Raw genomic sequence first — 72089 nt, 5'->3', positions numbered from 1 at the left:
TTCCTTATATCATGATAAATGTTTATTATTCATGCTAGAATTGTATTAACCGGAAACATAATACTTGTGTGAATACATAGACAAACAGATTGTCACTAGTATGCCTCTACTTGAATAGCTTGTTAATCAAAGATGGTTATGTTTCCTAACCATAGACATGTGTTGTCATTTGATTAAACAGGATCATATCATTAGGAGAATGATGTGATTGACATGACTCATTCCATTAGCTTGGCACCCGATCGTTTAGTATGTTGCTATTGCTTTCTTCATGACTTATACATGTTCCTGTGACTATGAGATTATGCAACTCCTCCGTTTGCCGGAGGAACACTTTGTGTGCTACCAAACGTCATAACATAACTGGGTGATTATAAAGGAGCTCTACAGGTGTCTCCGAAGGTACATGTTGGGTGGGCGTATTTCAAGATTAGGATTTGTCACTCCGATTGTCGGAGAGGTATCTCTGGGCCCTCTCGGTAATGCACATCACTTAAGCCTTGCAAGCAATGCAACTAATGAGTTAGTTGCGAGATGATGTATTACGGAACGAGTAAAGAGACTTGCCGGTAATGAGATTGAACTAGGTATTGAGATACCAACAATCGAATCTCGGGCAAGTAACATACCGATGACAAAGGGAACAACGTATGTTGTTATGCGGTCTGACCGATAAAGATCTTCGTAGAATATGTAGGAGCCAATATGAGCATCCAGGTTCCGCTATTGGTTATTGACCGGAGACGTGTCTCGGTCATGTCTACATTGTTCTCGAACCCGTAGGGTCCGCACGCTTAACGTTACGATGACAGTTTCATTATGAGTTTATATGTTTTGATGTACCGAAGGTTGTTCGGAGTCCCGGATGTGATCACAGACATGACGAAGAGTCTTGAAATGGTCGAGACATAAAGATTGATATATTGGAAGCCTATATTTGGATATCGGAATCATTCCGGGTGAAATCGGGATTTTACCGGAGTACCGGGGGGTTACGGAACCCCCCCGGGGGTTAATGGGCCTACGTGGGCCCTAAGGGAGAAGAGGAGGGCCGGCCAGGGCAGGCCGCGCGCCCCCTCCCCCTAGTCCGAATAGGACAAGGAAGGGGGGGCGCCCCCCTTTCCTCTTTCCCCCTTCCCCTTTCCTTCTCCAACAAGGCAAGAGGGGGGAGTCCTACTCCCGGTGTCACCACGCCGTCGTGCTGACGGAACTCATCCTCGACACTTTGCTGGATCGAAGTCCGGGGATCGTCATCGAGCTGAACGTGTGCTAAAACTCGGAGGTGCCGTAGTTTCGGTGCTTGATAGGTCGGGCCGTGAAGACGTATGACTACATCAACCGCGTTGTTATAACACTTCCGCTTTCGGTCTAAGAGGGTACGTGGACAACACTCTCCCCTCTCGTTGCTATGCATCACCATGATATTGCGTGTGCGTAGGAAATTTTTCAAAATTACTACGTTCCCCAACATAACCAAGAGGGGAAAGGACACATATTATGGTTACATAGTGGACATATGGGAACTTGACTACGGACATGATTTTAAGGTCCCTTTGTTTAAGTGCAAATGGGTCAATCTGTCAGGAGGCGGGGTACAGGAAGACACACAGTACGGAATGACAACAGTGGATCTGAACAATCTTGGGTAAACTGACGAACCGTTTGTCCTAGCCAATGATGTGGCACAATTATCTATGTGAAGGACATGTCTACCAAACCGAGAAATAAAAAGATAAGGAAGCGAATACATCATACGATGAGCCAAAGCGCCACATAGTTCTTTCAGGAAAAAAGGACATCGTGGGAGTGAAGGGCAAGACAGACATGTCCGAAGATTATTAAAAGTTTCATGAAATTCCTCCCTTCAAAGTCAAGGCTGACCCAAGCATCCTAATAAACGATGAAGATTATCCATGGTTACGACGCAATAAGCAAATGACACAAGCGAAGAAAAAGTGAAGACTTTCTCTCCACAACTATTATGATGATACCATGCCAACTTTGAACCTTTTCATAGTTCATTTGAAATGTTTGTTGTAACAGACGAGTTTCCGTATGAAACCCTGGTATCTCGAAACAGATTGTCCGTAGTTTATTTTTTATCGGGTATGTCGTTGTCGATATACCCCCTCCCGATAACTTCAACACGAGGGGGGGGTCGATATACCCCCTCCCTGATAACATTATTTTCCCATGTATGTATGTCGTCGTTGTCGATATAACCCCCTCCCCGATAACAACCTTAGAATCGGTACTAAAGGAATCAACTAAAAAGCTTTTATAAACCTCTAGTATTATTGAAACTAAAATTATATAGAATTTATGCAACTAAAATTATCAATGTATTTTCTGTTCAAAACATTAAACGCAAAAAGAATTTTCATAAAATAAATACAAAAAGCAAAAAATAAAATAAATAAGTATAAACAAAATAAAATTTTATAAATAAGTAGAAACAAAGTAAAATAAGTAAGTAGAAACAAAATAAAATAAAATAAAATAAATAAGTAGAAAGAAAATAAAACAAAATAAAATAAAATAAACTATAACAAAATAAAATAAAATAAACTTTTATAAAATAAATAAGTAGAAGCAAAATAAAATAAATTATAATAAAATAAAATAAATAAAAATAGCAACAATATGTATTTTGTTATAAGTAGAAAAAAATAAAAATCTAAAGCAACAAAGAAAACAAGAAAATGGAAAAAAATGCCACCTACTGGGCCACCACGGCCTGAATACGACTAAGAACCCACCTATGGGCCAGGATTCAGGCCCGTAGAAGGCCCAGTAGGCCCACAGGCAGATATAATGTGTTTAGGCCCGAAAGCCTGCATTTGAGAGGAGCTTGAGAGGGTAGCGGGAGTGGGGCTTATAAACCACTCTCGAGCTCCCTCAGCTAGTGAGATGGGACTAAACTTTCATGTCGCGATGCGGGCAGCACAAGGCCTTTAGTCCCGGTTGGTGCCACCAACCGGTACTAAAGGCGTACATTGGTACCGGTTCATGCCACCAACCGGTACCAATGCGCACCTTTTAGTCCTGGTTTGAGCCACCAACCGGGACCAAAGGCCTCTGCTTCCCGCCCTTTGGGCTGCTGAAAAGCGACCTTTGGTCCCAGTTGGTGGCTCCAACCGAGACTAAAGGGGTGCTTTGGTCCCGGTTGCTGCCACGAACCGGGACCAAAGGTCTGTCTATATAAGCCACACTTGTGAAATTTTTGGTTCAGTTCTTCTTCCCACTGCCCCGACGCCGTTGCCGCGCGCGCCCCTACCCCGACGCCATTGTCGCGCCACCGCCCCCTGTCCCAACGCCGTCGCCGCGCGCCGCCCCTGCCCTGACGCCGTCGCCGCGTCGCCCCTGCCCCGACGCCGTCGCCACGCCGCCCCTGCCCCGACGCCGCCCCCAGTGAGCCCCGGCCCCTGCGGCCCTGCCCTGCCCCCCGCCGCCGTGGCCGCCGCCGCCGTGGCCGTCGTAAAAAATATATGATTAGATGATTTTTTTTTCATAGATGTGATTTTTTTGTTCATATATCATATGATGTTTTTATATTGTTCATAGATGATCGATCATATTTGTTCATATGTATGCAAGCGAAGTCGTTGTAGTTAGTTGTACTGTTTAGGGTTAGGGTCATCGAGGAAAGAAATTAAGGAAAGAAGAAAAGAGGAAGAAAAGAGGAAGAAGGAAGAAGAAGAAAAATAAGAAGAGGAAGAAGAAGGAGAAAAAAAGAGGAGAAGGAGAAGGAATAGAGGAGAAGAAGAAAAAATAGATTAAAAAATCTATTTTTTCGTCTTCTCCTCTATTCCTTCTCCTTCTCCTTTTTTTTCTTCTTCTCCTCGGACATGTGATGAGGGGGGAGAGGAAAAAGGAAAATAAGAAGAGGTAGATGGAGAAGAAGAAGGAGAAGAAGAGGAGAGGAAGAAGTGGAGAAATAAATAAGAAGAGGAAAAAAGAAGAAAAAAAGAGTAGAAGAAGAAAGTAATAGAGGAGAGCTTAGTAGTTGAAATAGTTGATATACCCCCTCCCCGATAACTTCGACATGAGGGGGGGGGGGTCGATAAATAATAGAACTAGTTAAACAAGTTTATTTTTAGTAAGTGCTTAGTAGTTGAAATAGTTGATTTAATAAAACTACTTTATTTTACTATAGAAGTAGTTTATTTTTAGTAAGTACTACTTTATTTTCTTTATAGTAAGTGCTTAGTAGTTGACCTAGTTGATTTAATAGAACTACTTTATTTTACTATAGAAGTAGTTCATTTTTAGTAAGTACTACTTTATTTTATTTATAGTAAGTGCTTAGTAGTTGAACTAGTTGATTTAATAAAACTACTTTATTTTACTATATATAGAAGTAGTTTATTTCTAGCAAGAAAATTAATAGAACTAGTTTATTTTTTTAGTTCAAGCAATTATTCCTGCATCGACGTCGACAATGCCTATCCCGCATCCTCGTCGTCGACTCGGCGGAGGAGGCCGGCTTGATCAGAGGGGCCATGTCCGGGACTGGGCTCCGCCGGGCTGGTATTGGGAGGTGCTACCTTCCGGGGGGCGTAGGTTGGTGAGGAGCCAGCCCGTCGTTGACCCGATTCTTGTTTGGTGGCGGTCGCGTGGGCCAGTGACGCTGCCGAGGCTTCCGGACACCGCGGAGGTGGTACGTCACCGTGTCAGCGAGGAGGACGAGTACGTCCATCGCTAAATGGTTGCGTTGGAGGGCAGGTTCGACAATACCTGGCAGGTTCTTCAGGGATCTCACTGGAGCTATTATCCTGTGATGGTTCCTTCTCTTTGGGTGTCCACCGCCCGCGCCGATACCCATCGGGCGCTATGGTTCTAGCTTTATTAGCGATGCTATATGTATGATAGTATTCGAGGTGTATTAGTGATAATATTCGACGATGTACAGACGCAAGAGATGATGTAGTTTTGCTTATAATTGAATGCATGCTAATTTGAATACTACTTTACTTTACGATTTGGTTTTGCTTATTGAATGCTCAAAAGGCAAAACTACTCCTACTTTGACTGCTAAAATTGGAGATCACTATGCAAGGTGTATGCATTTGATTAGTTGATAGCTTATAGGGTTTTTGTTTTTGCAGAAATCTAGGAGCCCCCTCCATCATCCCCACTGTCGTCCCCGTCACCGACCTCCCTCCGACCTCGAGGTGAGACCAGCCAAATCTCCATGTCAATATGAGTCCTATAAGATATTTTGAACGATATTTCGGGTTGACTTTAAACAATATTTTGGGTTGACTTTAAGTCTGTCGAGTCTCCACCATATATGAGAGGACGAAGAATCCTGACTGTTGTCGTGGGGGTAGTTTCTCCTTCGTTCCCGTGTGCTAGACAATTTGGTGTAATGCACTCGGGAACGAAAGGAGGAGCTACCATCACCGACGGTCGAATATGTACACCACGTGAGCTCATATTGTTTTCAAGAAAAGACTCGGCAGACCGATAGTCATCCCGTGATGAATAATAATGATCTAATTTAGGTTTTTTAGTACATGTATTTAATTGTACAAGTTTAATATTTGAATTATGAACATAGGAAATGTCGTACTCGGACGACGAAAGTCTCCTGGGGGAGTGCGACTGGTGCCACAACGACCGAGGTCCGTGCGACAGGGCTCACCTGGACGAAGATCGGCGCTTCAGCATTAAGCTGGAGGAGACCTTCGATGTTGAAATGGTACGCAATGACGACAAGTGTTATTTTTTCGTAATTAAGCATGACTTTAAATATTTCAACGTGTACTTTTCATCTTTTACAATTCGACTAGCTTATCCCATGCTATGCAAGACGCTATGTCTTGGAGAGGATGGGTTTTGAAGACCATGAAAGTTCTGAAACAAAGAAAATTCACCTAAGCACCCATCATGTTGTGGATTTTGAAGTAAAGCTGTACAATTCTGAGAGCGGAACCCATTTTGGTTGCAAAAATGGGAAGCACTTTGCAAGATGTATGGTTTTGATGAGGGTATGCTTGTCACCATGGATCTTGGTGATCCTGAAATCGAGCAAGACAATATGGATATTTGGGTCCTTGTTGATATGCCTCCAATTCTACCGCTATGTGAGTTTCTCAAACATAGTTATTATCTAATTTATATTGTTTATTTCAAAATAGTTGACAGCTTATTTGCATTGACAGCTTATTTTCATTCTTCAAAGAATGTGCGGAAGATGGTAGACATAACCTACTACACCGAAGGCTCCGAATTAACTTATCAGGAGAAAAATCATCTGATCGCATTTTGTACTGATCTTGAGAATTACAATATCTACAATGAAACTCCTCAACATTATGGTCAATACATGCCACTAGTGCACGTGTTGAACCACGGTAACTACCATGGAGATACCATGGTCAGATTTTTTACTATTACGACATCCGTGCATCTTTTGCATACTTCTAAAACTAGTACATCATTGCTAACTATGAAGTTATTACTATGTTTTTCAACAGAGAATCCCAGAGGATTGTGTGCCTCATTTGATGTATCAGAATGGTAGCCTTAATATTTTGAACATACATCCTGGTCATCCTACGAATCTCAACTGTCCATACCGGATTTCTAAAAGAAGTGAAGACATGCTAATCAAAGATTGGAAAAAATGTATGGATAGTCGTAAGGAGGTTCTTGGAAGCAAAAGGAAGTGAATGGCAAGAATTGGAGACAGGATGATCTCCATTCTCCATAATGGAGAGTCAGGGTCTATATTGTTTTATGCTATTTTACCTTAAAGAGGGTATTTAGGTCCTACCTAATACTGATGATCATGTGCTAAGAACAATTAAGTAGGGTTGGTTCGATGACTATGAGGATGATGATCGTATGACTTGTTATTAATAACGAGTAGAAGTTGTATGATGATGATTAGTAGGACTTGTTATTATGATGATGCATGATGCGAGCATGAAGAGTTATATCAGCGGTTGAAATGAACATGGATTGGATTGAAGTGAAGGCAACATGCATGTGGTGCATGTCGAAAGTAGTACAATCCAAACTTCATCAAGTTAGGATTAGTATTACTTTCCACATGCACCACATGTTGCCTTCACTTCAATCTAAGCCATGTTTATGCATAGCAATAGCATTGGTAAACCAAGCACGAAGATAAGAGAGGACACTTCTCTCTATTAGTTAGATAACAACCTAAATTAACCCCCCAAACCTCTAAACCACCCCCTTTAAAGAAACAAAAACCTCGGCTCCTGCCAGCTGCTGACGCGTGGATGCCTTTTGGTCTTGGTTGGTGTCACCAACTGGGACCAACGGCCCTCCTGCCTGGGCTCGCCGCAGCGGCCACGTGGAGGCCCATCTGTCCCGGTTCGTGTAAGAACCGGGACTAAAGGCCTAGGGCATTAGTAACGACCCTTTAGTCCCGGATCCTAAACTGGGACAGATGGCCCTTACGAACCGGGACAAATGGCCCTTTTTCTACTAGTGGAACCATGTTTATGCATAGCAGTAGCATTGGTAAACCAAGCACGAAGATAAGAGAGGACACTTCTCTCTATTAGTTAGATAACAACCTAAATTAACCCCCAAAACCCCTAAACCACCCCCTTTAAAGAAACAAAAACCTCAGCTCCTGCCAGCTGCTGACGCGTGGATGCCTTTTGGTCTTGGTTGGTGTCACCAACTGGGACCAACGGCCCTCCTGCCTGGGCTCGCCGCAGCGGCCACGTGGAGGCCCATCTGTCCCGGTTCGTGTAAGAACCGGGACTAAAGGCCTAGGGCATTAGTAACGACCCTTTAGTCCCGGATCCTAAACTGGGACAGATGGCCCTTACGAACCGGGACAAATGACCCTTTTTCTACTAGTGGAAGGCTGTGAGACTTTTCAATGGTCCAGATGTTGCACATCCTGGGAGAATATTGATGGCTAGGGTTGATTATGCATCAGAGGTATTGTACTTCTGATGAAAGTTCATAATCTTCATCAGTTTGTTGAAGGTAAACAACTAAGCACTTTAAAAGGAGATATTCTTGCAATTCTGATGCTTTATGGTGAGATAACCGAGAGAAGTATTGATGTGTATCTTCGGTTCATAGTTGTCCTGTTTGTTATTTCATACCTAAAAGCTGTAAATATAGGAGTTTTTCCTCACGTGAAAGATTAGTCTCTCTTTTGATTTATTTTAATTCCCATTTCTGTCATAAACCAAAAAATGTACTGAATTGTAGTATTGTACTGCTAATCTGTTAGTTTATCAAGCAGTGGTGTTCATTGGCATGCAGTGATGTTTTATTTCTTTTAAATGTTTGACAGCACAGGTGAACATAAGTCCACTCCAGTTTTATGATGCCACAAATATTGTTTTTATTTTCCATAATTGCAACACTAGCTTTTCCAGGCAAGAGTTTCATCTTGAATAATGTCTGTGCTTACTTGTGTCCTTCTGGATCTTTGTTTCGGTACAAACCTCCCTACATTTTGAGTTTATGATAATCATGCGGATACTGCTCAGCCTTGCACAATTGCTTCTTATATACTCTGCCTAATGAGTGAATGGCTTTTCCAGCCAGTAAAATTACTAAATTTTTATTGGTTAATCTTGGTAGCACCATATTGTATCAGTTTTTCATGTACATCACTATCCTACCAGTTAGTGTACTTCTTCAATACGTGTTTTTATGCTCACTTCCTCTCCTTGATTTTCAATCCATATTATTTCATACCACCAGAGATGCATCAATTATTTTCTTACAAATTTTCACTTTTTTTCTACGCAGATTGCCCATCTATTTGTTGCGTCGGAGGAGGTAAGCCTGAGGCGAGAAATAGAGCATGCCATGTGTGTTTTTTCATTTCAGGTATCCATTTCATATAATTATTATAGTTGCATCTAATATGGGCATGAAGTATGTTTTTCGCATATTAGCCGAGGATCATCATGCAGCTACCAGGCCTAAGAAATACCTTATGTTCAAAATATTAGTATCGGGGGTTTGTGGCGAGAGGGGTATTATTTTACATCATTCTATCCATTATGCATCTTCCGCATGTCAATCACCTCTTTATCCCTGTCCCCTTTGATAGCAGAGGAAGTAATCAAAGGGCTATATGTTCCTTGACTAAATTTATCAACCTCTAGGTCGTGGCTGATCGTCTTGCTGCATGTCATAATGGCTTAGGTATAGAATACAAGTGATTCATTATATGATTCAAAACACTACTCTTTGCAGCTGTTGTAATCAGCATAATGGCCTTTCTTTTATATATTATTGAAGCTGCCTAAACAACATGTGTTGCTGCAGATACAAATAGATACCTCCTGTTAATTGGCTGGTGGCAGTGGCGGCGCATCAAGGTGCAAGGCAGCGGCGTCAGGTTCATCTACGGGAAAGGAAGAGCTCCTAATATTTTTTATGCTCCATGCCATAGGTGAGCTGCCACCACATCCCACATGTTCGTCTAATTATCAAGTAACCTCTGGAATGAATTGTGATCGCGATTAGTATCTTTAGACATTGATCATTGGCTATCTTTGTTGGTACTGTTATTCTACTCACTTATGTAGCACTAATGTGGTTCCTTGTTACTTCTTTGCAGGCATTTGATTAAGTCAAAAGGCAACAGGAAGACACGACGGTGATCAAAGTCGCCGAGTACCATCTTTTGTCTACCATACCATATGGGAATAGATCAGGATGAGCCAACTAAGTCATGTACTATGTATTTACTGGTGGTTTCTATAAGGAGAACATATCTGGTCTATAGCTGACTCTGTGAACTATTATATCGATGAATTCGAGTTATGTCTACATAGCCTGCCTTTCGTATGTTTATGTAAGCTCAATGTATCCTTTGTACTGGTCTTCTTCTTTGACTTGCATATGTGCCTATTTTTGGATAAGGTTTTTCATGTGACTACCAATGTTGTAAACCAGAATTCTCTATCTAAGGATGCTTATGTTTGAACTGTTCATCATCTTTGTTAATATATTCTATCCAATATGTTATCCACGTCTAAAACACATCTTAAATGTCATATCTTATTAATAGATAATGATTTGGTGTATGACACTATTTGCAATGCTCCCATGACTATGTTACCGGATTGGATATGACCGTTCCTGGCTGCGGCATCGCTGCCGGGTGCGGCAAGCCGCACTTCCTAACTAGTTAATAGACTTGCTGCCCCATACAGTACAGGTCTACAGGATGACATGAACACAGAACTGACAAAAGAATTCACCGAGAAAGAAATTAGTGATGCTTTGTTCCAAATTGGCTCCCTAAAAGCTCCTGGTTTGGTTGGATTTCCAGCCCGGTTTTTCCAAAAAAAAAAACTGGGGTACGGTTAAGAAAGATATTATTGCTGCTGTACGGAGATTCTTTGAGGATAGTGTGATGCCCGAGGGGGTCAATGACACGGTTATTGTACTCATCCCAAAAGGAAGGAATCCATAAAATCTGAAAAGCTTCAGACCCATTAGCTTATGCAATGTGATCTATAAGGTCATTTCTAAGTGTTTGGTGAACCGGCTTCGGCCTTTCCTTGACGAGCTGATCTCAGAAATGCAAAGTGACTTCATTCCAGGGAGACTAATCACTGATAACGTCATCATCGCTTTCGAGTGCTTCCAAAAAATTCAGCATAGTAAGAATTGTTGGCGCAGCCCGACGCCAAGCTCGCCCTAGCTCTACCTCTCTCTCTCCCTGTGGCCTTTCTCTAGCTCGAACCAGAAGAAGGAAGGGAGAAGAAGCTGACACAGGACACAGCGGGAGCTTCCGGCGCACGAACGCCAAGCCGCACAGACGGCCTTTTTCCTTTGAGCTCGAACTCAACCAGCGCAGCTGTTACAACGCACACAGAGGGGGTTTTTATCCCTGGGCACCACTAGGGCACGAACCCACGACCTGCCCCATTCGGAGCACTTGGTCCAGCCCGCTCCTTCCGCGCACGCGACATGCACGTACACGTCCCGTGCATGGCGAGCCCGCTGCTGACCCGCTCATCGCGCCTCCTCCGCTCGCCAAACAGCCTGCTCCTATACTCACGCGCACGGTGCACACCCACACATGCACCCCGTGCTACACACACGCACTCACACACACGCACGGCCACGGACCCGGCGCGCCCTGGCTCGCACCCGACGCGTCCTGCCGTGGCTTATTGGCCAACAAGAATCCTAATAATGCTCACTGTGCATGTAAGTTGGACTTGGGAACGTACTAGCTAGCTAACCAAAGTATAGATACTATATGTCGATCGTATGATGACATGGATCGTTCGACTTTCTTCTTCTTTCCAGATCGACTAGCTAACGTTCGGACTCACTAGATAGCGTTCATCTAGGTAGATTTCTTCTCGTTCGCTTTCCTGCCTTTCGAGTTACATGCAACCACGACTTAACAGTACACTTTATATACTTTGCTGCCAGCTGAGTAGGTCTCTTAGAGGCCGAGCGACCTGGTGGCCGTTATCTAGGCCATTTGTTCAGACGTTGTGATTTTTTCGACAAAGAGTAAATTTTATTGACTCAAAATGAAGCATCGAGAGGATACAAACACAATGAGCACACCCGGCCTCTACATATCTAGGATACACACAGCCAACACCGACGCACGCACACAAAAACACGCCACAAAAATAGCAAAGTCAAATAAGACCAAAGCTATATGTAAGCGAAGAAAAAATAGAGCGATCAGATCCACAATCGACAAACTACATCAGTGATCATATCCACACCAATCATCTTATGACACCACACAAAGGACGAGGTTCTTCAACAACAACGCCTTTAGGAAGGGAGCGATGCTCAATCGCCGCTGTCACCGGATCCAACCACTCAAGGTCAGTATCTATGTTTTCACCTTGAAAAATCAGTCCGGACATATCCGAGCAATGCCTTCCACAAGGCCACGACGTAAAACCATCGTCATTGCCAGGCATAACCAACTCGGGTCACCTAGGCTTTCGCCCCGGAGCTCGAGACCGGGTGCTCAAGAAGCACCACCATCAAATCAGTCATGTGTTGTCGCCATCACCTTTCCACGATCCCAGAAGCTATATGCGATGTGTGACCACCGCCGCTGCAACGCCACCCCTCTGTATCAAGTCATCATCCATACTTTGCATCTCACCGCCGAAGTCAACCGCCGGATCTGGAGTGAGAAACCTTCACCAAGACCTTTCAGTGACCACCACAATCCACAGTGAGGCCGCTACCGGGATGAGATTGCCCAGCCGCTGGCGGAGCCCAACAGGCAGCATGGCGTTAGATCTTGGTGTAGCATCCACATCGACGACGGCTGCCGCATCGCATCCATGGCGCCCCACCTCCATGACAGACTAGCCGACATCACAAACCGCCAAAGCGATGGTGAGATCCGGAGCGGTGAGGCTGTGTCACAGCAACTCATGCAGCTTGGCGAAGGATGCCGAGCGCCGCTCCCGGCATACATGTCGCGGCACAGACAAATGAGGTTGTCCGTGTAGGGTTTTGGGGTTAGGGATGCCCTAACTATTGTATTGTACTTATATACTACTAGCAAAAGAGCCCGTGCATTGCAACGGTAACATGCATGTTTGACTCTACTAGTCGTCAACCCGTGCAATTGCACGGGCTAGTATTGAAATAGGGAATAAACATTGAAATTTATAAATTTCTTGGTTAGTAGTTGAAAAATGTGCAATGATATGAATGGCGAGTAAAACTCCGATATAGACTATACATAAAATTAAAATGTTCAAGAGAAAACAATACCACACTTGAAGTGTACATACGCACCAACTAATTGAACTCTGAAAACTTGCAATAACTACCTTAATTGTTGATGTTACCACCAGCACACAGACTGGCACATACGTGTTTAGTCTGTTTGTTCATCGTTATGGATATTTGCGCCCTTTAGATGAAATATATTCAAAGGATAATAATGATTAATATTTACATAAAAATTATTGTTCCTAACTATCCTTGTAAACATGCAATTGACAGTGGGCAATACACAACAGAATAAGCCATTACATTAATAATAGATCTATAACACTTTAATTAGTATGAATCATAGGTGTATTAATTTTTGACAACCTTGAACCACCTGACTGAAATCGTGTCTTTATAAAGCTTATCAACATATTGTTGTTAGAAATTTGTCTGATTTTGATATCGATTACCTGTTTTGAATAATTTGTGTATAATTGATGCACTCTATAAATATTAGCATGTAAGGCTCTATATATGTTAGATAGTGATTCTAGCTCATTTACCCTAGGACATGAGTGCAAAATATAATCCTATCTCATTTATATGCCCTTAATGTTTTCTCGAGAAACACACCACACCAAGGAAGCTTAAAAATGGAATGCTTATTGAATTTTAATCAAGATATATAAAAAGAGCAATAATTAGTTGGTTGCTCCATTGGAAGCATTAGGTGTGGTTGTAGTTACCTTATTTGATTAACATACTCCTTCCATTCTACAAAAGCTTGAAATTTTGGGACATAATTTTGGTCAAACTTTTAATTTCACAATGGTAGTCCTTTGAAACGTTTGATTGGATGGGTGAGAATTCTATTTTCATATTATCTTAATATTAAATTTGCTTTAAAATAATCTATATAGTAGAAAGTAGTGGTCGAATTAAATATCATCTTTGTAAATTAGTATTGTACTAGCAAAAAGGCCCGTGCGTTGCAACGGGAGAAAAATACCACACACTCTTAATTTACAAAAAATGTTCTATAATCTGAGAATTTGTAGCTATTTCTTAAATACATGAAGAGTTAAAAAGGTTGTTAAAAAGATACAATATTTTTTAATCATAAAAGAGTTTTTTTCGTCTAGAAAAGAACATTTTTTTATCGCCTCATGTTGACGCAGGTACTTGCGCTCCTATTTCATCACTATTTCTTGTCATACATGTCATAGGTATTGGTCCCTGTTTCATCACTATTTATTTCTTATCAAACTTGTCTTTTATTTTATTTTTGTTATTCATGCCTCCTTTTTACTTTTTTCATGCATGTCCTCTCTTTTTTCCTCTTATATATAGGAGAATAGCGCAACATCTCATCTTTATCGGATCTCCTCTGCATTTTCTCTTTTATTTATTTTATAGCGGGCATCCCATCTTTATTTGGTCCTTTTATTTCTTGTCATGCATGTCCTTATTTATTGGTGTCTCTAACAAATTTATCTTCAATTTGATGTCCAATCCTAATTTTGATGAGGTGTTCATCCCCAATCTGAATCAGTACCGGTATGAAAAAAAGACGGATAATGCATTGCTGATTAACATTGCAGCCTAGATTTTTTTAAAATTAACAGGTAAAATAACATGATATTTAAATTCTACATATTTTTTTAATCAAATTTCATATATAATATGTTAAATTAGGAGTTACGGTTTAAAAGATATGAGTATTTTAAAAAACATTTGATATGTACTGCGGGTTTAATGTTAGAAACATCAGGGGGTTTCCAACAAAATAGCATGACTGACTAAGAATACCTATTTCTTTTATTAGTAGGTATAGATTGTTTTGTCTCGACTGGGTGCATATCGGCGTACGAATTTATACTGTGCACTTCAAAATTATCATTTCGCACATATTTTCAATTCATACTTTGTGCCAAGATATCAATTAATACCTCCATTCTGATGGGATAATAGACATTGGAAGCCACACATCATGTTGATAACGAATTTTAAAGTTTTTAGGACAAAAATCTATTTTTTTAGTATATTAGAAGGGCGAGTGTCTACAAAACATGCATATTTTCTAGCTGAAACTGTTGTTCATCCAGGAAATGCTTAAGTAACAAATTCAACAAAAATAGTATATGTTTTGATACTCTCTAGTATTTATTGGCTTATTGCTGATTTTTTGTTTTGTTTTGACCACCCAATTAAACTAAACTTCAACCTAGCTTGATGTTTTAAACCTTGTACAACATCACCTCCCAATTTATGGTACTTCTTTGAGATCTGTTTTGAACCTTGTAAATATGGTTTGTGTGTGATTTTCACAGCTTCCACGTGATTTACTCGACATGGGATAATTTCCCTATTGTAATATTTTTTAAAGTTATCTGTTCATACATCTCTTTCTATGCCAACTAATTAGTATACCCCAGTCAATTTGTAAAACTAATTAACATATTTAATTTTATTGTGGGGCCATATTACCACAAAACATAATTTCGCACATTATAGAAGTTGAGAGTCTTATGTTTGCATGTTCACAGGTAATGATCAAGGTAACGCAGTGAAAAACGTAAAAGTCTAGCTGGACCTGGTCAAGTTAGAATCTTGATTTCCATTACGGTGGAGAAAGAGAATCTTACTATATCATTTGTTATGGTCGTACTATCAAAGAACTGCCAAGCAGCATAGTGAGCAAGATCAGCTCTATCGACCATGCAGCATCCAGAGCAAGGCCGGCCGCCATCATGAGAAGGCTTGGGACGGATGTATTTATCTCCGTGCTGCCATGTAACCTCCTAGAGAAACTCACGCATGCTTCAGTTCATTCATAGATATAAGCCTGCAATAGGCCAAAAAAATACAGGCATGCGGTTGTGCCGGTATTGCATGATAAATCCTGTATATTATAAGTATCATTTTGCATATAAGATGATTCATACCTCCACATGTATGTACAATGATCATGCTTGCGTTGCCTATTGAACTGGACGGAAGCAGGTTATGCCAAACATCGAGTACGGCAGCACACTGCCTGAAGCTATCCTAGGTTTCAATCATAGCCATGGTTTTGAGGCCACCTTGCCGCTGGTGGTATTGCTTCTTTGGGGCCTAATCCTTCATATCGCAATGGCCGACACTGCAACGTGAATGGCCTACATGCATACTCAGTGGTTATGTGTGGACGACGCTGATCATGGCTGGGTGCAACATCATTGGAGAAGAGAATGAACAACAGGGTTGGAGGGACATGTAAAAAAGAAATGTATCAACCAGTGGCAGTTCTGCCGGTATTGCACAATCAGATTCCTGTACAGTAGTGCATATCAAATCATTTGTGCCTCCACATGTATGTACAATGATCATGATTAGCGTTGCCTATTGAACTGGATGGAAGCACGTTGTGCCAAACATTATGTACGACAGCACTGCTTGAAGCTATCCCAGGTTTCCATCATGATAATACTGTCGAGGCCGCCTTTCTGCTTGTTGTATTGCTTCCATGGGGCCTAACCACTCATCTGGCAACCGCCGGAACTGCGACGTGGATTGGTACAAAAATTACTGCTGATGCATCCGCGTTTGCCCATATGGCCATCCATGGTGGCAATTCTGGCCTGCACTTCTAACCTTAATCTGATATGCCGACAACAGTGTCCGACACAACTGCATGCATTCCCAGCTATTACACGTGGATGATACTCATCATGGCTGGGCATATAATTGAAGGAGATAGGGAACAGGAAGGACCGTGGGGCATGTAAAAAGGAAAAAACATTAATCAATGGCACTACATGGCCCTGCGCCATTGTAATGCATCGTCCACTGTTCCAGAGCAGTTGGAGGAAGCAGATGGGATACTAAATCGATGGTGTTCTTCTCAGCCTGGCTTTTCTCGGACAAAATCAGATCACACAAAGAGGCAAACGACCTGACTTGCCATGGCATAACAGGAATCGACCTGAGGAGAATCTGAGGGGCGTGATTTGCTGCAGATTGAACTCGCCGCCAGCATATCAAAATCTGAACACACTGAGACGCCAGCAATCAGCTTTACCTTGGAATAACAGAAGTAGATCGGAGGAGGATCAAACTTGGTCCCACCAGATAAATGGCTCCTAATTCTTGATTAACATGGTAATTACTTGGGAGTCTCTAATTAGTATAGGTATATAGACGTTGGTAACGCAGGGAGAGGTATTGGAGTCTAAGGTTTGCTTGATCAGGCGGGGCTGATTGATGGTTAGATGTATTCAGGGTTTCTTCATCCAGCGGCACACATGGATGGAAAAGGCGTGGAGGAGTCTCTGGCCTGATCAATGGTTTTGGTTAGATGGATTTCAGGAGAGGGCCAGGTGCGCTAGGGCTCTGACTGATGTTTTTTTTTTTGCATGCGTTGATTGATGGTTCGGTGGGCGAGGAGTAGATAGATGGATCTAGACCATAAAAACTTGGTCCCACCAGATAAACGGTTCCTAATTTTTGATTAACATGATAATTACTTGGGAGTCTCTAATTAGTATAGGTATAGATAGATAGATAGATAGATAGATAGATAGAGGTATAGATAGAGAGTGCGGCGTTGCAGCGGCCGAGCACCAGGTAGCTCTTATCTCCCTCGTGGGTATGGCCTCAGGATTCACTCTTGTCAGGCTTTTTGCAAGTATACGGGCTAATTATACATCTGCATGAATAGTTCCATCGTAGTATAAGGAGTTGCACATTGCCTGTTCCATTGACTTGACCATTCAAAATCAATGTACTGTGAATTCAATGCGCAGCCGGCGCAGGCACAAGAAAAGTATGAATTTTCTATTCGGCCACCGCATCATTGCCTGTTCCATGTCTTATCCTGAGCAATGTGATGGGCTGTGTATCAGCGACGAGTTTATTTGATTTTTCAAAACTAATCATCAAATTAATAATGCAATTAACCATTCCCTTGGTCCCAAAATAAGTGTCTCAACATTATTACTCCCTCCATTTCGCAATATAGTGTGCCCGCGTTTCTCGAGATCTAACTTTGACCATATATTTAACCAATGAGACCGATTGCGATGGGATCAAAAATTATATCACTGAATTTATATCGAAAATACGAATTATGTGATATAATTTTTGCTCCTGCCGCAGTCGGTCTCGTTGGTTAAAATTTTTGTCAAATTTAGATCTTAGAAAACGTGGGCGCACTACATTATGGAATTGAGGGAGTACAACTTTGCACTAAAATTATACTAATGTTGAGACACTTATTTTGGGACGAAGGGAGTCCATTTTAAAAAGAAAAAAATATGTAGCAGATGCAAAGCCAAGAGGAATACCGTATTGGGTGCCTCCTTTTATTTTCCCGGCAATCTTACGTATCTGTACAATCAACCCAAAATGCTAAATGGAGGACGAGCTACATGGAGATTTTTTTTCTTTGAAAAGAAATCAAAATTTAGCATTTTTTAGTTTCAAAAAATATATATTAATCACACATGTTCATATGGTTGTATACCATATGTGTATAAAATTTAAAGATTATATACATTATGGTGAGAGATACACAAAAAAGAAATAATCACGATTTTGAAAATGGTGAACCATATACGTGTTGTTCCTTATTAAGAATTCATGAACTTGTGTTTTTGTGTAGCTCTCATCATACTGTATTTCATCACCAAACTTTACACATATATAGAATACATTCAAACGAATGTGCATAATTTTTCAGAATTCTTTTGAAATTTGAAACATGAGTTTTTTATGTATTGTTTCCCAAAAAGATAACCTCTCACAGAGCTCGTCCAAATGCCTTACAATTTGTGTGTTTCTTTCATTTCCAAAACTAATTATCAAATTAGTATGCAATTAACTACTCCCTCTATCTCATAATATAAGACGCTATTACATTTAACATGTAAGTATTTTGGATGTAAGAATGTATCATATTATATGACAGAGGAGTACTTTTTTAACAAAAAATTACCAAACTGACGCAATGCTAAGGGGGGGGGGGGGGGGGGGGGGGTATTGCATCGGGTACCTTCGATTTTTTGGGGCCATGTTATGTGTCTATACCATCAGCACATTTCTTTGATTTTCCTAAAGTAATCATAAAATTGTAGCAATTAAGGGCATCTCCATTGCATAGCCACTTCTGTACACGCTTAAGGATTAAAAATAAAAAAGATATTGTCTAGTGTCTGCATAAGCGTCTCAACCTCCAACGCGTAAGGCGCTAACAATCTCAGATCAAATCAACTACTAATGAACTGAAGCGTCCGCTGCCAGAGTTGGCACTGCTGCCTGAAAGGCGCCAGGAAATATTCTCTACATTAGCGAAACGGCCAGGATTAAGATCCTTAGCGCCGGGCGTTGTAGATGCCCTAATTACGTACTTATTTTAAGAAAACAATTACCAAACTGATGCACTGCTAAGAGAGATGTTGCATCGGGTGCCTCCTTTAGGCGGGTAGTAAATACTGCCTCTGCAACATGTCCCATCATACATGGGCTTTCTTTTAAATACGGTGATATACAGCCATTCTGGTGAGGCAGTAAATCACAATACATCTTACGGCACAGATCCCCGAGCTAGTTGGGCGGGTTGGATTCAGAGCGACCTGAAGACCGGCCTCTGCAAAGCTTTTTCGTATAGATAGATAGATAGATAGATATCGGAATGCATTGTATACTATTATTATAGTTATAAAACTTTTCTTCTTTTTATATACGCTCTTGCTATAAGGAAAAACCTCATCCATCATGTATGGTGTTGCGAAAGACAACTAATAGTAGTTATTAATTATTATACTTAATAAGAAAAATCGTCCCTTTTAGGTAAAAAAGGGGACACAAAAATCAAAGAACAAGCAAACTAATATAGATCTACACGGCCAGTAAGGGCAGTTCTAGATCATCTCTTCTTCTTTTTTGCGAAAGAGTTCTAGATCATCTCAATACGATATCTCTAAGTTTACATAGATAGATGTCCAACAAATAGTTCACATATATGGATTAACCTCCAGTGTATGCAAAAATCTATTGGATCACAAAATTGCAAATTGACATCAAGATTAATATTGCATCCATGTTAAAAAGAATAAGTTCGCATCCATATTGGAAAATTATACAGCTTTATTTTTTTCATGAGACAAACCAGACAATGTATGTTTACAGATTAACAAATATATATTCTATATACTTTCAGTTTCATGGTTCAAAACCTGAAGGCTCAAATCAAACCACATGATGTGCTTTGCTCAACTTGTGCGGTCGTTTGCTCGCTCGATTGCTGGGCCCTCACGCAGAAGTGATGTTCTCTCTCATTATATCACACAATTTTATGCTTTTTACAACTAATCAGCAACTACTGTACAATTACGGACGACAGACTATTGTATGCTTTTGAAACTGAATAGCACGAAAGTACTCACGCTTGTGCCTACAGAAGCACTTCGACGAACATAATGCAGGCATCTGCGTTGTATTCCAGGAGATATTGCATACAGAACCTGATGGTTTGGTTGTTAATGTGAGGTTGAACCGATAAATTATGGACTTAACTATAATACAGAAAAAAGAAGAATCACCGCCGCTGGCACGAAAGTGTTCGTGAGTAGGGGAGACACCATGACACTGGCTGTGCTCCGTCGCCTCCACCACTCATCGCGGGATGGCGCTAGGTGCTGAGAGCCAGACCTGAGGGCATTGCCGTAGTGGCGAATGAACCTGGCGCCGTCTTGCCGTGTTGTCGTTGGTGTGAGGCCTCCGTGTGGCATAGCAGTCTACGTTGGGAGGAGCGGCGACCAGGCGCCTCTTCCTAGGGAGGTTGCTGACACCCGCGCTGCGTTGGGTTGGATTGTGTCATGCAGTGAGACATGAAAAGTCGAAGGCATCGTATCACGGACGCCGTACACCGGCCTGAAGTTCAACACCCTCTTACCCACTTCATGGCCAGCCTCGAATTTTTAAGGTTCAGGCATATTATCGAGAGCTACTTGGACTTTGCAGCGGCCATGCTCATGGATTGTGTCGGTCGCGGATTGAGTTGGCTGGGTTGTTTGATCCTTGGCTGGCATCAGCCCGTGCTTGTCATGGACTCGACGGAGCTCCGGGGTGCTAGTCCGCCGGCAGCCACCATGTTAGCCCAGACTGTGCCGTCGAGAAATTTCCGACGACGGGCAATGAACGGCGACAAAGCGAAGCGACACTGGCTGCTTGGTTCCTGCCGGAAGCCGGCTCGATCTCTCCTGGTTGACTATGTAGTATGTACGAAGCTTGCACGGTAATATCAGGGAAGCAGATGTGTATGCAGAGAACCTAGCTAACCAACTTGATCGGTGCACAACAGCCAATTTTTTTGGCTGGAAAGAAACACACGCACGCACAACACAAGGATTGATTGATAGCCACTTGATTTTCTTTATTGCTCACGATTCCAGTTACAGCTGGCTGGGGTACCTACGTATATATATTAGCTAGCTAGCCAATGCTAATTCTACTCGGTAACAGCTAAGATACGAACATAGACAAACGCTTATACGTGCATGGCAAGGTCAGAGATGTGTACGGCGTCGTAGTTAAAAAGACACCATGCTGCTGCGTTTTCGTAGTCAAGGAATTGGACTGGGGAACAGACAAAACTACGACGGGCAAGAAACTTTTTTTCTCCTACTTATGGGTGGCATTGGTGGCTAATTTTTATCAAATCTATACTTTAAATCTTAGCCGTCAATCTTTATAGTTAATATAAAATCAAAGGATATAAAATGATGACGTATGGAGAACTATGAAAGATTCCGTTCTTTAATATTAGGTAAAGACTGCATATGAGAGAAGTATTACGTACATCACACATGTATGTATATCACGGTGAATGATATATAAGATTTTAGTGCTTTTTGAGAAAAAAGTAGATTATTACGTCCACGCCGTTTGAACATATGAAAATTCAGTCGTATAGTTACTTTGAAAGAATTTTTCGCAAAAGAAAAAGTTATTTTGAAAGAGAAAGTCGTATATGTACTTTTTTTAAGCAAAATGGCAACGAGGTTAGTCTTTCTAGGGGGTGGGGGACGAGGTGGTAATATAATTAACCCCCCTCCCCCACTGGTTCCGTAACGTAGTGCGTATAGGTTTTTTTTTCTTAAGTCAAACTTCACAGGCTTTGATCAAGTTTATAAAAAAAAACTATTACTATCTAAAATACGGAATATATAAAATATGAAACTACATCTTATGATGAATCTGATGATATATTTTTGACATTCTAAATGTAAACATTTTTTGCCTCAAACTTGATCAAACTTATATAGATTTGACATCAAAAAATCTATATACACTACGTACTAGTCATCAAATGTAGCAAGGTTCAAATCAAAAACAAAAAATCCGTAAGTAGCCGACCCGCAAAAATGTAGCCTTCCCCCACCATGCCTTGGATAAACCCGACGTATCTAACATGGCGTTAACCAAATCAGTTAGAGTACGGTTTTTCCGCTCGGCAACCCCATTTGACTGGGGTGAGTAAGGAGGCGTCCTCTCGTGAATAATGCCGTGTTCCGCACAAAAGGCATCAAACTCTTTCGAGAAGTACTCTTCACCACGATCTGACCGGACTCATTTAATTTTCTTTTCAAGTTGATTCTCAACTTCTGCCTTATAGATTTTGAAGTAGTGTAGAGCCTCATCTTTAGTATTTAACAGATACACATAGCAATATCTAGTGGAATCATCTATCAAAGTCATGAAATATTTCTTTCCACCTTTAGTCAACACATCATTCATCTCACAAAGATCAGAATGTATGAGTTCCAGTGACGCCAAGTGTCTCTCCTCTGCTGCCTTGTGAGGCTTGCGAAGTTGCTTAGATTGCACACACGAAATGGCACTTAGAACCTTTGGCTAAAGTGAAACTCGGGATTAAATTCGATTTTGCTAGCTGCGTCATAACACCGAAAGTAATGTGACAAAGACGTGAATGCCATACTTCAGATTCATTAACACTCAAATGAATATTGTTCACGACTTTATTACATAGATATGCAAGACAAAGGCGGAACATGCCTCCGCATTCATAACCGTTTCCAACAAAAAGTCCATATTTCATAACAACTAATTTATTAGACTCGAATACCAACTTAAACCCTTCTCTACACAGAAGGGAGCCACTAACGAGGTTCTTTTTGATGGCGGGGACATGCTGCACATTCTTCAGCTGCACGATCCTTCCCGAAGTAAACTTCAGATCGACTGTGCCACCACCAAGAACAGAAGCACTCGCGCCATTCCCCATCAGTACGGACCCGTGACCTGTGGCCTGGTAAGAAGAAAACAATGAAATGTCAGCACACACATGAACACCTGCACCTGTGTCGACCCACCAATCGGTGGATGGCCAAACTGAAAATACAGCAAATAAATTACCGTACCCAGATGCACCACTCTCATTGTTGCTCACAATCATATTGACAGACTTGGAGTCCTGCCCTTGCTTCTTATACTTGTTTGGGCACTTGTTGGCCCAATGTTCAAACGAACCACAAGTAAAGCAGCCCTCATCCTTCTTGTTCTTCTTGAAGGTCTTCTTACCCTTCTTCTTAAAGTCGGCACTCTGTTGGACACCGTTCTTTCCCTTGGGCTTGTGGGAATTGGAGTTCTTCTGATGCACCATGTTGGCCACAGAAGTTCCTTCGACCCCTTTTCCGTGCGAGTCCTTTGCCCTTGAATTCTGCTCAACACTTAGATGGCCAATGACATCCTCCACAGAGAATTCACGCCTCTGATGTTTCAGAGTGGTGGCAAAGTTCCTCCAGGAATTGGGAAGCTTAGCGATTATGCAGCCCGCGACAAACTTGCCCGGTAACTCGCACTTAAGAAGCTCAAGCTCCTTAACAATGCATATTATCTCATGAGCCTGCTCCAATACAGGACGGTTTTCAACCATCTTGTAATCATGGAACTGCTCTATAATATACATCTCGCTCCCTGCATCGGCAGCCCCGAACTTAGATTCGAGTGCCTCCCACAAGTCCTTGGCAGACCGCACATGCAAATATGCGTCAACCAGCTTATCTCCAATCACGCTCCGAACTGCCTCGAGGAACACGACAGTGGCCTCCTTGAACGCCTTCTCCTGATCAGGAGCGATCGTTCCTGTGGGAGTCACACCGGCGACCCAGAACACGTTCATGGCAGTGAGCCATAAGGTGGTTTTAGTCTGCCAACGCTTAAAGTACGTCCCCGTAAACGGCGACGGTTTCAGTGCAGCAGCAAAACCAGATTTCGAAAAACTCCTACACATATTAGGTTTTTGGATTGATAAGAAAATAGGCAGTTTTTCGATTAAATTAATCAATGAATAGATCATGAGCATGACATTGACAGTATTGATAACACACTGGTTACGATCTAACAGAACACGTACTACGCATATAGTAGAAACATCTACGCATATCGCTAGTACTGCTACAACAGAAAGAAACATGAGAGGGATAAACGATGTATACCCTCCAATCGGTCATGCGGCGGCGGTGGCGGCGGCAGTAGCCGCGGCATCCTCGGTGGCCTTCTTGTCGGCCTCGGCCTTCTCAGCGGCAGCACGGTCGGCGCCGGTCGACATGGTGATGACGAAGGTGATGTGGACGTAGATGAACAGAAGCGAGCAGTCGCGTAGTCGCTACCCAAAAACCTAATCGCCCCTCTCCCGTACAGGATCCGGAGAGGCGGAGTTTCGGAGGCCTGCTCTCCCGTCAACCGTGTACGCGGTGAACGGGACGGAGTCGCCGGCGGCAGCAACAGCAGAGGAACGACGCGGACGTGGAGGCGGAGATGCGTTCTGTTTCGTGGCGGCTAGGGTTGGCAGCTCCCCACATATATATGCGGCTGCGCGTGGGGAGACGTGGGCTGAACCCACGTCCAAGTCGGTAGCCCACGATCCGACGTCTCAGATCGTGGCCCCACCTGTCAAAGACTCTCCGTTCCTGACCGGCAAAAAGAAGCGCATAGGAGTGAGCTCGGCTCGGCTCAATCCCGCGGCGCGGCGCGGCGCGAGTGCGCGAGGGCCTCATCTCTTCTCAAGCTCCAATAGCATGAGGAAGAGAATCCCTTATAAACCACTCCAACTCTATTTCCACTTCTGGGGTGGGACTAAACTTCCCACCACCTTGTCATGCCACCTACATGGGCCCTTAGAGATCAAATCTGGAATTGTCATATGGGCTCTAGGCCCATCTCATATTTCAACATCCCTAGCCCATCAGGGTTCAAATTCTGGTACTCAGATTTATTCCGAATTTATTTCAGGATTTCTGGTGATACGGGTTCAGTGGGGGGGGGGGGGGGGGGCGTCCCGTCGACTACGAGGTAACTTTGTAAAATCTCAAGATGACATGCCGACACAGTCTCTCGGAGGTGCTCATATGGATAGGGTGTGCGTGTGTGCGTTCATAGGGGTGAGTGTGTGCACGTATATATGATCGCTTGTGTCTGTACTGGTGTTCGTTGTACTGCCATGATTGAAGATAAATAGATTGGAAGTTTTCTGAAAAAAAATTGTTCAAAAAAAATATATATAATCCGTAAATAGCCGGTCCGGCAAAATAATAATCCATAAGTAGCCAGCCCAGCGGAGCCCATGCATATAGTATTGAAATAAAGGGCCCATGAGTAGTGGTAAATAAATCTAAAGTGCCCCGGCCCGGCCGTGGGTGCCGGCGAGGATTAATTAGTTTGTTGGTTGATTGGCGCGAGTGCGAGTGCGAGTCGGATACTGAACTGATCATCTCGATTCCATCTCAAATCTACTCCTAATCTAATCTATATATATGCCCCCGGACCCGGAGAAGATAGCTGAGTAGTACGTAGATAGATTAGATTAGGGCCCTTCGTTGTATTCCCTTTTGAATTGATTGACCTTCATAGCAGATCGACATCCTCCTCCGGAACCTGGTACGTAGATAGATTAGATTAGGGCCCATGGCTGCCGGCGGTGTGCTGTACAAGAGGACACCTCCTCCGGAACCCCAAAACGTCAACGGTCCTCGTCTTCCTACCTCGCCGTCGTATGAGTGCTATCCAGAGTAAGTTCCTTAATGGCCTCCTCCATCCTCTCCAGATCAGTAAGTTCCTTAACGCATTCTCTTTATTAATGGCCCAATTATATATACTACTATTAACCTAGGTTTGGGAGCACAGCCACAGCGGATCATCTTCCTGCCGACGCCATCGATGGCTACAACCTCCTCAACACCCACCACCTCTCCGATGGCTGCGGCGCCGGCGACAAATACCTGGATCCAGATCCCAATACTGCGAGCATGATCGAGTAAATACCTGGTGCAATCTTTTCCATCGAGTCGACTGCATTAATTAATCATTTTAATTAACCCATAATATAATTTACCTAGGTTTGCGAGCAGCATGACTCCCGATGGCGACGGTTTCAAGACCCCCGAACGCTCCGACGACTACCTAGATCAAAGTCCCAGCTACTCCAACGACTGCGCTTTCACCGCGGCGGACCTCGAGCGCCAGACAAACGAGTTCATAACCGCCGCGCTCGACCACTACAACAGCCAAGACCAGAACCAGGTATGCATATTTTTTACACCACAAAAATATATGTTCCCTGCCTGTTTATTTAATTCCCTTTTTTGTTTTTAACCTGAAAATAAAATACGCTAGGTCAAGTATAAGCTCGTCCAAGCCATCACCAGCGCCGCAATCTTTTCCACAAGAGGCTTTTATGGTCATGTAAACTTCACGGCAAAAACCAACTTGGAGAACTCAGAGGAAGAGTTCTTGTTCGCGGAGCTATACTACGATTCTGATTCTGATGTGTATAAACCTACATGCATAGTTTCTCTGCAAGGAAGCGAAAGAGTTGGTTAGTTCCAGACCGAGTTTATATATATGTCGTTTCCATTTTTTGTGTACTATCCAACTTAGCCGTCCCTTCCAAAATAAGTGTGGTGGTTTGAGTACTAATTAGTGTGGGTTTTATCTATATACAGGTGGGGTTAGAGGCATGGAGAGTGCAGATTTTGCAGGTGTATATTATGGCAAGGAGATTCCTGTCGACCCTCAGCATTGCTATGCCTGTCTTGAAGAAGTGAAGCACCCCAAGGATGGTACACTGTATGAGACCGGTCATCACGTGGGTGGTCTCTATGGCTATTTGTAGTATAGTTAATAAGTCGTTTCTGTGTATAGGAAATGTTAGTGGCATTGTTGTGGCGATGAGTGATCTAATAAACATTCATACTGCATATTGGGAATGTACACACACACACACACACATACACACACACACACACACACACACAAATATATATATATATATATATGTATATATATATATATATGTATATATATATATGTATATATGTATATATATATATGTATATATGTATATATATATATGTATGTATATATATATATGTATATATATATATGTATATATATATATATATATGTAATTTGGCTTATTTGGCTTTTGTGAACCGTCTTCTTCTTAATTATGAACAAGACTTATAGGTAACATATACATGGGTCGATCGATAGTGGTCTATCTTTTTCAGGCGCTCAGCCAAACGATGCATCGTGCATGGATGGATCCATACATGTACCGACGGCCACTAGCTAAACTTAATCCCCAATTGCAAAATGGAAAAGAGGAGGAGAAGAAGAAACGCTAAAGCTAAAATGCATGCTGCACTAGATAAAGTACCACAAATCACAAATGCATGCCTATCTCTCTTTCCATTGATCCTTCAATTTTCCTTCCTTTCCTGCATGCTACCTAGCTCACATATCAGTTATCACAAATGTACGTCTCTATATTGTTAGCAAATAATATTACATAGTACTCCCCCGTCCCATAATATAAGATTATTCTTTAGGTCTTAAAAACAAACCTTTATATCATAGTTTCACCACCTTTCACAAGATAAGGACTTGGACACTTACAGCTTGCAACCAGGGGAGGGTGGAGCCAGAGCTGCCTAGCTAGTCCTCGACGCACCTGGCCGGTTGTTTCACATAGGTCAACAGAGATCTCGTACAGCACTGCTTGAAGCTATCCCAGGTTTCCATCATGATAATACTGTCGAGGCCGCCTTTCTGCTTGTTGTATTGCTTCCATGGGGCCTAACCACTCATCTGGCAACCGCCGGAACTGCGACGTGGATTGGTACAAAAATTACTGCTGATGCATCCGCGTTTGCCCATATGGCCATCCATGGTGGCAATTCTGGCCTGCACTTCTAACCTTAATCTGATATGCCGACAACAGTGTCCGACACAACTGCATGCATTCCCAGCTATTACACGTGGATGATACTCATCATGGCTGGGCATATAATTGAAGGAGATAGGGAACAGGAAGGACCGTGGGGCATGTAAAAAGGAAAAAACATTAATCAATGGCACTACATGGCCCTGCGCCATTGTAATGCATCGTCCACTGTTCCAGAGCAGTTGGAGGAAGCAGATGGGATACTAAATCGATGGTGTTCTTCTCAGCCTGGCTTTTCTCGGACAAAATCAGATCACACAAAGAGGCAAACGACCTGACTTGCCATGGCATAACAGGAATCGACCTGAGGAGAATCTGAGGGGCGTGATTTGCTGCAGATTGAACTCGCCGCCATCATATCAAAATCTGAACACACTGAGACGCCAGCAATCAGCTTTACCTTGGAATAACAGAAGTAGATCGGAGGAGGATCAAACTTGGTCCCACCAGATAAATGGCTCCTAATTCTTGATTAACATGGTAATTACTTGGGAGTCTCTAATTAGTATAGGTATATAGACGTTGGTAACGCAGGGAGAGGTATTGGAGTCTAAGGTTTGCTTGATCAGGCGGGGCTGATTGATGGTTAGATGTATTCAGGGTTTCTTCATCCAGCGGCACACATGGATGGAAAAGGCGTGGAGGAGTCTCTGGCCTGATCAATGGTTTTGGTTAGATGGATTTCAGGAGAGGGCCAGGTGCGCTAGGGCTCTGACTGATGTTTTTTTTTTTTGCATGCGTTGATTGATGGTTCGGTGGGCGAGGAGTAGATAGATGGATCTAGACCATAAAAACTTGGTCCCACCAGATAAACGGTTCCTAATTTTTGATTAACATGATAATTACTTGGGAGTCTCTAATTAGTATAGGTATAGATAGATAGATAGATAGATAGATAGAGGTATAGATAGAGAGTGCGGCGTTGCAGCGGCCGAGCACCAGGTAGCTCTTATCTCCCTCGTGGGTATGGCCTCAGGATTCACTCTTGTCAGGCTTTTTGCAAGTATACGGGCTAATTATACATCTGCATGAATAGTTCCATCGTAGTATAAGGAGTTGCACATTGCCTGTTCCATTGACTTGACCATTCAAAATCAATGTACTGTGAATTCAATGCGCAGCCGGCGCAGGCACAAGAAAAGTATGAATTTTCTATTCGGCCACCGCATCATTGCCTGTTCCATGTCTTATCCTGAGCAATGTGATGGGCTGTGTATCAGCGACGAGTTTATTTGATTTTTCAAAACTAATCATCAAATTAATAATGCAATTAACCATTCCCTTGGTCCCAAAATAAGTGTCTCAACATTATTACTCCCTCCATTTCGCAATGTAGTGTGCCCGCGTTTCTCGAGATCTAACTTTGACCATATATTTAACCAATGAGACCGATTGCGATGGGATCAAAAATTATATCACTGAATTTATATCGAAAATACGAATTATGTGATATAATTTTTGCTCCTGCCGCAGTCGGTCTCGTTGGTTAAAATTTTTGTCAAATTTAGATCTTAGAAAACGTGGGCGCACTACATTATGGAATTGAGGGAGTACAACTTTGCACTAAAATTATACTAATGTTGAGACACTTATTTTGGGACGAAGGGAGTCCATTTTAAAAAGAAAAAAATATGTAGCAGATGCAAAGCCAAGAGGAATACCGTATTGGGTGCCTCCTTTTATTTTCCCGGCAATCTTACGTATCTGTACAATCAACCCAAAATGCTAAATGGAGGACGAGCTACATGGAGATTTTTTTTCTTTGAAAAGAAATCAAAATTTAGCATTTTTTAGTTTCAAAAAATATATATTAATCACACATGTTCATATGGTTGTATACCATATGTGTATAAAATTTAAAGATTATATACATTATGGTGAGAGATACACAAAAAAGAAATAATCACGATTTTGAAAATGGTGAACCATATACGTGTTGTTCCTTATTAAGAATTCATGAACTTGTGTTTTTGTGTAGCTCTCATCATACTGTATTTCATCACCAAACTTTACACATATATAGAATACATTCAAACGAATGTGCATAATTTTTCAGAATTCTTTTGAAATTTGAAACATGAGTTTTTTATGTATTGTTTCCCAAAAAGATAACCTCTCACAGAGCTCGTCCAAATGCCTTACAATTTGTGTGTTTCTTTCATTTCCAAAACTAATTATCAAATTAGTATGCAATTAACTACTCCCTCTATCTCATAATATAAGACGCTATTACATTTAACATGTAAGTATTTTGGATGTAAGAATGTATCATATTATATGACAGAGGAGTACTTTTTTAACAAAAAATTACCAAACTGACGCAATGCTAAGGGGGGGGGGGGGGTATTGCATCGGGTACCTTCGATTTTTTGGGGCCATGTTATGTGTCTATACCATCAGCACATTTCTTTGATTTTCCTAAAGTAATCATAAAATTGTAGCAATTAAGGGCATCTCCATTGCATAGCCACTTCTGTACACGCTTAAGGATTAAAAATAAAAAAGATATTGTCTAGTGTCTGCATAAGCGTCTCAACCTCCAACGCGTAAGGCGCTAACAATCTCAGATCAAATCAACTACTAATGAACTGAAGCGTCCGCTGCCAGAGTTGGCACTGCTGCCTGAAAGGCGCCAGGAAATATTCTCTACATTAGCGAAACGGCCAGGATTAAGATCCTTAGCGCCGGGCGTTGTAGATGCCCTAATTACGTACTTATTTTAAGAAAACAATTACCAAACTGATGCACTGCTAAGAGAGATGTTGCATCGGGTGCCTCCTTTAGGCGGGTAGTAAATACTGCCTCTGCAACATGTCCCATCATACATGGGCTTTCTTTTAAATACGGTGATATACAGCCATTCTGGTGAGGCAGTAAATCACAATACATCTTACGGCACAGATCCCCGAGCTAGTTGGGCGGGTTGGATTCAGAGCGACCTGAAGACCGGCCTCTGCAAAGCTTTTTCGTATAGATAGATAGATAGATAGATATCGGAATGCATTGTATACTATTATTATAGTTATAAAACTTTTCTTCTTTTTATATACGCTCTTGCTATAAGGAAAAACCTCATCCATCATGTATGGTGTTGCGAAAGACAACTAATAGTAGTTATTAATTATTATACTTAATAAGAACAATCGTCCCTTTTAGGTAAAAAAGGGGACACAAAAATCAAAGAACAAGCAAACTAATATAGATCTACACGGCCAGTAAGGGCAGTTCTAGATCATCTCTTCTTCTTTTTTGCGAAAGAGTTCTAGATCATCTCAATACGATATCTCTAAGTTTACATAGATAGATGTCCAACAAATAGTTCACATATATGGATTAACCTCCAGTGTATGCAAAAATCTATTGGATCACAAAATTGCAAATTGACATCAAGATTAATATTGCATCCATGTTAAAAAGAATAAGTTCGCATCCATATTGGAAAATTATACAGCTTTATTTTTTTCATGAGACAAACCAGACAATGTATGTTTACAGATTAACAAATATATATTCTATATACTTTCAGTTTCATGGTTCAAAACCTGAAGGCTCAAATCAAACCACATGATGTGCTTTGCTCAACTTGTGCGGTCGTTTGCTCGCTCGATTGCTGGGCCCTCACGCAGAAGTGATGTTCTCTCTCATTATATCACACAATTTTATGCTTTTTACAACTAATCAGCAACTACTGTACAATTACGGACGACAGACTATTGTATGCTTTTGAAACTGAATAGCACGAAAGTACTCACGCTTGTGCCTACAGAAGCACTTCGACGAACATAATGCAGGCATCTGCGTTGTATTCCAGGAGATATTGCATACAGAACCTGATGGTTTGGTTGTTAATGTGAGGTTGAACCGATAAATTATGGACTTAACTATAATACAGAAAAAAGAAGAATCACCGCCGCTGGCACGAAAGTGTTCGTGAGCAGGGGAGACACCATGACACTGGCTGTGCTCCGTCGCCTCCACCACTCATCGCGGGATGGCGCTAGGTGCTGAGAGCCAGACCTGAGGGCATTGCCGTAGTGGCGAATGAACCTGGCGCCGTCTTGCCGTGTTGTCGTTGGTGTGAGGCCTCCGTGTGGCATAGCAGTCTACGTTGGGAGGAGCGGCGACCAGGCGCCTCTTCCTAGGGAGGTTGCTGACACCCGCGCTGCGTTGGGTTGGATTGTGTCATGCAGTGAGACATGAAAAGTCGAAGGCATCGTATCACGGACGCCGTACACCGGCCTGAAGTTCAACACCCTCTTACCCACTTCATGGCCAGCCTCGAATTTTTAAGGTTCAGGCATATTATCGAGAGCTACTTGGACTTTGCAGCGGCCATGCTCATGGATTGTGTCGGTCGCGGATTGAGTTGGCTGGGTTGTTTGATCCTTGGCTGGCATCAGCCCGTGCTTGTCATGGACTCGACGGAGCTCCGGGGTGCTAGTCCGCCGGCAGCCACCATGTTAGCCCAGACTGTGCCGTCGAGAAATTTCCGACGACGGGCAATGAACGGCGACAAAGCGAAGCGACACTGGCTGCTTGGTTCCTGCCGGAAGCCGGCTCGATCTCTCCTGGTTGACTATGTAGTATGTACGAAGCTTGCACGGTAATATCAGGGAAGCAGATGTGTATGCAGAGAACCTAGCTAACCAACTTGATCGGTGCACAACAGCCAATTTTTTTGGCTGGAAAGAAACACACGCACGCACAACACAAGGATTGATTGATAGCCACTTGATTTTCTTTATTGCTCACGATTCCAGTTACAGCTGGCTGGGGTACCTACGTATATATATTAGCTAGCTAGCCAATGCTAATTCTACTCGGTAACAGCTAAGATACGAACATAGACAAACGCTTATACGTGCATGGCAAGGTCAGAGATGTGTACGGCGTCGTAGTTAAAAAGACACCATGCTGCTGCGTTTTCGTAGTCAAGGAATTGGACTGGGGAACAGACAAAACTACGACGGGCAAGAAACTTTTTTTCTCCTACTTATGGGTGGCATTGGTGGCTAATTTTTATCAAATCTATACTTTAAATCTTAGCCGTCAATCTTTATAGTTAATATAAAATCAAAGGATATAAAATGATGACGTATGGAGAACTATGAAAGATTCCGTTCTTTAATATTAGGTAAAGACTGCATATGAGAGAAGTATTACGTACATCACACATGTATGTATATCACGGTGAATGATATATAAGATTTTAGTGCTTTTTGAGAAAAAAGTAGATTATTACGTCCACGCCGTTTGAACATATGAAAATTCAGTCGTATAGTTACTTTGAAAGAATTTTTCGCAAAAGAAAAAGTTATTTTGAAAGAGAAAGTCGTATATGTACTTTTTTTAAGCAAAATGGCAACGAGGTTAGTCTTTCTAGGGGGTGGGGGACGAGGTGGTAATATAATTAACCCCCCTCCCCCACTGGTTCCGTAACGTAGTGCGTATAGGTTTTTTTTTCTTAAGTCAAACTTCACAGGCTTTGATCAAGTTTATAAAAAAAAACTATTACTATCTAAAATACGGAATATATAAAATATGAAACTACATCTTATGATGAATCTGATGATATATTTTTGACATTCTAAATGTAAACATTTTTTGCCTCAAACTTGATCAAACTTATATAGATTTGACATCAAAAAATCTATATACACTACGTACTAGTCATCAAATGTAGCAAGGTTCAAATCAAAAACAAAAAATCCGTAAGTAGCCGACCCGCAAAAATGTAGCCTTCCCCCACCATGCCTTGGATAAACCCGACGTATCTAACATGGCGTTAACCAAATCAGTTAGAGTACGGTTTTTCCGCTCGGCAACCCCATTTGACTGGGGTGAGTAAGGAGGCGTCCTCTCGTGAATAATGCCGTGTTCCGCACAAAAGGCATCAAACTCTTTCGAGAAGTACTCTTCACCACGATCTGACCGGACTCATTTAATTTTCTTTTCAAGTTGATTCTCAACTTCTGCCTTATAGATTTTGAAGTAGTGTAGAGCCTCATCTTTAGTATTTAACAGATACACATAGCAATATCTAGTGGAATCATCTATCAAAGTCATGAAATATTTCTTTCCACCTTTAGTCAACACATCATTCATCTCACAAAGATCAGAATGTATGAGTTCCAGTGACGCCAAGTGTCTCTCCTCTGCTGCCTTGTGAGGCTTGCGAAGTTGCTTAGATTGCACACACGAAATGGCACTTAGAACCTTTGGCTAAAGTGAAACTCGGGATTAAATTCGATTTTGCTAGCTGCGTCATAACACCGAAAGTAATGTGACAAAGACGTGAATGCCATACTTCAGATTCATTAACACTCAAATGAATATTGTTCACGACTTTATTACATAGATATGCAAGACAAAGGCGGAACATGCCTCCGCATTCATAACCGTTTCCAACAAAAAGTCCATATTTCATAACAACTAATTTATTAGACTCGAATACCAACTTAAACCCTTCTCTACACAGAAGGGAGCCACTAACGAGGTTCTTTTTGATGGCGGGGACATGCTGCACATTCTTCAGCTGCACGATCCTTCCCGAAGTAAACTTCAGATCGACTGTGCCACCACCAAGAACAGAAGCACTCGCGCCATTCCCCATCAGTACGGACCCGTGACCTGTGGCCTGGTAAGAAGAAAACAATGAAATGTCAGCACACACATGAACACCTGCACCTGTGTCGACCCACCAATCGGTGGATGGCCAAACTGAAAATACAGCAAATAAATTACCGTACCCAGATGCACCACTCTCATTGTTGCTCACAATCATATTGACAGACTTGGAGTCCTGCCCTTGCTTCTTATACTTGTTTGGGCACTTGTTGGCCCAATGTTCAAACGAACCACAAGTAAAGCAGCCCTCATCCTTCTTGTTCTTCTTGAAGGTCTTCTTACCCTTCTTCTTAAAGTCGGCACTCTGTTGGACACCGTTCTTTCCCTTGGGCTTGTGGGAATTGGAGTTCTTCTGATGCACCATGTTGGCCACAGAAGTTCCTTCGACCCCTTTTCCGTGCGAGTCCTTTGCCCTTGAATTCTGCTCAACACTTAGATGGCCAATGACATCCTCCACAGAGAATTCACGCCTCTGATGTTTCAGAGTGGTGGCAAAGTTCCTCCAGGAATTGGGAAGCTTAGCGATTATGCAGCCCGCGACAAACTTGCCCGGTAACTCGCACTTAAGAAGCTCAAGCTCCTTAACAATGCATATTATCTCATGAGCCTGCTCCAATACAGGACGGTTTTCAACCATCTTGTAATCATGGAACTGCTCTATAATATACATCTCGCTCCCTGCATCGGCAGCCCCGAACTTAGATTCGAGTGCCTCCCACAAGTCCTTGGCAGACCGCACATGCAAATATGCGTCAACCAGCTTATCTCCAATCACGCTCCGAACTGCCTCGAGGAACACGACAGTGGCCTCCTTGAACGCCTTCTCCTGATCAGGAGCGATCGTTCCTGTGGGAGTCACACCGGCGACCCAGAACACGTTCATGGCAGTGAGCCATAAGGTGGTTTTAGTCTGCCAACGCTTAAAGTACGTCCCCGTAAACGGCGACGGTTTCAGTGCAGCAGCAAAACCAGATTTCGAAAAACTCCTACACATATTAGGTTTTTGGATTGATAAGAAAATAGGCAGTTTTTCGATTAAATTAATCAATGAATAGATCATGAGCATGACATTGACAGTATTGATAACACATTGGTTACGATCTAACAGAACACGTACTACGCATATAGTAGAAACATCTACGCATATCGCTAGTACTGCTACAACAGAAAGAAACATGAGAGGGATAAACGATGTATACCCTCCAATCGGTCATGCGGCGGCGGTGGCGGCGGCAGTAGCCGCGGCATCCTCGGTGGCCTTCTTGTCGGCCTCGGCCTTCTCAGCGGCAGCACGGTCGGCGCCGGTCGACATGGTGATGACGAAGGTGATGTGGACGTAGATGAACAGAAGCGAGCAGTCGCGTAGTCGCTACCCAAAAACCTAATCGCCCCTCTCCCGTACAGGATCCGGAGAGGCGGAGTTTCGGAGGCCTGCTCTCCCGTCAACCGTGTACGCGGTGAACGGGACGGAGTCGCCGGCGGCAGCAACAGCAGAGGAACGACGCGGACGTGGAGGCGGAGATGCGTTCTGTTTCGTGGCGGCTAGGGTTGGCAGCTCCCCACATATATATGCGGCTGCGCGTGGGGAGACGTGGGCTGAACCCACGTCCAAGTCGGTAGCCCACGATCCGACGTCTCAGATCGTGGCCCCACCTGTCAAAGACTCTCCGTTCCTGACCGGCAAAAAGAAGCGCATAGGAGTGAGCTCGGCTCGGCTCAATCCCGCGGCGCGGCGCGGCGCGAGTGCGCGAGGGCCTCATCTCTTCTCAAGCTCCAATAGCATGAGGAAGAGAATCCCTTATAAACCACTCCAACTCTATTTCCACTTCCGGGGTGGGACTAAACTTCCCACCACCTTGTCATGCCACCTACATGGGCCCTTAGAGATCAAATCTGGAATTGTCATATGGGCTCTAGGCCCATCTCATATTTCAACATCCCTAGCCCATCAGGGTTCAAATTCTGGTACTCAGATTTATTCCGAATTTATTTCAGGATTTCTGGTGATACGGGTTCAGTGGGGGGGGGGGGGGGGGGGACGTCCCGTCGACTACGAGGTAACTTTGTAAAATCTCAAGATGACATGCCGACACAGTCTCTCGGAGGTGCTCATATGGATAGGGTGTGCGTGTGTGCGTTCATAGGGGTGAGTGTGTGCACGTATATATGATCGCTTGTGTCTGTACTGGTGTTCGTTGTACTGCCATGATTGAAGATAAATAGATTGGAAGTTTTCTGAAAAAAAATTGTTCAAAAAAAATATATATAATCCGTAAATAGCCGGTCCGGCAAAATAATAATCCATAAGTAGCCAGCCCAGCGGAGCCCATGCATATAGTATTGAAATAAAGGGCCCATGAGTAGTGGTAAATAAATCTAAAGTGCCCCGGCCCGGCCGTGGGTGCCGGCGAGGATTAATTAGTTTGTTGGTTGATTGGCGCGAGTGCGAGTGCGAGTCGGATACTGAACTGATCATCTCGATTCCATCTCAAATCTACTCCTAATCTAATCTATATATATGCCCCCGGACCCGGAGAAGATAGCTGAGTAGTACGTAGATAGATTAGATTAGGGCCCTTCGTTGTATTCCCTTTTGAATTGATTGACCTTCATAGCAGATCGACATCCTCCTCCGGAACCTGGTACGTAGATAGATTAGATTAGGGCCCATGGCTGCCGGCGGTGTGCTGTACAAGAGGACACCTCCTCCGGAACCCCAAAACGTCAACGGTCCTCGTCTTCCTACCTCGCCGTCGTATGAGTGCTATCCAGAGTAAGTTCCTTAATGGCCTCCTCCATCCTCTCCAGATCAGTAAGTTCCTTAACGCATTCTCTTTATTAATGGCCCAATTATATATACTACTATTAACCTAGGTTTGGGAGCACAGCCACAGCGGATCATCTTCCTGCCGACGCCATCGATGGCTACAACCTCCTCAACACCCACCACCTCTCCGATGGCTGCGGTGCCGGCGACAAATACCTGGATCCAGATCCCAATACTGCGAGCATGATCGAGTAAATACCTGGTGCAATCTTTTCCATCGAGTCGACTGCATTAATTAATCATTTTAATTAACCCATAATATAATTTACCTAGGTTTGCGAGCAGCATGACTCCCGATGGCGACGGTTTCAAGACCCCCGAACGCTCCGACGACTACCTAGATCAAAGTCCCAGCTACTCCAACGACTGCGCTTTCACCGCGGCGGACCTCGAGCGCCAGACAAACGAGTTCATAACCGCCGCGCTCGACCACTACAACAGCCAAGACCAGAACCAGGTATGCATATTTTTTACACCACAAAAATATATGTTCCCTGCCTGTTTATTTAATTCCCTTTTTTGTTTTTAACCTGAAAATAAAATACGCTAGGTCAAGTATAAGCTCGTCCAAGCCATCACCAGCGCCGCAATCTTTTCCGCAAGAGGCTTTTATGGTCATGTAAACTTCACGGCAAAAACCAACTTGGAGAACTCAGAGGAAGAGTTCTTGTTCGCGGAGCTATACTACGATTCTGATTCTGATGTGTATAAACCTACATGCATAGTTTCTCTGCAAGGAAGCGAAAGAGTTGGTTAGTTCCAGACCGAGTTTATATATATGTCGTTTCCATTTTTTGTGTACTATCCAACTTAGCCGTCCCTTCCAAAATAAGTGTGGTGGTTTGAGTACTAATTAGTGTGGGTTTTATCTATATACAGGTGGGGTTAGAGGCATGGAGAGTGCAGATTTTGCAGGTGTATATTATGGCAAGGAGATTCCTGTCGACCCTCAGCATTGCTATGCCTGTCTTGAAGAAGTGAAGCACCCCAAGGATGGTACACTGTATGAGACCGGTCATCACGTGGGTGGTCTCTATGGCTATTTGTAGTATAGTTAATAAGTCGTTTCTGTGTATAGGAAATGTTAGTGGCATTGTTGTGGCGATGAGTGATCTAATAAACATTCATACTGCATATTGGGAATGTACACACACACACACACACATACACACACACACACACACAAATATATATATATATATATATGTATATATATATATGTATATATATATATGTATGTATATATATATATGTATATATATATATGTATATGTATATATATATATGTATATATATATATATATGTAATTTGGCTTATTTGGCTTTTGTGAACCGTCTTCTTCTTAATTATGAACAAGACTTATAGGTAACATATACATGGGTCGATCGATAGTGGTCTATCTTTTTCAGGCGCTCAGCCAAACGATGCATCGTGCATGGATGGATCCATACATGTACCGACGGCCACTAGCTAAACTTAATCCCCAATTGCAAAATGGAAAAGAGGAGGAGAAGAAGAAACGCTAAAGCTAAAATGCATGCTGCACTAGATAAAGTACCACAAATCACAAATGCATGCCTATCTCTCTTTCCATTGATCCTTCAATTTTCCTTCCTTTCCTGCATGCTACCTAGCTCACATATCAGTTATCACAAATGTACGTCTCTATATTGTTAGCAAATAATATTACATAGTACTCCCCCGTCCCATAATATAAGATTATTCTTTAGGTCTTAAAAACAAACCTTTATATCATAGTTTCACCACCTTTCACAAGATAAGGACTTGGACACTTACAGCTTGCAACCAGGGGAGGGTGGAGCCAGAGCTGCCTAGCTAGTCCTCGACGCACCTGGCCGGTTGTTTCACATAGGTCAACAGAGATCTCGTGCATCAACCACAGTGAGGGCTCTTGGTTGGTCCTCCGTGGTGAAGTCGGAGTCGCTTTCCTTGAGAAGAAGTGATGACAATGAAAATTGCTCTCAATGGAGTCCCTCTCTTTAATAGTGTGCTGGTCTTTGTGGATGGCCAGGTCTGACTGAGGTGCTGTGTCTTGTGGGCGTGTTGTACTAATTTGCGTTTGGTTTTCCACAAATAAACCATGCAATTATCTCCTTAACTACTATTATTAATAGATAATAGATAGGTGGTATATTTTCTCCTCCCTTTTGCATGCAACTACACCCACTTTGTTGCCAACTACGCCCCCGCAAAAAGAAAGTTGCCAACTACGAGATTAACCAATCAATCTTTTAATAGCCTCGCAAAAAAGAAAACCAAAAAAATCAATCATCAATCACAGTGTGTACGTGACTAGCATAATTGTTGTACATATACAATCTGACTTTCTTTCTTTTTGTTTATTAAGAAAGAAAAGAAATCTTATCAACAAAGCTGACACTATATGTATAGTGTGGTATATCTTTTGCTTGGAGGCGGTCGAGCTAATAAAGCTAACTAGAAGAATACTAGCGCTAACTATATAGGTAACTAAAGTATAGATACTACATGTCGATCGTATGATGACACAGATCGTTCGTCTTTCTTCTTCTTTCCAGATCGACTAGCTAACGGCCTCACTAGAGGTATATTTCTCCTCGATGGCTTTCTTGCCTTTTGAGTTGCATGCAACTGCGACTTAACAGTGCTCATTTGAGTTGCCAGCTATCATATAAATAGCTCATCAATTTTTTGACCATGCACAATGCATACATTTTTTTCTTCAGAAAGGAGGTTCAGACCCCCGACATCCGCATAAAAAAGGCACATGCAACCATTTTGGTTAAATTATTCAACAAAGTCTGACGAAAAGAATACATCGATCAACCCGAAGGCACCTTTCATGACAACTGTCGCTACCCTATGAGCTTAATGGTGGGGGAGGTCACTATTAGAAAAAGGGCCATGTGTCCTGGTTCGTAAGGGCCATTTGTCCCGGTTGTTGAACCAGAACTAAAGGGTCGTTACTAAAGCCCTGGGCCTTTAGTCCCGGTTCTTACACGAATCGGGACAGATGGGCCTCCACGTGGCCGGTGCGGCGAGCCCAGGCAGGAGGCCCTTTGGTCCCGGTTGGTGGCACCAACCGAGACCAATAGGCATCCACGCGTCAGCAGCTCGTAGGCGCTGAGGTTTTTGTTTTTTTAAGGGGTGGGTTTAGTGGGTTTTGGGGGTTAATTTAGGTGTTTCATATATTGTGTTAGTTAGCTAATTAATAGAGAGAAGTGTCCTCTCTTATCTCCGTGCTTGTTCGACGCTACGTACTATACGTATAGAGAGGACTCGACACACTAGCTAGTAAGCAAAAATGAAGGAAACAGAAGATCGTCATGAACATATGCATACAGAGAGAAGTGATATCGACCTCTCCTTATCCGAGAGATTTGTCGAACAACAAGTTTTTGTATTATCTATCCAACGCTACTGGCTACATATATACAATATAATATCTCTTACAATATAATCCCCTAATTATATATGAACTCAGGGTCCACATGGTATTCTCCATCTTTATCGATCACGTGGTCAAGAAAGAATGCCGCCAATTCTTCTTGAATTGCTCGCATGCGATCTGGTGCTAGGAGTTCATCCCGCGTCTGAAACATCTAATTTGAAGAAGGGGGTCAATACATATATATGAATGAATGAAACTCAACACAAATGATGGTAATAAAATAAAATTGTGAATATTATTGCTTATGCACTTCATAATGTTTTTTAGTGTAGCCCCGCTCACAGGTCGTGTGGTGGATGGACTCGCAAACGTATTATCCATAGTAATTATTCCCAGCTTCCTGCCACAACCACTTTACAAGAAATAGAGGTCAATCAAACTGATAAGCAAGCATGCTAAATGGTATTGATGAAAGTAGCGCTTGAATCACTAGGAGATGCGCGGAACATGCTAGTAGTACTTACTTTTGGGTGTTTAAATTGCAGCTTCTTCGGCAGTCCCGGAGCTTTTGAGGTGAATTTTTTCCAAACCTTGCCAGACAAAGAAAACAGTTATTTGATATCAGGAAATGAACAAAGTTGTTGATATGGTGCGATAATGATCGGTTTAACTTACTTCTCGAGCATTTGAGTTATGTCTGCATACTTCTGGGGATCTTTTCGTCTCGAGTCTAAGACGGTTACTAGTCCCTGCTCAAGCTTAATCTCTAGGAGAATATAGTGGAACCTGCGCACGCATGCATAACTCATCAATTACATTACTATAACCTCGACTAATAAGGGAAACCGAATATACAAAAGAAAGTAACACTCATTTGAAGTTGTAAGGAAAGAGTATTATAGCTTTGTTTTGATTTAATACCAACGATCGTAGCAAGTTGGCCTCGGTATCTCTTTCCTGAAATTCAACCGTATATGCATCTATGAGATTTGTATTAATGAACCCAATATCACCGATTTGTCTTTTCTTCAATTCAGTGATCTTCAATCTGCATAATATAGTGAGGATAATTATAAATACATGCAATGAAAGAGCTGACCTATATATAGAGACTTAATGACAGAAGTAGTACTTACAGACAGTAGCAAGTGACCGTTAATTTATCGAGGGCCTTCTGATTGAAAAACTGGAAGAACTCCTCAAATGGAACATTTAACAGATCAATTCCAACAAGGTCATGCTCCTCTTTAACTCTCAGCGTCAAAATATTTCTCCCCCCAGACTCTCTGCAGGTTTTCATGTACCAATCATGGAATCTTCGCATCATTGTTGTTAGAGATCTTTCATCTTTGAAGAGAGGCTTCCCGTACTCGTATTTGTGTTTGTCCACCTCCAAGAAATCATAATGTACATCGTCGGGCAGGTAATCTCCAAGATTGGTATAACCGGGCACCAGCCTCGGATCATTAGCGACGATATCGCTAGACAGCTTGAGCGGGGGGCACGATTGGTTCGCTTGTTCGCCGAGCTGGGCAATATTTTCCCAGCTCGTCGTTCTGCTAACCTTTAATCACTGATAGTACTTCCCGACTGCTCCGCTTTGATAAATGACTTTTCAATAATGCGCTCATAGTTGCCTTCCGGCGTAGACTTTGGTGGTTTCTTCAGGGCATCCAGACTGCGCTTCGCTTTCACCGGATCTATCTTCTTCTCTGGAGGTGGATGTTTCTTTGCTTTCACCCCTTTAAATAAGTTCGTCACTTCGGCTCGCACAATCTTCGTGTTTTCCTCCAGGGTCCTCTTGTATGGTAACTTCTCTGCAGTCTTCAGAGAAGGACCGAATCTGTATTGCCTCCCGCCTCTGGCTGTATTGCTAGACGCCGGAGCAGACGGAGCGGCTGCGGCTATCTTCTTTCGTTGCTTACGAGGCGGAGGAGAAGGACTACGACACGCCGGAGCAGCCGGAGCGGCGGCGGGTCTCTTCCGCCCTTGCCGACGAGGCGGAGAAGGAGGAGGCTGGCTACTCAGGCGCGCCGGTGCAGGCGGAGAAGGAAGCAAAGTGCCGCCACGCGCGGAAGAAGGAGGCTGAGTGCCCTGATCACTCGCCGAAGGAGGAGGCGGAGTGCCTTGACTCGCCGGAGGAGGAGGCGGAGGCGGAGGCGTCCAATTCGGAAGGTTGATGAGCTCCTTCCGCCATAGGCATGGAGTCTTCAGAGAAGAACCCAGCAGAGTCTCCCCTTCACCCGTAGGGTGGTCAAGCTCGAGGTCCTCAAATCCGTCCGTTATTTCATCCACCATCACCCTAGCATATCCTTTTGGAATCGGCCAGCAGTGATAGGTTGCGCCAGGTTCAGGAGGTGCAACAGAGCCAACAGCCGCCTTGACTTTCAATTTCATCCATTGCGTCATAAGGGGGCAATGTTGAGACTCTGTGATAGCATCCATGGGGTAGCAAGAAGGAGCCGTGAAGACAGGCTTGTGCTGAAGCAGCTCGATGGAAGCCACGCTGCTTCTCTGCTGAGATGGCTGGATAGCTTCGGGGGAAGCTTCGGCAGGTCGTTTGCTGCGATTTGCTTCTCGTTCCTCTATCGCTTGTAACCTTGCGTGCAGCGCCTGCAGTTGGGTATGCTCCACTTTCTTCCTCCTCTCTTGGCATTTGTAACCGCCTACGTCCGGAAACCCAGCCTTCCATGGAACGGATCCTGGCGTGCCTCGTGTCCGTCCAGGGTGCTCAGGATTCCCGAGGGCCATTGTGAGCTCGTCGTTCTCTCTGTCTGGAACGAACGTCCCTTGCTGCGCTGCATCGATATACTCCTGAAGCCTCGTGACGGGTAGTCTCAGTTGCTCGTTCGTCCAAACGCACTTTCCTGATACAGGGTCCAACGTTCCGCCAACCCCGAAGAACCAAGTGCGGCAATGGTCTGGCCAGTTCGATGTCTCTGGTTTGACCCCTTTATCAACCAGGTCATTCTCAGCCTAGGCCCACCTAGCCACCTGACCCCGTGCGATGATGAAGCTTCTTCGTCGCAGCATTTTTCTTGTTTGTCGCTAACATCTTCGTACTCTTGTCCGATGTCTTGTGGGACACAAATGTGGGCTAGTGATCTCTGATCTTCTCATACCGGCGGTGAATTCTGGTGTCTTTTCTTGGTCGACAAATGATGTTTTTAGCTAATTCTTCCACCTCCTGAATAGTTCTGCCATCTTCTTAAGAGCATCAGACTTGATCAATTGCTCTTTAACTGGCTTCTCCGGATCCTCCTCTGGCGGTAGGGTGAAATTTGCCTTTAGCGCGGTCCAAAGATCATCTTTCTGCATATCGTTGACATAAGATACCTCAGGGTCTTCCTTCTTAGGCTTAAACCATTGGTGGATGCTGATCGGGATCTAGTCCCTAACAAGAACCCCGCACTGAGCAGCAAATGCTTCCTTTGTCCGGATGGGTTCAATTTGCATGCCATCGCGTGCGATTGCTGTGATCTCAAACCTTTCATCCAAGCGCAACTTTTTATTCGGGCCTCGTCTCTTTACCGAAGTTGTGCTCGATCCGGAGGGCTGGAAAAAAGAAGAAAGACGAGAGTTAATTAATATGTGTACATACCAAAACAATGAATGCATCAATTAGCTAGTCAGCACAGGCTTAACTAATATATATACCTGGCCGGACTCGGTTCGGTCACCGGAGCAGTCATCACGGTCTCCTTCTTGCACCGACATTGGGTCACTCGGAGCCATCATAATCATAGCCTGCTTCTTCACCCTGTCCTTCCAGACCATCGGTGTCATTGAGAAACGACAAGATGGCATCACTTCCTTGTGCGATTATGTCCCCCAACACCGCTTCTGTTGCTTCATTTCGGTGGTGCTCCATAGTTTCTGCAAATATTTACAACATGGCAATTATTTTTCAAACATGACAGATGGATATATTAGTGGCAAACGTAGAACTAGCTAGCTAATCACAATGAGGAATCATATTAGTGGCCTCGACACTGCTTCTCTAGCGTTTGGGGTGGCCTCGACAGCGCTTCAGGGTTTGGGGTGGCCTCGACAATGCTTCAAGGGTTTGGGGTGGCCGCGACGACAACGCTCTTTTAACTTGGTAAATTTGGGTGTCCTCGAGAGAGTTTGTTGGGTAGGGGCGCGGCGGGAGGGGGTAGGAGACCGACATCGTTTTTTCTAGGATTTGGGTGTCCTAGAGAGTTTTGGTCGAGCGAGAGGGCTGGGGGGGTGCTCCCGTGGTATAAGTTATCATGGTCGAGAGGGGGTATATATACCAACCGCCCCCTCATGTCGAAGTTATCCGTGAGGGGGTTATATCGACAATGACGACATACATACATGGGAAAATAATGTTATCGGGGAGGGGGTATATCGACCCCCCCCTCGTGTTGAAGTTATAGGGATGGGGTATATCGACAACGACATACCCGATAAAAAATAAGAAGACGAAGAAGAAATAAAAAGAGGAGAAGAAGAAAGGAATATAGGAGAAGATCGAAGAAAAAAAAGAGCCTCTTTTTTTTCTTCGATCTTCTCCTCTATTCCTTTCTTCTTCTCCTCTTCTTTTTCTTCTTTTTTCCTCTTCTTATTTATTTCCCCTCTTCTACATCTCCTCTTCTTCTCCTTTCTTCCTCTTCTTATTTTCCTTTTTCCTCTCATTCTTTTTCTTCTTCTTCCTTTCCTAGCTAGATATATATAACTTTTCTAAAAATGTAACTTTTGCATATATAAAACTTTTTCTTCTTCTTCCTTCTTGCTTCTCTTCCTTCTTCCTAAATATATAAAACTTTTCTAAAAATGAAACTAACCTAAAATGTACTAAATAAGAGGACATATATAGATAAAATTTTTCTAAAAATCTAACTTTTGCATATATGTACATATATACACAGAGAACATACATACATACATACATACATATATACATTTTTATAAAAAAAGCAAAAAACAAATCATCATATATATGAACAAAAAGCAAAAAAATACAGGACATATAATCTAAAAATCTAACTTTTGCAGGGCAGCGGGCTCGGGGCAGGGGCGACGACGACGATGGGGGCGGGCTCGGGGCAGGGGCGTGGGTGACGGCGACGGTGACGAGAGCGACGGCGACGGCGGGGGCGGGCCGGGGCAGGGGCGGGCCGGGGCAGGGGCTCTGGCGATGTACGGCGGGCTAGGGCAGGGGCGCGGGCGACGGCGACGAGAGCGACGGAGACGGCGGGGGCGGGCCGGGGCAGGGGCGCGGGCAACGGCGACGAGAGCGACAGCGACGACGGACAGCGTCGGGGCAGCCTGGCGGCGTCGATGTGCTCAGCGCCATCGGGGGCAACTGGTGATGAACTCTGCAAAATTCTTAAGTGCTACTTATATACCCAGAGCTTTGGTCCTGGTTCGTGACACCAACCGCGACCAATGCCCCCCTTTAATCCCGGTTGCTGGCACCAACCGGGACTAAATGTCTCTTTTCAGCAACCCAAAGGGCGGGAAGCAGAGGCCTTTGGTCCCGGTTGGTGGCACCAACCGGGACTAAAGGGGGGGAATTGGTCCCGGTTGGTGGCACCAACCGGGACCAAAGGCCCTTTGCTGCCCGCGTCGCGGCCAAAAGATTAGTCTCACCTTGCTAGTTGAGAGGGTCACCTGCGCCAACCCTCTAGAGCTCCTCTGAACTGCAGGCTTTCGGGCCTAATTTGTCATGATGTGCTTCTGGGCCTACTGGGCCTCCTGCGGGCCTAAATCCTGGCCCATGGTTGGGTTTCTAGTCGTATTCAGGCCGTGCTGGCACAGTAGGTGGCACTTTTTTTGTTGCTTTATTTATTTTATTTTGTTTGTAATTACAACAAAAAACTTAGTGTTGCTATTTTTATTTATTTTATTAAAGTTTATTTATTTTACTTTTATAAAGTTTATTTTGTTTCTACTTATTTATTTTATTAAAGTTTATTTTATTTTGTTTCTACTTATTTATTAAAGTTTATTTTATTTTATTTCGAACAGAAAATACTTTGATAATTTCAGTGGCATGAATATTATATAATTTTAGTTTAAAAAATACTAGAGGTTTATAAAAGCTTTTTAGTTGATTCCTTTTGTTATTAGAGTTTTATAAAAAATTAGTTAATTTTCTTTTTTCTATTAAAGAATATTATAGTTTTGTTTTAGTTGATCATAACAGAATATTTTAATTGATTGTTTTTGAGCTAAATGATGTGGCTTTTTAGTTGATTAGGGTTTCATACGGAAACTCATCTGTTACAAAGGGATTTCATTTGTTATTTTTCATGCATTTAGTGATTTTTGTGTGTGTTCAAAATGCACCATTCAAAGCCACATCATCAATTTTCAACCCTTTGTGACTTCATTTGTTATTTTTCATGCATTTACTGATATTTTTAGCTATAAGACCCTGAAATTCAAAAGCATTTCAAATGAACTCTGAAAAGGTTGAAAGTTGGCATGGTATCATCATTTCACCCACATAGCATGTGCTGAAAAGTTGAGAGGGTTACCGCAAAAACTAGCTGCACCTCGTGTACAAAACGGACAATGTCTTCTTTCGAAGTATTAGGGTTTCGGACAGAAACTCATCTGTTACAAAGGGATTTCATTTTTTGAACTTATTTGAACTCCAGACTTTTTGTGTGTTCAAAATGCACTATTCAAAGCCACATCATCAATTTTCAACCCTTTCTGACTTCATTTGTTATTTTTCATGCATTGACTGATTTTTTTAGCTATAAGACCCTGAAATTCAAAAGCATTTCCAATGAACTCTGAAAAGGTGGAAAGTTGGCATGGTATCATCATTTCACCCAAATAGCATGTGCTAAAAAGTTGGGAAGGTTATGGCAAAAACTAGATGCACCTCGATGTCTTCTTTCGAAGTATCAGGGTTTCGGACGGAAACTCATCTGTTACAAAGGGATTTCATTTTATGAACTTATTTGAACTCCAGACTTTTTGTGTGTTCAAAATGCACCATTCAAAGCCACATCATCAATTTTCAACCCTTTCTGACTTCATTTGTTATTTTTCATGCATTTACTGTTTTTTTGAGCTATAAGACTCTGAAATTCAAAAGCATTTCAAATGAACTCTGAAAAGGTTGAAAGTTGGCATGGTATCATCATTTCACCCACATAGCATGTGCTAAAAAGTTGAGAGGGTTACGGCAAAAACTAGATGCACCTCGTGTATCGGACAATATCTTCTTTCGAAGTATCAGAGTTTCGGACGGAAACTTATCTGTTACAAAGGGATTTCATTTTTTTGAACTTATTTGAACTCCAGACTTTTTGTGTGTTCAAAATGCACCATTCAAAGCCACATCATCAATTTTCAACCCTTTCTGACTTCATTTGTTATTTTTCATGCATTTACTGATTTTTTTGAGCTATAAGACCTTGAAATTCAAAAGCATTTCAAATGAACTCTGAAAAGGTTGAAAGTTGGCATGGTATCATCATTTCACCCACATAGCATGTGCTAAAAAGTTGAGAGTGTTGCGGAAAAAACTAGATGCACCTAATGTACAAAACGGACAATGTCTTCTTTCGAAGTATCAGGGTTTCGGACGGGAACTCATCTGTTACAAAGGGATTCAATTTTTTTAAATTATTTGAAGTCCAGACTTTTTGTGTGTTCAAAATGCACCATTCAAAGCCACATCATTAATTTTCAACCCTTTCTGACTTCATTTGTTATTTTTCATGCATTTACTGATTTTTTAGCTATAAGACCCTGAAATTCAAAAGCATTTCAAATGAACTCTGAAAAGGTTGAAAGTTGGCATGGTATCATCGTTTCACCAACAAAGCATGTGCTGAAAAGTTGAGAGGGTTATGGCAAAAACTAGCTGCACCTCGTGTACAAAATGGACAATGTCTTCTTTCGAAGTATTAGGGTTTCGGACGGAAACTCATATGTTACAAAGGGATTTCATTTTTTGAACTTATTTGAACTCCAGACTTCTTGTGTGTTCAAAATGCACTATTCAAAGCCACATCATCAATTTTCAACCCTTTCTGACTTCATTTGTTATTTTTCATGCATTGACTGATTTTTTTAGCTATAAGACCCTGAAATTCAAAAGCATTTCCAATGAACTCTGAAAAGGTTGAAAGTTGGCATGGTATCATCATTTCACCCAAATAGCATGTGCTGAAAAGTTGGGAAGGTTAGGGCAAAAACTAGATGCACCTCGATGTCTTCTTTCGAAGTATCAGGGTTTCGGACGGAAACAAGTCTGTTACAAAGGGATTTCATTTTATGAACTTATTTGAACTCCAGACTTTTTGTGTGTTCAAAATGCACCATTCAAAGCCACATCATCAATTTTCAACCCTTTCTGACTTCATTTGTTATTTTTCATGCATTTACTGATTTTTTGAGCTATAAGACTCTGAAATTCAAAAGCATTTCAAATGAACTCTGAAAAGGTTGAAAGTTGGCATGGTATCATCATTTCACCCACATAGCATGTGCTAAAAAGTTGAGAGGGTTACGGAAAAAACTAGATGCACCTCGTGTATCGGACAATGTCGTCTTTCGAAGTATCGGAGTTTCGGACGGAAACTTATCTGTTACAAAGGGATTTCATTTTTTTGAACTTATTTGAACTCCAGACTTTTGGTGTGTTCAAAATGCACCATTGAAAGCCACATCATCAATTTTCAACCCTTTCTGACTTCATTTGTTTTTTGTCATGCATTTACTGATTTTTTTGAGCTATAAGACCCTGAAATTCAAAAGCATTTCAAATGAACTCTGAAAAGGTTGAAAGTTGGCATGGTATCATCATTTCACCCACATAGCATGTCCTAAAAAGTTGAGAGTGTTACGGCAAAAACTAGATGCACCTCGTGTACAAAATGGACAATGTCTTCTTTCGAAGTATCAGGGTTTCGGATGGAAACTCATCTGTTACAAAGGGATTCAATTTTTTTAAATTATTTGAAGTCTAGACTTTTTGTGTGTTCAAAATGCACCATTCAAAGCCACATCATCAATTTTCAACCCTTTCTGACTTCATTTGTTATTTTTCATGCATTTACTGATTTTTTAGCTATAAGACCCTGAAATTCAAAAGCATTTCAAATGAACTCTGAAAAGGTTGAAAGTTGGCACGGTATCATCGTTTCACCCACAAAGCATGTGATAAATAGTTGAGAAGGTTAGTGCAAAAAATAGATGCACCTCGTGTACAAAACGGACAATGTCTTCTTTAGAAGTATTAGGGTTCCGGACGGAAACTCATCTGTTACAAAGGAATTTCATTTTTTAACTTATTTGAACTCCAGACTTTATGTGTGTTCAAAATGCACCATTCAAAGCCACATCATCAACTTTCAACCCTTTCTGACTTCATTTGTTATTTTTCATGCATTTACTAATTTTTTTGAGCTATGATACCCTGAAATTCAAAAGCATTTCAAATGAACTCTGAAAAGGTTGAAAGTTGGCATGGTATCATCATTTCACCCACATAGCATGTGCTAAAAAGTTGAGAGGGTTAAGGCATGGACAACACATAAAAGCATTCTGCCCTTTTGCCTCATCCACTTCGAGAAACATAATTATGTGTGTCTGTCAAAGTACATCCATTGCCGGTTCATCTGCGTGCATTATATATAATTATGTGTGTCAAAAACCATTACAGGTTCACATGGATAGATAAGTGACCAAATCAATAGTAGTTCATCATCACATTAAAACCAAAGTACATACATAGTTCAAATTGAACAACATATAGCTCTCCAGAGCATCTAGTTAAACCATACATTGAAACTATGTAAAACCTTTCAATGCAACAACAAATGCGATCATAATCACAACCAAGGTAACAATTGATCCAACGGCATAACGATACCAAGCCTCGGTATGAATGGCATATTTTCTAATCTTTCTAATCTTCAACCGCATTGCATCCATCTTGATCTTGTGATCATCGACGACATCCGCAACATGCAACTCCAATATCATCTTCTCCTCCTCAATTTTTTTCCTTCAAGTAATTGTTTTCTTCTTCAACTAAATTTAACCTCTCGACAATAGGGTCGGCTGGAATTTCCTGTTCAACTACCTCCTACATAAATAAAATCTATGTCACATTGGTCGGCATAATTGTCATAAACAATAAATGACCTAAATAGTTATAAAAAGATAATATATACCACATCTAAATCATAGACAGGACGAGGGCCGACGGGGGCCGATACCCAAACCATCGCACTATATAATAACAAGCAATAATAAAAGTAAGAAAATTAGACAAGTATCTATCTAAAGTAAGAATATTTTTTTCTTTCAGAAAGAATATAAGAACAAGAGGCTCACCACGGTGGTGTCGGCGAAGAGATCGGCGCAGGCGGTCGACGGCGGTGAAGACGGGGACGGGACGTGACGGACCGCTAAACCTATGCAAATCTCGGGGAAAATGGAGCTTGGAGGTCGAGCTTCGAGAGGAGAAAGCTTAACTAGTGTGGCTCGGGCATTTCATCGAACACCTCATGTGCATAGGAGGTGAGCTAGAGAACCCAAATGTCGTCCCCTCGCTGGCCAGAAAAAACAGAGCACTGTTGAGTGCTCTGCTGCGGTGGTGGGGTATATATAGGCAGCTCATTTGCCCCGGTTCGTGGCTGGAACCGGGACTAAAGCTCCACCTGTTGTCCCGGTTCGAGCCATGGACCGGGACCAACGTATGTGGGCCAGCAGCGAGGCCGTTTGGTCCCGGTTCGTGCCTAGAACCGGGATAAATGGGTCCAGACGAACCGGGACCAATGCCCACAAGGCCCCGGCCGCCCCCCTGGGCTCACGAACCGGGACGTATGCCCCCATGGGTCCCGGTTCGTGACTGAACCGGGACTAATGGGCTGGCCAGGCCCAAACCAAAGCCCTGTTTTCTACTAGTGGGTCATGATCTGGGTCATGTGTGGATGTGCTCTACAAGCATGTAAATTATGCACAATGCATACGTGTTGTATGACCTGCCTTTTATTTTGTTATCAATGAGATTGATTGACATTTCAATCCAAAACATAAAAAGAAAAGATGGATTGACACTTGATGGTATATCTTTTCAGGCGCGCTAAAGGTATCTAAGGGCATCTCCAAGGGGCTCCACATTATACCCCTATTTTTCCAGACTGAATTTGTCATTCAAGTGGTTCCCCATTTCGGTCCGGACAGTCTAAAATCCCTTAGTCTGGCCCCAAATCAAGGGGAGGAGAAGGGGAGTTCGGACTATCTGTCATGTTGTCCTGAGAGCCCGTGCGTCCTCTTTTTAACCTTGCCCTCTTACTCTCACTCGCCACTATGTGCTGCCAACCAAACCCTAGTCGCCGTCCCTCCGCGATGTGCCTTCGGGTGACAAAGGAGGAGCGTAAGCACGGTCGGTTTGTGTCGCTGGTGACAAGTTCAGTTCTGCTCAGTTGTCGCCTAGTGACCCACAAGTATAGGGGATCTATCGTAGTCCTTTTGATAAGTAAGAGTGTCGAACCCAACGAGGAGCAGAAGGAAATGATAAGTAGTTTTCAGCAAGGTATTCTCTGCAAGCACTGAAATTATAGGTAATAGATAGTTTTGTGATAAAGTAATTTTTAACGGGTAACAAGTAACAATTGTAAATAATGTGCAGCAAGATGGCCCAATCCTTTTTGTAGCAAAGGACAAGCCTGGACAATTTCTTATATAGAGAAAAGCACTCCCGAGGACATATGGAAATTATCGTCAAGCTAGTTTTTATCATGTTCATATGACTCGCGTTCGGTACTTTGATAATTTGATATGTGGGTGGACCGGTGCTTGGGTGTTGTCCTTACTTGGACAAGCATCCGACTTATGATTAAATCCTATTGCAAGCATCTACAACTACAAAATAAGTATTAAGGTAAACCTAACCATAGCATGAAACATATGGATCCAAATCAACCCCTTACAAAGCAACGCATAAACTAGGGTTTAAGCTTCTGTCACTCTAGCAACCCATCATCTACTTATTACTTCCCAATGCCTTCCTCTAGGCCCAAACAATGGTGAAGTGTCATGTAGTCGACGTTCACATAACACCACTAGAGGAGAGACAACATACATCTCATCAAAATATCAAACGAATACCAAATTCACATGACTACTAATAGCAAGACTTCTCCCATGTCCTCAGGAACAAACGTAACTACTCACAAACCATATTCATGTTCATAATCAGAGGGGTATTAATATGCATATAGGATCTGAACATACAATATTCCACCAAATAAAGCAACTAGCATCAACTACAAGGAGTAATCAACACTACTAGCAACCCACAGGTACCAATCTGAGGCTTTGGGGCAAAGATTGTATACAAGAGGTGAACTAGGGTTTGAGAGGAGATGGTGCTGGTGAAGATGTTGATGGAGATTGCCCCCCTCCTGATGAGAGGAGCGTTGGTGATGATGATGTCGATGATTTCCCCCTCCCGGAGGGAAGTTTCCCCGACAGAACAGCTTTGCCGGAGCCCTAGATTGGTTCCGCCAAGGTTCCGCCTTGTGGCGAGGGAGTTTCGTCCCGCAAGCTTGCTTATGATTTTTTCTTGGACAAAAGACTTCATATAGCAGAAGATGGGCACCGGAGGCCTGCCAGGGGGCCCACGAGGCAGGGGGTCGCGCCCAGGGGGTAGGGCACGCCCCCACCCTCATGGCCAGGGTGTGGGCCCCCTTTGGTATTTTCTTCGCTCAGTATTTTTTATTATTTCGAAAAATGACTTCCGTGGAATTTCAGGACTTTTGGAGTTGTGCGGAATAGGTCTCTAATATTTGCTCCTTTTCCAGCCCAGAATTCCAGCTGCCGGCATTCTCCCTCTTCATATAAACCTTGCAAAGTAAGAGAGAATGGACATAAGTATTGTGACATAATGTGTAATAACTGCCCATAATGCAATAAATATCGATATAAAAGCATGATGCAAAATGGATGTATCAACTCCCCCAAGATTAGACCTCGCTTGTCCTCAAGCGGAAGCCGATAACGATAAATATGTCCACATGTTTAGAGGTAGAGGTGTCGATAAAATAGAATACGGACATGAGGGCATCATGATCATTCTCATAACAGCAACATATATAGATATTGTCATATTATTTCTTATGCTAAAGTAACAATCTATCCACAATGTCAAGTATGAATCAGAAACTTCATTGAGAACTAACAAATTATAATCTCATTCATTGAGGCAATTGCAATTTATCATAACATCAGAAAGAGTCAATATAAGAGCTTTTCAGCAAGTCCACATACTCAACTATCATTTAGTCTTTCACAATTGCTAACACTCACGCAATACTTATGGGTATAGAGTTTTAATCGGACACAGAGAAAGATAGGGGCTTATAGTTTCGCCTCCCAACCTTTTACTTCGAGGGTAATGTCAACAATAATAATTCATGCTAACTTACATCCAATTGGATATATATCAGGATCTTTCCAACACAATGTGCTTGCCAAAGGATAAAATGTAAAACGGAAAGGTGAAGATCACCATGACTCTTGCATAAGGGTAAGAGATAAAAGTAAAAGATAGGCCCTTCGCAGAGGGAAGCAGAGGTTGTCATGTGCTTTCATGGTTGGATGCACGAAATCTTAATGCAAAAGAACGTCACTTTATATTGCCACTTGTGATGTGGACCTTTATTATGCAGTCCGTCGCTTTTATTTCTTCCACATCACAAGATCGTATAAAGCTTATTTTCTCCACACTAATAAATCATACATATTTAGAGAGCAATTTTTATTGCTTGCACCGATGACAACTTACTTGAAGGATCTTACTCAATCCATAGGTAGATATGGTGGACTCTCATGGCAAAACTGGGTTTAAGGGTATTTGGAAGTACAGGTAGTATCTATACTTGGTGCAAAGAATTTGGCTAGCATGAGGGAGAAAGGAAAGCTCAACATGTTGGATGATCCATGACAATATACTTTATTTCATATGTAAGAAAACATAACCCATTAAGTTGTCTTCCTTGTCCAACATCAACTCTTTAGCATGTCATATTTTAATGAGTGCTCACAATCATAAAAGATGTCCAAGATAGTATATTTATATCTGAGAACCTCTCTTTCTTTATTACTTCCTATTAATTACAACGATGACCAAAACTATGTTTGTCAACTCTCAACAATTTTGAATCATCATACTCTTTATATGTGAAGTCATTACTCTCCATAAGATCAATATGATATCTTTGTTTCTTTTTGTTTCTTTCTTTTTCTTTGATTCACACAAAGACCATGGCAAGATAATCAAGCCCTTGACTCAACACTAATCTTTATTATATATAGCTCATGGACTCGATTACATAGAAGGATCATAAAGCAAAAGATCATACTAAAACTTTATTCTACTAGATCAAGATATTACCAAAAGGACCAAACTAAGAAAAACGGTAAAGATAGTGTGATGGTGATACGATACCGGTGCACCTCCCCCAAGCTTGGCAGTTGCCAAGGGGAGTGCCCATACCCATGTGATTATATCTCTTTTGCCGGTGAAGGAGATGGAGTTGTTGATGACGTAGGCTTGTCGTCCCTCTTCCAAGGCATAGGCTCACCATCATAGAAGGATTATCGAGTCTCCGGGATCCTTAAATTTGCAGCCAAACTCATCCTCTTGAATCTATATTCATACTCACAGTTTTGGTTTGCAGGTCATAGATCTAGGCATGGAGGTGCTCGATTTTCTCATGCAGCTTGAAGATGGCCTCCCCAATGTCCTTGTCACCAAGCTTGTGGTTGTTGGTGAACTCCGTGATCATTATGTGATTGGAGTCAAGTCCACGCTCCACCATCTCCTGACACTTGAAAACTTGTTGCTCCATTGCCTCGAGCCTTGTCTCCACGCTACCGGTCTTCCTTGGTCCCTCAACATCGCGGATGTGCAGCAACCCCTCACGCATCTCAATGGTTTGAGGATGTTGCAACAACTCTGCGAGGTAGGGGTTCATGACCTTCTCGAAGAACTTGTCCTTGGGGGCACTTGGAGACGTCATGGTGATCTAGGTCTGTCAGAAAAATAGCTCGAAACAAGAACAGAGGATAATTGCATCATACGGTAGTCAAAACCTTTGGGAGATTATATAATGAATTTTTACCGACCAAAAGAAGTATCGTGCAAGAAAACGGAGTCCGAAGAGTACACGAGGTGCCCACGAGGCAGGGGGCGCGCCTCCCACCCTCGTGGAAGCCTCGTGTCCTTCCCGGACTGCTCCTTATTTTCCTATTTTCTTAAATATTCCAAAACGGAGAAAATTGCCATTAGAACTGTTGTGGAGTTGGTTTACTTACCGTACCACATAACTATTCCTTTTCGGAGTCTGAAACGTTCTGGAAAGTGTCTCTTATGTATTCCTCCGGGGTTACGGTTTCAATAATATTGGTTTCAACATTTATGGGATTAACTGAGATACAATGTTTGATTCTTTGACCATTCACCACCTTCGGATTTGTGCCTTCGAAGTTGTGGATTTTTATGGCACCAGAACGATAGACTTCCTCGATAACCTAAGGACCTTCCCATTTAGAGAGATGTTTTCCTGCAAAAATCTTAAACGAGAGTTGTATAGCAACACATAATCACCTACATTAAACTCACGCTTTTGTATCCTTTTGTCATGCCATCTTTTAACTTTTTCTTTAAACAACTTGGCATTCTCATAGGCTTGGGTTCTCCATTCATCAAGTGAGCTAATGTCAAATAACCTCTTCTCACCGGCAAGTTTGAAATCATAACTGAGCTCTTTAATAGCCCAATATGCCTTATGTTCTAGTTCGAGAGGTAAGTGATATGCTTTTCCATAAACCATTTTATACGGAGACATACCCATAGGATTTTTACATGCAGTTCTATAGGCCCGTAATGCATCATCAAGTTTCTTGGACCAATTCTTCCTAGATCTATTAACAGTCTTTTGCAAAATTAATTTGAGCTCTCTGTTACTCAATTCTACTTGACCACTAGACTGTGGGTGATATGGAGATGCAATTATATGATTAACATCATACTTGGCAAGCATTTTATGAAAAGCACCATGAATAAAATGTGAACCACCATCAGTCATTAAATATCTAGGTACTCCGAACCTCGAAAAAATAATTTCTTTAAGCATCTTAATAGAGGTGTTATGATCAGCACTACTAGTTGGAATAGCTTCTACCCACTTAGTAACGTAATCAACACCAACTAAAATATGTGTATACCCATTAGAGGAAGGAAACAGCCCCATATAATCAAAGCCCCAATCATCAAATGGTTCAACAACAAGTGAATAATTCATAGGCATTTCCTGACATCTACTAATATTACCAATTCTTTGACATTCATCACAAGATAAGACAAACATACGTGCATCCTTGAAGAGAGTAGGCCAATAAAAACCGGATTGCAATACCTTATGTGCAGTTCTATCTCCAGCATGGTGCCCTCCATAAGCCTCGGAGTGACACTTGCGTAGGATCTGTTCCTGTTCATGCTCAGGTACACAACGTCTAATAACACCATCTACTCCTTCTTTATAAAGATGTGGGTCTTCCTAGAAATAATGTCTTAAGTCATAGAATTTTTTTTCTTTTGCTGGTATGTGAAACTAGGTGGTATAAATTTAGCAACAATGTAATTAGCATAATCAGCATACAATGGAGCAGTACGAGAAGCATTTATGACAGCTAATTGTTCATCAGGAAAGCTATCATCAATAGGTAGTGGGTCATCAAGAACATTCTCTAACCTAGACAAGTTATCTGCAATGGGGTTCTTATCTCCCTTTCTATCAATAATATGCAAATCAAATTCTTGCAGCAAGAGAACCCATCTAATAAGTCTAGGTTTAGCGTCTTTCTTTTCCATAAGGTATTTAATAGCAGCATGACCAGTGTGAATAGTTACCTTAGAATCAACAATATAAGGTTTGAACTTATCATAGGCAAAAACAACTGCTAAAAATTCTTTTTCAGTAGTAGCATAATTTCTCTAGGCATTGTCTAGAGTTTTACTAGTGATAACCCACAAGTGTAGGGGTTCGCAACATCTTTCAAGGGTAGAGTATTCAACCCAAATTTATTGATTCGACACAAGGGGAGCCAAAGAATATTCTCAAGTATTAGCAGCTGAGTTGTCAATTCAACCACACCTGGATAACTTAATATCTGCAGCAAAGTATTTAGTAGCAAAGTAATATGATAGTAGTGGTAACGGTAACAAAGGTAACACTAGCAAAAGTAATATTTTTGGTATTTTGTAGTGATTGTAACAATAGCAACGGGAAAGTAAATAAGCGCAAACCAGTATATGGAAAGCTCGTAGGCATTGGATCGATGATGGATAATTATGCCAGATGCGGTTCATCATGTAAGAGTCATAACATAGGGTGACACAGAAGTAGCTCCAATTCATCAATGTAATGCAGGCATGTATTCTGAATATAGTCATACGTGCTTATGGAAAAGAACTTGCATGACATCTTTTGTCCTACCCTCCCGTGGCAGCGGGGTCCTAATGGAAACTAAGGGATATTAAGGCCTCCTTTTAATAGAGAACCGGAACAAAGCATTAACACATAGTGAATACATGAACTCCTCAAACTATGGTCATCACCGGGAGTGGTCCCGATTATTGTCACTTCGGGGTTGCTGGATCATAACACATAGTAGGTGACTATAGACTTCCAAGATAGGATCAAGAACACACCTATATTCATGAAAACATAATAGGTTCAGATCTGAAATCATGGCACTCGGGCCCTAGTGACAAGCATTAAGCATAGCAAAGTCATAGCAACATCAATCTCAGAACATAGTGGATACTAGGGATCAAACCCTAACAAAACTAACTCCATTACATGATAGATCTCATCCAAGCCATCACCGTCCAGAAAGCCTACGATGGAATTACTCACGCACGGCGGTGAGCATCATGAAATTGGTGATGGAGGATGGTTGATGATGATGACGGCGACGAATCCCCCTCTCCGGAGCCCCGAACGGACTCCAGATCAGCCCTCCCGAGAGGTTTTAGGGCTTGGCGGCGGCTCCGTATCGTAAAATGCGGTGATTTCTTCTCCTCTCTTTTTTTCTCCCCGAAAGCAAATATATAGAGTTGGAGTTGGCGTCGGAGGATTTTTTGTGGACAGGGTGTGGGCCCCCTGGTCTTCATCTTTGGCGAGGATTTTTTGTTATTTTTAACTAGATGTTCCATGGAGTTTCAGGTCATTCCGAGAACTTGTGTTTTCTGCACATAAAACAACATCATGGAAATTCTGCTGAAAACAGCGTTAGTCCGAGTTAGTTCCATTCAAATCATGCAAGTTAGAGTCCAGAACAAGGGCAAAAGTGTTTGGAAAAGTAGATACGACGGAGACATATCAACTCCCCCAAGCTTAAACCTTTGCTTGTCCTCAAGCAATTCAGTTGACAAACTGAAAGTGATAAAGAAAAACTTTTACAAACTCTGTTTGCTCTTGTTGTTGTAAATATGTAAAGCCAACATTCAAGTTTTCAGCAAAGATTATAACTAACCACATTTGCAATAATTCTCAGGTCTCATGTTTACTCATATCAATAGCATAATCAATTAGCATGTGATAATAATAAATCTCGGATGACAACACTTTCTCAAAAGAATCATAACATGATATAACAAGATGGTATCTCGCTAGCCCTTTCTGAGACCGCAAAACATAATTGCAGAGCACCTTTAAAGATCAAGGACTGACTAGACATTGTAATTCATGGTAAAAGAGATCCAATCATAGTCATACCCAATATAAATTAATAGTAATGGATGCAAATGACAGCTGCGCTCTCCAACTAGTGCTTTTTAATAAGAGGGTGATGACTCAACATAAAAGTAAATAGATAGGCCCTTCGCAGAGGGAAGCAGGGATTTGTAGTGGTGCCAGTGCTCGATTTTGAAATGGAGATAAATAATATTTTGAGCGGTATACTTTCATTGTCAACATAAAAACTAAGATATGGCGATATCTTCCATGCTACACACATTATAGGCGGTTCCCAAACAGAATCGTAAAGTTTGTACTCCCCCTCCTCCAACAAGCATCAATCCATGGCTTGCTCGAAACAACGAGTGCCTCCAACTAACATCAGGTCCCAGGGGGAGTTTTGTTTGCAATTAATTTTGATTTAGTTTGAATAAAGCATGGGACTGGGCATCTCGGTGACCAGGCATTTTCTCGTGAATGAAGAGCGGAGTCCACTCCACTTGAGAATAACCCTCTTAACATGGAAGATAAGGGCAGCCCTAGTTGATACATGAGCTATTCGCGCATATAAAACAGAATGTTTATTTCAAGTTTTAGAGTTTGGCACATACAAATTTACTTGGAACGGCAGGTAGATACAGTATATAGGAAGGTATGGTGGACTCATATGGAATAACTTTGGGGTTTAAGGGATTGGATGCACAAGCAGTATTCCCGCTTAGTACAAGTGAAGGCTAGCAAAAGACTGGGAAGCGACCAACTAGAGAGCGACAACAGCCATGAACATGCATTAAAATTAATAAACATTGGATGCAAGCATGAGTAGGATATAATCCACCATGAACATAAATATCGTGAAGGCTATGTTGATTTTGTTTCAACCACATGCGTGAACATGTGCCAAGTCAAGTCACTCAAATCATTCAAAGGCGGATACCACCCCACTATACCACATCACAACCATTTCAATAGCATGTTGGCATGCAAGGTAAACCATTATAACTCATAGCGAATCAAGCATGGCACAAGCAACTATGATCTCTAATTATCATTGCAAACATGTTTATTCATAATAAGCTGAATCAGGAATGATGAGCTCATCATTTTACAAAAAACAAGAGAGGTCGAGTACATACCAGCTTTTCTCATCTCAGTCAGTCCACCATATATCATCATAATTGCCTTTCACTTGCATGACCGAACGATGTGAATAATAATAAGACTGCACGTGCCTTGGACTAAGCTAGAATCTGCAAGCATTCAATAAATAGGAGAAGACAAGGCAATATGGGCTCTTGGTTAAATTAACAATAATGCATATAAGAGCCACTTCAACAATTTAGTGATGGTCTTCTCCTATTGACCCCCAAATAAAAGAAAATAAATAAAACTATTTACACGGGAAAGCTCCCAACAAGCAAAAGAAGAACAGGAAATTTTTTTTTGGGGTTTTCATTTTAATTATTACTACTACAGCAAGAAAGTAAACTAGCTAAAAGCTATTACTAATTGTTTTTGGTTTTTCTTAAGGTTTAGCAAACACGCAAGAAGAAAGCAGGAAAAAGAAAATAAACTAGCATGGATATTACAGTGAAATAGTATGAGCACAAACATCTAGCAATGAGTGTGTGTGAACATAAATGTAATGTCGGTGGGAAATATGTGCTCCCCCAAGCTTAGACTTTTGGCCTAAGTTGGTTTATTTCCAGGGATAGACTCGCGGATACCCGTAGGTGTAGCTGGGGTCGTACTGCGATGAAGAAGACTCTGACTACCATTGGCTGGCAGCGACCTCCGGATCCCAAGAATAAACAGACTGTCGTGGAGGCTCAAATTGTGGTTCCGGTTCCGGGGCTGGTATAGGATTCCGGTTAGCTTGAACGGTAGCCCACGTAACAAGATATGGTCCTTCAAAATTAAACAAGGAAGGAGCAGGCAAGGTAATAGTTCGGGATGATGTTTATGAAAGTACAATTTATATTTAAGCTCACCTTCCCGGCTCTTAACAATAAAATCATGCGCTAGCATACTCTTATAATCTAAATAAGCACTAGGCAGCAATTTTTCTTCTTTCTCATAAAGCCTGATAGGTATGTTAAAATGTGCAGCTAGTCGCGAAGCATAAATACCTCCAAATATGGGGCCCTTAGTACGGTTCAGACCTAACCATCTAGCAATAATAATAATAATATCAGGAACACTAAGGTTTCCACAGTTTCCACGACCAATCAAGCAACGACTAGCAAATATGGCGAAGTAGCGTAAAATAGGAAAATGTATGCTAGTGATTCTTGCATCAGAAACCTTCCTGGTTTCTCCCACAGTGATAGTGTTAATAAATTCTTCCACATCTTTACAGTGTGGTTCATCTAAGTTACCCTCAGAGGGTATTTTGCAAACCTCACAAAATTCAGCTAATGGCATCTTCTTAACAACGTCATATAAATGAAACTCTACTGAAGAAAGTGATTCCTTAGGGAAAAAGTAGAAGTTTTGCACAAAAGTATAAGTGAGTAAGAGATATTGATGATGTTGGTTGCGGAGGAAGTTGGTGAGGCCAGTATTCTCAACCAATGAATAGAAATACTCTTATATCCCGGCTCGTCTCAAGAAGTCATCGGAAGGCCATTCACACGGCCGGACCTCCGCGGTGCGAGGCAAATTATATTTGGGCCTCTGTGCCTCTTCATTTTGCTTTTCCTTTGATCTTCGGCTCGATGAGCCCCTCAAAAGTCTCTTCATTATTTTCTGAATTATTCTGTAATTTTTAGTAACTTCAAACAAAAGTGAACCAACTTCAACAAAATTCATAGCAACTACTCCTACAAGTGCCTAGAGCCTATATCATGCATTAGAACTACTTGGAACCATATAAATTTGACATGCAAGCTCAAGAACATGGTCACCTATGCATCACAAATTTGCAATGAATAAAGCACTAGAACAAAAACTAATTGGACCAATGGAGGAGTCACATACCAAGGAACAATCTCCCCAAGCAGTTTTGTGAGAGGTGCTTTGAGCAAGGAGATCGAAAATCACAGCAAAGTGAGCTAGAACTCGTGCTTAAGCTGGTTATTCGTGTTTGTGGGAGGAAGAAGAAGAGGATGGGTGCAGGAATAAGTGGAGGAGGGCCACCGTGGGCGAACGAGGCAGGGGGCGCACCCTCCACCCTCGTGGCCAGGTGGCAGCTCCCCTTGTAGTGCTTTCAGTACCATAAATCCTCAAATATTTCCGAAAAAATCATATTAAATTGGCATGGCATTTGCAGGACTTTTATTTTCAGGGTATTTTTATATTGCACAGATAAATCAGAAAACAGACAGAAAAATACTATTTTTACTTTATTTCAACTAAATAACAAAAAGTATAAAGAAGGTACAGAAGGTTGTGCTTCTAGTTTCATCCATCTCATGCTCATCAAAAAGAATCCACTAATAAGGTTGATCAGGTCTTGTTAATAAACTCATTCCGAATAACATGAAACCGGAGAAATTTTGAATAACACTATGTTACCTCAACGGGGATATGCACATCCCCAATAATAAGAATATCATATTTCTTCTTGATAGTAGGAAGAGGAAATTCAAAACCTCCAAATATAATCGATGGAATTTTACCAATAGAGTTGATACTATGAACTTGAGGTTGTTTCTTCGGAAAGTGTACCGTATGCGCATTACCATTAACATGAAAAGTGGCATTATCTTTGTTGCAATCAATAACAGCCCCTGCAGTATTCAGAAAAGGTCTTCCAAGAATAATAGACATACTATCGTCCTCGGGAATATTGAGAATAACAAAGTCCGTTAAAATAGTAACGTTTGCAACCACAACAGGAACATCCTCACAAATACTGACAGGTATAGCAGTTGATTTATCATCCATTTGCAAAGATATTTCAGTAGGTGTCAACTTATTCAAATCAAGCCTACAATATAAAGAGAGAGGCATAACACTAACACCGGCTCCAAGATCACATAAAGCAGTTTTAACATAATTTATTTTAATGGAGCATGGTATAGTGGGTACCCCTGGATCTCCAAGTTTCTTTGGTATTCCACCCTTAAAAGTTTAATTAGCAAGCATGGTGGAAATTTCAGCTTCCGGTATCTTTTTTTATTAGTGACAATATCCTTCATATACTTAGCATAAGGATTCATTTTGAGCATATCAGTTTATCGCATACGCAAAAAGATAGGTCTAATCATTTCAGCAAAGCGCTCAAAATCCTCATCATCCTTTTTCTTGGATGGTTTGGGAGGAAAAGGCATGGGTTTTTGAACCCAAGGTTCTCTTTCTTTACCATGTTTCCTAGCAACAAAATCTCTCTTATCATAACATTGATTCTTTGGTTGCGGGTTATCAACACCAACATCAGGTTCAATTTCTACATCATTATCATTACTAAGTTGAGCATCATCATGAACATCATCATTAATATTTTCACTAGGTTCATGTTCATTACTAGATTGTGTTTCAGCATCATAAATAGAGATATCATTTGGATTCTCAGGTGTTTCAGCAATAGGTTCACTAGAAGTTTGCAAAGTCTGATTATTTTTCTTTTTCTTCCTTTTGGAAGAACTAGGTTCATCAACATTATTTCTCTGAGAATCTGGCTCAATTCTCTTAGGGTGGCCTTCAGGATACAAAGGTTCCTGAGTCATTCTACCAGTTCTAGTAGCCACTCTAACAGCATAATTATTTCTCTTACTATTCATTTCATTGAGCAAATAATTTTGAGCTTTAAGTACTTGTTCTACTTGAGTGGTAACCATAGAAGCATGTTTACTAACAAGTTTAAGTTCACATGTAACATTAGCCCTATAATCACCCAAGTGTTTAATCATATAAGTATTTTGTTTTAATTGTCTACCAAAATAAGCATTGAAGTCTTCTTGCTTAAACATAAAGTTATCAAACTCATCCAAGAACTGGCTAGCAATCTTAGTAGGACGAACTTCAGCTTTATCATATCTATAGAGAGAATTTATCTTTACTACCTGTGTCAAGTTATCAAGACCTGGAGGTTCTTCAATAGGTAATGGATTAAGATCATGTGTTTCTTCAGCAGTCAGTAAATTAAGACCATGTATTTCTTCAATAGGAGGTAAATTCTTAACATCTTCATCTTTAATACCTTTTTCTTTCATAGATTTCTTTGCCTCTTGCATATCTTCAGGACTGAGAAACAGAACACCTCTCTTCTTCGGTGTTGGTTTAGGAATAGGCTCAGTAATTGGCTCTGGAGCTGGCTCGGGAGGTGTCCAATTAATATCATTTGTCAACATATTATTCAATAGAATTTTAGCTTCATCTGGTGTTCTTTCCCCGAGAAGAGAACCAGCACAACTATCCGGGTAATCTCTGGAAGCATCGGTTAGTCCATTATAAAAGATATCAAGTATTTCATTTTTCTTAAGAGGATGATCAGGCAAAGCATTAAGTAACTTGAGAAGCCTCCCCCAAGCTTGTGGGAGACTCTCTTCTTCAATTTGCACAAAGTTGTATATTTCCCTTAAAGCAACTTGTTTCTTATGAGCAGGGAAATATTTAGCAGAGAAGTAATAAATCATATCCTAGGGACTACGCACACAACCAGGATCAAGAGAATTAAACCATATCTTAGCATCACCCTTTAATGAGAATGGAAATATTTGAAGGATATAAAAGTAGTGAGATCTCTCACCATTAGTGAACAGGGTGGCTATATCATTTAATTTAGTAATATGTGCCACAACAGTTTCAGATTCATAGCCATGAAAAGGATCAGATTCAACCAAAGTAATTATATCAGGATCAACAGAGAATTCATAATCCTTATCGGCAACACAAATAGGTGAAGTAGCAAAAGCAGGGTCAGGTTTCATTCTATCTCTAAGAGATTCCTTACTCCATTTAGCCAATAACTTTCTAAGCTCATTGTTATCTTTGCAAGCAAAAATAGCAGCAGAATCTTTTTTATCAAAAACATAACCCTCAGGAATAGCAGGCATATCTTCATCATCACTTTCATCAATACAATTAGTTTCAATAATTTCTTTCTCTCTAGCTCTAGCAATTTGTTCATCAAGAAATTCACTAAGTGGCACAGTAGTATCAAGCATAGAAGTAGTTTCATCATAAGTATCATGCATAGAAGAAGTGGCATCATCAATAACATGCGACATATCAGAACGAATATCAGAAGCAGGTTTAGGTGTCGCAAGCTTACTCAAAACAGAAGGTGAATCAAGTGCAGAGCTAGATGGCAGTTCCTTACCTCCCCTCGTAGTTGAGGGATAAATTGTTGTCTCAGCGTCTTTCAAGTTCTTCATAGTGACCAGCAGCTATAAATCCCAAGTGACTCAAAGAATAGAGCTATGCTCCCTGGCAACGGCGCCAGAAAATGGTCTTGATAACCCACAAGTGTAGGGGATCGCAACGGCGCCAGAAAATGGTCTTGATAACCCACAAGTGTAGGGGATCGCAACAGCTTTCGAGGGTAGAGTATTCAACCCAAATTTATTGATTCGACACAAGGAGAGCCAAAGAATATTCTCAAGTATTAGCAGCTGAGTTGTCAATTCAACCACACCTGGATAACTTAATATCTGCAGCAAAGTATTTAGTAGCAAAGTAATATGATAGTAGTGGTAACGGTAACAAAGGTAACAGTAGCAAAAGTAATATTTTTGGTATTTTGTAGTGATTGTAACAATAGCAATGGGAAAGTAAATAAGCGTAAACCAGTATATGGAAAGCTCGTAGGCATTGGATCGGTGATGGATAATTATGCCGGATGCGGTTCATCATGTAACCATCATAACATAGGGTGACATAGAACTAGCTCCAATTCATCAATGTAATGCAGGCATGTATTCCGAATATAGTCATACGTGCTTATGGAAAAGAACTTGCATGACATCTTTTGTCCTACCCTCCCGTGGCAGCGGGGTCCAAATGGAAACTAAGGGATATTAAGGCCTCCTTTTAATAGAGAACCGGAACAAAGCATTAGCACATAGTGAATACATGAAATCCTCAAACTATGGTCATCACCGGGAGTGGTCCCGATTATTGTCACTTCGGGGTTGCCGGATCATAACACATAGTAGGTGACTATAGACTTGCAAGATAGGATCAAGCACACACATCTATTCATGAAAACATAATAGGTTCATATCTGAAATCATGGCACTCAGGCCCTAGTGACAAGCATTAAGCATAGCAAAGTCATAGCAGCATCAATCTCAGAACATAGTGGATACTAGGGATCAAACCCTAACAAAGCTAACTCGATAACATGATAGATCTCATCCAACCCATCACCGTCCAGCAAGCCTACGATGGAATTACTCACGCACGGCGGTGAGCATCATGAAATTGGTGATGGAGGATGACGACGGTGACGAATCCCCCTCTCCAGAGCCTCGAACGGACTTTAGATCAGCCCTCCCGAGAGGTTTTAGGGCTTGGCGGCGGCTCCGTATCGTAAAACGTGATGATTTCCTCTCCTCTCTTTTTTTCTCCCCGAAAGCAAATATATAGAGTTGGAGTTGGCGTCGGAGGAGCTCCAGGGGCCCCACGAGGTAGGGGGCGCGCCCTAGGGGGGGGCGCCCCCACCCTTGTGGACAGGGTGTGGGTCCCTTGGTCTTCATCTTTGGCAAGGATTTTTTATTATTTTTAACTAGATGTTCCGTGAAGTTTCAGGTCATTCCGAGAACTTTTGTTTTCTACACATAAAACAACATCATGGCAATTCTGCTGAAAACAGCCTCAGTCCGGGTTAGTTCCATCCAAATCATGCAAGTTAGAGTCCAAAACAAGGGCAAAAGTGTTTGGAAAAGTAGATACGACGGAGACATATCAACTCCCCCAAGCTTAAACCTTTGCTTGTCCTCAAGAAATTGAGTTGACAAACTAAAAGTGATAAAGAAAAACTTTTACAAACTCTGTTTGCTCTTGTTGTTGTAAATATGTAAAGCCATCATTCAAGTTTTCAGCAAAGATTATAACTAACCACATTTGCAACAATTCTCAGGTCTCATGTTTACTCATATCAATAGCATAATCAACTAGCGAGCGATAATAATAAATCTCGGATGACAACACTTCCTCAAAACAATCATAACATGATATAACAAGATGGTATCTCGCTAGCCCTTTCTGAGACCGCAAAACATAAATGCAGAGCACCTTTAAAGATCAAGGACTGATTAGACATTGTAATTCATGGTAAAAGAGATCAAGTCATACTCATACCCAATATAAATTAATAGTAATGGATGCAAATGACAGCTGCACTCTCCAACTAGTGCTTTTTAATAAGAGGGTGATGACTCAACATAAAAGTAAATAGATAGGCCCTTCGCAGCGGGAAGCAGGGATTTGTAGAGGTGCCAGAGCTCGGTTTTTAAATAGAGATAAATAATATTTTGAGCTATATACTTTCATTGTCAACATAACAACTAAGAGATGGCGATATCTTCCATGCTACACACATTATAGGCGGTTCCCAAACATAATGGTAAAGTTTATACTCCCCCTCCTCCAACAAGCATCAATCCATGGCTTGCTCCAAACAACGAGTGCCTCCAACTAACATCAGGTCCCAGGGGGAGTTCTGTTTGCAATTAATTTTGATTTAGTTTGCATAAAGCATGGGACTGGGCATCTCGGTGACCAGCCATTTTCTCGTGAATGAAGAGCGGAGTCCACTCCTCTTGAGAATAACCCGCTTAACATGGAAGATAAGGGCAGCCCTAGTTGATACATGAGATATTCGAGCATACAAAACAGAATGTTTATTTGAAGGTTTAGAGTTTGGCACATACAAATATACTTGGAACGGCACGTAGATACCGTATATAGGAAGGTATGGTGGACTCATATGGAATACCTTTGGGGTTTATAGGATTGGATGCACAAGCAGTATTCCCGTTTAGTACAAGTGAAGGCTAGCAAAAGACTGGGAAGCGACCAACTAGAGAGCGACAACAGCCATGAACATGCATTAAAATTAATAAACATTGGATGCAAGCATGAGTAGGATATAATCCACCATGAACATAAATATCGTGAAGGCTATGTTGATTTTGTTTCAACTACATGCGTGAACATGTGCCAAGTCAAGTCACTTAAATCATTCAAAGGAGGATACCACCACACTATACCACATCACAACCATTTCAATAGCATGTTGGCACGCAAGGTAAACCATTATAACTCATAGCTAATCAAGCATGGCACAAGCAACTATGATCTCTAATTGTCATTGCAAACATGTTTATTCATAATAAGCTGAATTAGGAACGATGAGCTCATCATATTTACAAAAACAAGAGAGGTCGAGTTCATACTAGCTTTTCTCATCTCAGTCAGTCCATCATATATTATCATAATTGCCTTTCACTTGCACGACCGAACGACGTGAATAATAATAAGAGTGCACGTGCATTGGACTAAGCTGGAATCTGCGAGCATTCAATAAACAGGAGAAGACAAGGCAATATGGGCTCTTGGTTAAATTAACAATAATGCATATAAGAGCCACTTCAACAATTTAATCATGGTCTTCTCCTATTGACCCCCAAAGAAAAGAAAAGAAATAAAACTATTTACACGGGAAAGCTCCCAACAAGCAAAAGAAGAACGGGAAATATTTTTTGGGGGGTTTTCATTTTAATTATTACTACTACAACAAGAAAGTAAACTAGCTAAAAGCATATTGATAACATTTAATTTCTTATCTACTCTTTGCCCTAGAACAGCACCTATAGCATAATCACAAGCATCACACATAATTTCAAAGGGTAAATTCCTATCAGGTGGCTGAACAATAGGTGTAGAAATCAAAGCTTTCTTAAGTATTTCAAATGCTTCTACACAATCATCATCAAAGACAAATGGTATATATTTTTGTAATAGATTAGTCAGAGGCCGAGAAAGTTTTGAGAAGTCCTTAATGAACCTCCTATAAAAACCGGCATGACCAAGGAAATTTCTTATACCTTTGATGTCCTTAGGACACGTCATCTTTTCAATAGCATCAACTTTAGCTTTATCAACTTCAATACCTCTTTCAGAAATTTTATGCCCCAAGACAATGCCTTCATTAACCATAAAGTGGCATTTCTCCCAATTCAAGACAAGATTAGTTTGTTCACATCTCTGCAAAACTCGATCAAGGTTGCTCAAGAAATCATCAAAAGAGGATCCAGAAATGGAGAAATCGTCCATGAAAACCTCACAAATCTTTTCACAAAAATCAGAGAATATAGCCATCATGCATCTTTGAAAGGTAGCAGGTGCATTACATAAACCAAAAGGCATACGTCTATAAGCAAAAGTACCGAAAGGGCAAGTAAAAGTGGTATTTGCTTGATCATCAGCTGACACAGGTATTTGAGAGAAACCAGAATAACCATCTAGAAAGCAAAAATGTGTGTGTTTGGCTAATCTTTCTAGCATTTGATCAATGAATGGCAAAGGGTAATGATCTTTTTAGTAGCTTTATTTAATTTATAGAAATCAATTACCATCCTATAACTTGTAATAATTCTTTGCGGGATCAATTCATCTTTATCATTAGGAATGACAGTAATGCCTCCCTTCTTAGGGACACAATGGATGGGACTTACCCACTGACTATCAGCAACGGGATAAATTATATATACCTGCCTCAAGGAGCTTTAATATTTCCTTTCTTACCACTTCTTTCATCTTAGGATTTAGCCGTCGTTTGTGATCAATAACTGGTTTGGCGTCTTTCTCCAAATTTATTTTGTGTTGACATAGAGTGGGACTAATGCCCTTAAGATCATCAAGAGTATATCCAATAGCAGCATGGTGCTTCTTCAGAGTTTTCAATAATTTCTCTTCTTCATGCTCTGAAAGGTTAGCACTAATAATAACAGGATATATCTTCTTTTCATCAAGATAAGCATATTTAAGAGTATCAGGTAATGGTTTAAGCTCAAACACGGGATCACCCTTGGGTGGAGGAGGACCCCCTAGAATTTCAACAGGCAAATTGTGTTTCAGAATAGGTCCCTATTTAAATAATACTTCATCTATTTCCCTTCTTTCATTCATAAACATATCATTTTCATGGTCAAGCAACTATTGTTCTAAAGGATCATTAGGAGGCACGGCAATAGAAGCAAGACCAATAATTTCATCCTTACTAGGAAATTCCTGATTACGGGGTTGTCTACTAAATTTAGAGAAATTAAACTCATGAGACATATCATCCAGACCAATAGTAACAACATCCTTTTCGCATTCTATCCTAGCATTGACAGTATTCAAGAAGGGTCTACCATATATAATGGGACAAAAGCTATCTTGTGGGGAACCAAGAACAAGAAAATCAGTAGGATATTTAACTTTCCCACACAAGACTTCAAAATCTCTAACAATCCCAATTGGTGAAATAGTATCTCTATTGAAAAGCTTAATGGTAACATCGATATCTTCTATCTCAGCAGGTGCAATATCATAAATAATTTCTTCGTATAAAGAATGAGGTATTGCACTAGCACTAGCACCCATATCGCACAAGCCATGATAACAATGATCTCTTATTTTAACAGAAATAACAGGCATGCTACCACAGGTCTATGTTTATCTTTAGCACCAGGTTTAGCAATTCTAGCAGTCTCATCACAAAAAGTAAATAACATGCCCATCAATATTATCAGCCAAGAGATCTTTAACAATAGCAATATTAGGTTCAACTTTAACTTGCTTAGGGGGTCTATAAGTTCTAATATTACTTTTACGAACCACAGTTGAAGCTTTAGCATGATCCTTTATTCTAATAGGGAACGGTGGTTTCTCAACATAAGCAGTAGGAACAATAGGATCATTATAAGTGATAGTATTTTCTGCAACTTTAATTGGTTCAACTACTTTTACTTCTATGGGAGGATGATATTTAAACCACTTCTCGTTAGGGAGATCAACATGAGTAGCAAATGATTCACAGAAAGAAGCTACTATCTCGGAGTCAAGTCCATATTTAGTGCTAAATTTACGGAAAACATCAGTATCCATAAAAGACTTAACACAATCAAACTTAGGTGTTATACCTGACTCCTTACCTTCGTCGAGATCCCAATCTTCAGAGTTGCATTTAATTCTTTCCAATAAATCCAATCTGAATTCAGTAGTCTTCATCATAAAAGAACCAGTACAAGAAGTATCGAGCATGGAGCGATTGTTGTCAGAAAGCCGAGCATAAAAAATTAGAATAATCATTTCTCTTGAGATCTCATGATTGGGGTATGAATATAACATTGACTTAAGCCTTGCCCAGGCTTGAGCGATGCTTTCTCCTTCGCGAGGCCAGAAATTATATATATAATTACAATCATGATGAACAAGATGCATAGGATAATACTTTTGATGAAATTCCAATTTCAATCGTTTGTAGTCTCATGATCCCATATCATCACGTAGCCTATGCCATGTCAATGCATCTCCATTCAAAGATAAAGGGAAGACCTTCTTCTTGATAACATCATCGGGCATAC

At 41.6% G+C, this 72089-nt stretch overlaps 2 protein-coding genes across 2 annotated transcripts; both read left to right on the top strand.

Moving 5' to 3' along the window:
• The first annotated feature begins 25650 nt into the window (after positions 1-25650).
• LOC147962370 (uncharacterized) lies at positions 25651-26857 on the top strand. The gene is made up of 5 exons (XM_087534174.1): positions 25651-25754; positions 25856-25999; positions 26082-26265; positions 26359-26560; positions 26688-26857. Exons 1-5 carry the CDS (start codon positions 25651-25653, stop codon positions 26855-26857), a joined length of 804 nt encoding a protein of 267 aa, XP_087390300.1.
• Positions 26858-37098: 10241 nt separating this feature from the next.
• Positions 37099-38473, top strand: LOC147962369 (uncharacterized). Its single transcript, XM_087534173.1, has 5 exons — positions 37099-37370; positions 37472-37615; positions 37698-37881; positions 37975-38176; positions 38304-38473. Exons 1-5 carry the CDS (start codon positions 37267-37269, stop codon positions 38471-38473), a joined length of 804 nt encoding a protein of 267 aa, XP_087390299.1. The 5' UTR covers positions 37099-37266.
• The last annotated feature ends 33616 nt before the right edge of the window (positions 38474-72089 follow it).

The sequence above is a fragment of the Triticum urartu genome, chromosome 7A (assembly GCF_056163025.1).
Source record: "Triticum urartu cultivar PI428250 chromosome 7A, HENAU_Tu73, whole genome shotgun sequence".
Classification (NCBI taxonomy): Eukaryota; Viridiplantae; Streptophyta; class Magnoliopsida; order Poales; family Poaceae; genus Triticum; species Triticum urartu.
The sequence above is the reverse complement of the archived record's forward strand: the minus strand, read 5'-3'. Positions and strand labels throughout refer to the sequence as shown.

Excerpts from the sequence above, each read along its gene's own strand:
- LOC147962369 (XM_087534173.1), top strand. The coding sequence starts at position 37,267 with ATGGCTGCCGGCGGTGTGCTGTACAAGAGGACACCTCCTCCGGAACCC. Across the intron at positions 37,371-37,471 it reads TCGTATGAGTGCTATCCAGA|GTTTGGGAGCACAGCCACAG; the intron begins GTAAGTTCCTTA and ends CTATTAACCTAG. Across the intron at positions 37,616-37,697 it reads AATACTGCGAGCATGATCGA|GTTTGCGAGCAGCATGACTC; the intron begins GTAAATACCTGG and ends TAATTTACCTAG.
- LOC147962370 (XM_087534174.1), top strand. The coding sequence starts at position 25,651 with ATGGCTGCCGGCGGTGTGCTGTACAAGAGGACACCTCCTCCGGAACCC. Across the intron at positions 25,755-25,855 it reads TCGTATGAGTGCTATCCAGA|GTTTGGGAGCACAGCCACAG; the intron begins GTAAGTTCCTTA and ends CTATTAACCTAG. Across the intron at positions 26,000-26,081 it reads AATACTGCGAGCATGATCGA|GTTTGCGAGCAGCATGACTC; the intron begins GTAAATACCTGG and ends TAATTTACCTAG.